This window comes from Eubalaena glacialis, chromosome 11 (assembly GCF_028564815.1).
Source record: "Eubalaena glacialis isolate mEubGla1 chromosome 11, mEubGla1.1.hap2.+ XY, whole genome shotgun sequence".
In the NCBI taxonomy this organism is placed as follows: domain Eukaryota; kingdom Metazoa; phylum Chordata; class Mammalia; order Artiodactyla; family Balaenidae; genus Eubalaena; species Eubalaena glacialis.
This window is the reverse complement of record NC_083726.1, coordinates 54,091,422-54,163,510: the sequence shown is the minus strand read 5'-3', so window position 1 is coordinate 54,163,510 and position 72,089 is coordinate 54,091,422. Positions and strand designations below refer to the sequence as shown.

The window sequence follows — 72,089 nt, the reverse complement described above, 5'->3', positions numbered from 1 at the left end:
GAGACGCAAGAGGGAGGAGATATGGGGATATATGTATATGTATAGCTGATTCACTTTGTTATAAAGCAGAAACTAACACACAGTTGTAAAGCAATTATACCCCAATAAACATGTTTTAAAAAAAAAAAAAAAGAATCCTCCTGCCAATGCAGGGGACACGGGTTTGAGCCCTGGTCCGGTAAGATCCCACGTGCCGTGGAGCAACTAAGCCCGTGCACCACAACTACAGAGCCTGCGCTCTAGAACCTGCAAGCCACAACTACTGAGCCCGTGTGCCACAACTACTGAAGCCTGTGAGCCTAGAGCCCATGCTCTGCAACAAGAGAAGCCACCGCAATGAGAAGCCCGCGCACCGCAAGGAAGAGTAACCCCCGCTCGCCGCAACTAGAGAAAGCCCGCGTGCAGCAACGAAGACCCAACACAGCCAAAAATAAATTAATTAAATAAATTTATTAAAAAATAAATAAAAAATGTTTAAAAGTGCCTAATGGAGCAGGACTTTTAAAGCAAATTTCCTAAGAGTAGCATAATGCAGAATGTATCTGAAATCCAAGTAGATTTCTTCATTTGTAAATAAGTTTAGTGAAATTGGGTATTACTCATCCCCAAACCTTGAACTACATTGTCTTCTTGTTAAATTGAATTTTTATAGGTTAGAAGAAGACCCAATGAAATGATACATTAAAACTGGGTATCCATTTACCAATGAATGACAAATATATGTGGTGAGATTAAGACAATTAACTTGTCCTTCAGAGCATTTTATAAATAGTATCCACTAAATCAAATATCTATTAAAAGCACATGTATATTAGTACTTGTTGAAGTATTAAGCTGCACATGGTTGGATTTGACTATGAGAGTCCCACTCAAGAGATTGAAAGAGGAATCACTGGAATTTTGTCAAGACATCTGAAAATAGAACCCATCCTAATCTTATTCTTTTCCTCTAGCTAATGGATCACTAAAGGTCAGGAAGAAATGGAAAATTATGAAATCCTCACTTTGAATGAAATCATTTCCACTAAAGAGTGTAAATCTCTCTTTTCCCTTTGATTTTGGGGAAAGGACAGAAATGAACTGACTTTGAAGATATGGAAAAACAGATACCTAAATGCCTACCCAGGGGGACTTCCCTGGTGGCACAGTGGTTAAGAATCTGCCTGCCAGTGCAGGGGACACGGGCTCAAGCCCTGGTCTGGGAAGATCCCACATGCCACGGAGCAACTAAGCCCGTGAGCCACAACTACTGAGCCTGCACTCTAGAGCCTGCGAGCCACAACTACTGAGCCTGTGTGCCACAACTGCTGAAGCCCATGCGCCTAGAGCCCATGCTCTGCAACAAAGAGTAGCCCCCGCTCGCTGCAACTAGAGAAAGCGCGCACGCAGCAACTAAGACACAACACAGCCAAAAATAAATAAATAAATTTATTTATCTTTAAAAATAAATAAATAAATAAATGCCTACCCAGGATTATTTCCTTCCCATCCTGATTTCTGATCTAAAGTGCACCAGAAAGAGGATTACTATACTTTACTGGAAGACTGTACGACTCTCAGTGCTCCCTTTTCCCTCTGTCACTTACTGATTGTGAGCGCATAAGCCATCACTTTAACTAATCTGGGCCTCATTTCCTTCAGAAACAAAATGGCAATAATGACATCTGTATAGAGGCATAGAACTGGATCAAATGAGATTTTAAGAACCCTCTCAAGGTATATGATTTTCAGTTCATAGACTTATCTAATAAAGTTGGAGTTACTCAAACCTATATAAACACCCTTAAAACCATTCCACATCCAAATTACATTGTAATGTGTAATATAGTTTGTTTCAAATTATTTGGAGATTAGTCCATAGAAGTTCATGTAAAATGCTCACTATGAAAAAAGACTAATCCAGATCTATTAACCTCAGGCTCTATAAATAATAGTAATATCTGGACAATTTCAGAGTGATAATATGAACGTAAGTTAGAGACAGTACAGATATAGTGTTACTGGTTTTTACTTGCTCAGTGTTACTTCAGAAGAAGAAGTCTATGGGGTTTAGGTTTTTTGTTTGTTTGTTTGTTTTTTTCCATGCATATATAATAACCCAAAGTCAATATCGGATAAATCGACTTCGAACATACACTACAATTTTTAAAGTGTATTTGGACAGCACATAAATGAATTAATTGCCAAATAACTTGTACTTCAAACTAACATTATCAATTTTGTTCTTAACTGGCAGAAAAGAAATGTTAATATCACCATTATTTTTAAAAGATGTCTTAATTAAAATTCAAACAAAGGGGAAACAATGGAATGGCAAAAAGTAATAAAATTAGAAGAAGGCAAGAAAGAAGACAAAAAGAAACTAGAAGAGGGTGGTACATAAGCACAAAAATACATGATTTTAAGCCAAAACAGATCAATAATTACAAAAGGTTGTCATTAAAAGTTACTTCTTTCGGTCCACCCACTTACCAATGAGCCTTTGGTTCTGATTTATTTATTTATTTATTCTTCTATTTTCTGGCCTTTTTATTCTAGAGATATTTGGCAATGATTCCTTTTCCAAATAGTGACCCTTTATTGGATTTCACATCTCATATCAATTTTATCAGCAATATTTTGATGAGCTTCTTATAACTGTTCTCCGTCCTTTTTCTTAATCTCTTGAATTCTATTTTCCTCAAAATTAAAATCTAATCTACTCACTTGAAGAATATAGAATTGCAGCTTTTCTACAAAATTGTTTTTGCTGAGACAAAATCTTTGGAGTGTTCATTGTATGTCAACAATAGAATGCTTAGAACTGGATTTCTGTTTTAAACTTAAAAGCAAAAAGCCGTCTTCATTCTAATCTTATTTCTTCCATCTGTTTTGAGGTTTATTGTCATTTGCATTTTCCTTCATCTTCATGTCCCTTTATAAAGTAAAGTTAATAGGATGGCCTCTGATATACTTACTTCTTTTAACTCTTTTGGTTCCTTTATATTCCTCTCTGTTATATCTTTGAAAATAGCTTTCCATTGTATAGACAGTAGAATAATACCAAAGATATCTTTTTATTTTCAAAAATAGTTGCAATTGTTTTAATAGTTGCACCTGGTTTTCAAAAATCAAATACTACCAAAAGGTAGATCCAAAAAGTGCAATTCTTCTTTCCACCACATACCACTCCCAGTTAATGCCCCCAGGGGCAACCATTTTCAACTCTTGGGCTGTTTCTTTTTCATTTCCTCTGTATCCCTAAGTGTGTGTGTGATGCCACTTCTTGATTTGTTGGTTTTGTCATTATTCTTTGACTCTTTGATATGATCTCCTTCACTTTATTACCCTTCCCTCATCATCCCAATGGGGTCATAGTTGGTGCTTACATTATCATCAATTGTATAATGTTGTCATAGGTAGTGTGCTACAACTACTTTTCCTTATTATGGAACTTCAATAGGACAGATATATAAATATAGATATATGTTCTATCTTTGCTAGCCTTTTTATTCTACATAATATCCATTAAGTGGAGTTATTCTACAACCACCATTCATTTGCCAATAATTCAAAAAACTTTCACCTCCAGACCGCTCTCTTGAGCTCATTAAATAAATATTTTTTGAGCATCTGCTTTGTCTCAGGCTCTTGAGGAAATTACAATTTATTTGTTAACAATCCAACTGATATCTACATCTGGATGTCCTCGTATTTAACTCGTTCAAAAGGAAATTCATGAAAGAATCCTATATCAATTAAGATTAGGTTTGGCTGCAGAAAGAAATTTCTAAACAAGATGCAGGTTTATATTTCTTTCACATTAAAGATATCAGGAAGTAAGTAGTCTAGGACTGTCGCTGGCTCCATAGTCATCAGACACTTGGCCTCCTTCCATCTTTCTTATTCACCATCATCAGTCAATGGTTTTCATCCTCACGGTTGCTTTTTTGCCCAAGATGGCCCTAGACCTTTAGTCATCACATCCACATTCCAGGCCAATCAGAAATGAAGGAGAAAAGGAAGAAGGGCAAAAGCTGTCTGATCTCTTTTAAGGATCTTTCCCATAAGTCCAATCCAATAGCTTCTGTTTAATATTATTGATCAGAATTTAGTAACATAGCCACTTCTATTTGCAAGGAAGGCTGGAAAATATAATGTTTATTGAGCCCTTCAAATATTGGTAAAAGGCATGCATTCGCTTAGTCACCCACATTAACAGGTCAATAGTATCTTCAACCTTTATTTCAGCCTCAATATTTATATCTCACAAGGCACCAAATTAAGTCAATTTTATCATGGAACTAACTTACACAATCTCTCTCCCCATCTTTATTGCCACTACCTTATTTCAAGCCTTCAGAATGTCTAGCAGGACCATTGCAATGGCCTATTGCCTGATCTTCCCCTTATCAATTGTTCCCAATTCCTGGCCACACTCCAAATTTCCCCTAGTTATTATTTGAAATAATAACACAATTTTAATGTGCACTACTTCTTATAAGGCCTCAACATAGATGCTCAATAAACACTATTTTTTTTGGTTTATTGATTGAAAAAAAACTGCGAAAAGAAAAATTTTATGAAACAAAATTAGAAACCAAAAGATGCAGATTTCTTTTCAGCTTCTCTGCTGACTGGATGAGCCTGAAGAAAATTTATATTCTTGAATCCAGTTTGCCAGTATAAAAATAAAAATGCCACACTAACTGACAAGAGAACTTGCTAATAATTGCAGAGCATATGGAGGCTTTGAATTAAACTTCAAAACATTTATTAAGTCACAGGTTTCAGTTGCACATTTAATACCATTCTGCAATGAACTGGTCTCCATTTGTTTTGAGAAGTTGTCAAATAACTGGTTGAATTATACTATAATTTGGCCAACTATAATGTGGTGATTTCTACATTAAAATTTTAAGTATACTTGAATATGTATTAAGTCAGGGATTTCATAAAACACTTCTGTTTTAGCAGGCTGAGCTGTATTTAAATTCTAGTAATTCAAAGAAGAGAGGGGCAGAAATGTATCTGACAATCAGATTTTATACTTGGTTGGTATTTAGGAAAACACAGAAACCTAGAAATAAAGTCACCACTAAATATGAAATCAAATAATTTTATAGTAAGAGGCTATAACACTTTGTACACGCAATAGTGAGAAATGCAAAGCAGCAAAATGAACAAAACTTGTTTACTGAAAGAGAATAATAAAACTGAAAAATATTTACAATAAAAATGAAAACACACATGCTTTTAAAAATTGGTGTAATAATGTTTTATTCCCTCTACCACAAAGAGGTTTATGAGTAGACAAAAGTTTCATGTTATCCTCTACTACTGTGGAAAAGACATCACAGACTCAGAGTCTAAAATAAGCCTTTCCAATTTAGTTTAACAGTTGTACTGCATAAAGAAAATGGAGAAGGCGCTCGCCAACCGGTAGCTAGATAGCTAGCATATCCAATGCCTTAAAAACCTCAAAATTACAGGTTTTCTTTTATATAGAGGTATAGGCTAAGGCTCCTCAGAAAAAATTGCCTTGTGATTGGTATTCACTGGAGAAGTGGGTCTTATCACACTTATGCCTTGGAGAGGGGGTTCATTTACTAAGGGGGAAATACCATGATACTCAGAAGAGGAAAGGATGGTCATAAGTGAGCAGATATCGAAAATCTGTTTCAAGGGGTACTGTTAACATACTGTTGAAAATGGCCATTGTGTTTGTCCAGTAAAACATAAGGCACTGGTTGTTGAGACTTACTTTATTTCTCCAACTGGAAGGCTATGTCTTCTCTAGTAACTCGTCTGGTTTGAGGGAATTAGAGGTGATTTTTCACCCACCCTCTGAGACTACCCAAGTCACACCTGTGTGTACATGGGCTCCACATGCTTTGCCAGATCTACTAGTGTTCATCATCACAGCAAAAGAAGCTTGGGAGAGAAGAACATGGGAGGTCAGATCCACAAAATTTTCCGAGTCTATGTCATAAGCCATAAATTTATTTGAAAGAATCTCTGTGTAATTCTCCAATATTACCTCTGTGCCTTCACTGAGTCTGTACAGATGCCAAGAGGAATGCCCTTTCCCTTGAGCTGCCACAAGGAGGTGAGAACCTGAAGATTCCCATTTAAGTTTAACTGGCAAAATTTATTCTGATAATGGATAAAACTATTAACAACTTTTTACAATAACTTTCAAGGAGTCTTTGAATACTGTTTGATCCTACTTGCAAACTTAATTAAAAACACGTCAGCATTTTAAACTACTTTAATTAATTTCCCTTTGTTAAGTACTCTGCTCAAACAACTAAAACCTCCTAAGTGCTAAATAGTACTAATATATCTAATAAATCAAACTTTTAATAAGTTGAACATACATCTCTTATTTTTAATAAATAAGATTTTAAAAGATTTCAGGGGCTTCCCTGGTGGCTCAATGGTTGAGAATCCGCCTGCCAATGCAGGGGACATGGGTTCGAGCCCTGGTCCAGGAAGATCCCACATGCCACGGGGCAACTAAGCCCGTGCGCCACAACTACTGAGCCCATGTGCCACAACTACTGAAGCCTGCGCGCCTAGAGCCCATGCTCTGCAACAAGAGAAGCCATCGTAATAAGAAGCCCACGCACCTCAATGAAGAGTAGCCCCCACTCACTGCAACTAGAGAAAGCCTGTGCGTAGTAACAAAGACCCAAGGCAGCCAAAAGTAAAATAAATAAATAAATAAATAAATTTTAAAAAAGATTAGGACACAAAAACACAGAGAAGACTTATGTAGGGAAACAGGTAGAAGGCAATCATCTACAAGCCAAGGGGAGAAGAAACCAAACTTGCCGACAACCTTGATCTCAGATATACAGTTTCCAGAACTTGGAGGAAATAAATTTCTGTAGTTTAAGCCACCCAGTTTATAATACTAGTTTTTTTGTATTTTGTTTTGGTTTGGCTTGGTTTGGTTTGGGTTTTTTTTTTTAATTGAATACAGTTGACTGACAATATTAGTTTCAGGTATAAAACATAGTGATTTTATATTTTTATATTATGTGCCATACAAAGTAATTATAATATTATTGACTATATTCCCTGTGCTGTATATTACTTCTCTGACTTATTTATTTTATAACTGATAGTGTGTACCTCTTGATCCCCTTCACCTATTTCGTTCATGCCCCACCACCCTCCCCTCTGGCAGCCGCTGGTTTGTTCTCTGTATCTGTGAGTCTATTTCTGTTTTGTAATATTTGTTCTTTTGGGTTTTTTAGATTCCACATATAAGTAAAAACATACAGTATTTGTCTTTCTCTGTCTAACTTATTTCACTTAGCGTAATACCATACAGGTTCATCCATGTTGTCGCATATGGCAAGGTTTCATTCTTTTATGGCTGAGTAATATTCCATTGTATATATATACCACATCTTCTTTATCTATTCATCTGTTGATGGTCACTTAGGTTGCTTCCATACCTTAGCAATTGTAAATAATGCTGCAATAAACATTGGGGTGCATATGTCTTTTCAAATTAGTGTTTCCATTTTCTTTGAAAAATACACAGGAATGGAATTGCTGGATCATATGATAGTTCTATTTTTAATTTTTTGAGAAACCTCCATTCTGTTTTCCATAGTGGCTGTACTAATTTACATTCCCACCAAAAGTGTGCTAGGGTTCCCTTTTCTCCACATCCTCACCAACATTTATTATTTGTTGTCTTTTTGATGATAGCCCAGGTGTGAGATGATATCTCATTGTGGCTTTTGCTTGTATTTCACTAATAATTAGTGATGTCGAGCATCTTTTCATGTCCCTGTTGGCTATCTGTATGTCATCTTTGGAAAAATGTCTATTCAGGTCCTCTGCCCACTTTTTATATTAAGTTGTATTCATTCTATATGTATTTTGGAAATTACCACCTTATTGGACATATAATTTGCAAATATCTTCTTCCATTCACTAGGTTGCCTTTTGGTTTTGTTGATGGTTTCCTTCACTGTGCAAAACCTTTTTAGTTTAATGTAGTTCCATTTGTTTATTTTTGCCTTTATTTCCCTTGCCTAAAGAGGCAGATCCCCCCAAAAAAATATTGCTACAATTTATGTCAGAGTGTTCTGCCTATGTTTTCTTCTAGGAGTTTTATGGTTTCAGATCTTACATTTAGGTCTTTAATTCATTTTGAATTTGTTTTTGTACATGGTGGGAGAAAATAATCTAGTTCATTCTTTTATATCTTTCAGCTGTGCAGTTTTCCCAACACCACATATTGAAGAGACTTTTTTCCATTGTATATTTTTGCCTCCTTTGTCATAGATTAATTGACATTATAAGCATGGGTTTATTTCTGGGCTCTCTATTCCATATATCTATGCATCTGTTTTTGTGCCAGCACCATACTGTTTTGATTACAATAACTTTGTTATAGTTTGAAATCAGGGAGCATGATACCTCCTACTTTGTTCTTTTTTTTCTCAGGATTGCTTTGACTATTCAGGGTCTTTTGTGGTTCCATACAAATTTTTAAATTATTTGTTCTAGTTTTGTGAAAAATGCTATGGGTATTTTGATAAAGATTGCATTGAATGTATAGATTGCTTTGGGTAGTATAGACAGTTTAGCAGTATTAATTCTTCCAGCCCATGAACGTGGAATATCTTTCCATTTATTTGTGTTATCTTCAATTTCTTTCATCGATATCTTGTTTTCCAAATACAGGTCTTTCACTTCCTTGGATACCTAGATTTATTCCTAGGTGTTTTATTCTTCTTGATGCAATTGTAAATAAAATTGTTTTCTTGATTACTCTTTCTAATAGTTCATTATTGGTATGTAGAAATGCAGCAGATTTCTGTATATTAATTTTGTATCCTGGAACTTTACTGAATTCATTTATTAGTTCTAATAGTTTTTTGGTGGAATCTTTAGGGTTTTCTATACATAGTATTATGTCATTTGCAAACAGTGACACTTTTACTTCTTCCTTTCCACATTGGATGATTTTCATTTCTTTTTCTTGTCTGATTTCTGTGGCTAGGACTTTCAATACTACGTTAAATAAAAGTGACAAGAATAGACATTCTCATCTTGTTCCTGATCTTAGAGGAAAATCTTTCAGCTTTTCACCAGTGAGTGAAAAGCTGTGGGTTTGTCATAAATGGCTTTTATTATGTTGAAGTATGTTCCCTCTATACCCACTTTATTGAGTTTTTATCATGAATGGATGTTGAATTTTATCAAATGCTTTTTCTGCATCTATTGAGATAGTCATGTGATTTTCATCCTTCATTTTGCTCATGTGTTGTATCATGTTGATTGATTTGCAGATATTGAACCATCCTTACATCCCTGTAATTAACCCCACTTAATCATGATGTATGATCCTTTTAATGTATTGTTGAATATGGTTTGCTAATTTTTTGTTGAGCATTTTTGCATCTATATTCATCAGGGATATTGGGCTATAATTTTCTTATTTTGTGGTGTATTTGTCTGGTTTTGGTATCAGGGTAATGATAGCCTCTTAGAATGAGTTTGGAAGTGTTCCCTTCTCTTCAATTTTTATGAAATAGTTTGAGAAGGATAGGTATTAATTCTTCTTTAAATGTTTGGTAGAATTCCCCTGTGTACTTGTCTGGTCCTGGATTTTTATTTGTTGGGAGGTTTATTTTTATTATTACTGATTTAATTTCATTACTGGTAATTTGTCTGTTGAGATTTTCTATTTCTTTCTGATCCAGTCTTGGAATATTGTAGGTTTCTAGGAATTTATCCATTTCTTCTAGATTGCCCACTTTGTTGGGATACAATTATTCATAATATTCTCTTATGATTGTTTATATTTCCCTAATAGCGGTTGTTACTTCTGTTCTTTCATTTCTAATTTTATTTATCTGGGCCCTCTCCCTTTTTTTCTTAATGAGTCTAGCTAAAGGTTCATCAATTTTGTTTATCTTTTCAAAGAACCATTGCTTAGTTTCATTGATCTTTTCTATTGGTTTTTTGGTCTCTACTTCATTTATTTCTGCTCTGATCTTTATTATTTCCTTCCTTCTACTAATTTTGGGCTTTATTTGTTCTTCTTTTTCTAATTCCTTTAGACATAAAGCTATGTTGTTTATTTGAGACTTTTTTTTTCTTGATGTAGAATTGCATTGCTATCAACTTCTCTCTTAGAACTGCTTTGGCCATATCCCAAAGATTTTGTGTTTTTTATTATTATTCTTTTCTATTGAAGTATAGTTGATGTACACTATTATATAAGTTACAGGTGTACAGTATAGTGATTCACAATTTTTAAAGGTTATACTCTAATTTTGGGAGTTCCCATTCAGTGGAAGTGGATCATCATAAAGTTCTTCATCCTCATCATCTTCACATTGAGTAAGCTGAGGAGGAGGAAGAAGAGAAGGGGTTGGTCTTGCTGTCTCAGGGGTGGCAGAGGCAGAAGAGTTGGAGGAGGTGGAAAGGGAGGCAGGTACATTCGGTATAACTTTATGGAAACACATCATAATTTCTGTCTGACTTTTTTGCTTTTTCATTTCTCTAAAGTGTTTCTATATGATACCAGTCTTTCTTCCACCATTTGCTTTAGTTTCAGTGCCCATACCATAGAAGGGTCCATGTCATAAAAGAAGTTAAAAGCAGTCTTGAGTAATTAGAAATCTTCTTCCACATTGTCTAATGTCAGTTTGTTCTGTCACTGCTTCTTCTATGTCTTCTTCCTCATTGTCTGGCACTGGTTTGGAAGCACTCATCAAGTCATCCTCTGTTCATTCCTCTGGTGTGTCTATTAGTTCTTGAATTTCTCCAAGATCCATGCCTTGAAACCCTTCACCCCCCTCCTTTTTTTGCCATATCCACCATCTCTTTCATGATTTCCTTGATTGGCTCTGCCATAACTCCTGTGAAGTCATGCACAACACCTGGACACAGTTTTCTCCAGCAGGAATTTATTGTTTCAGGATTGATGGTTTTCACAGCTTTTTCTATTACAGTGGTAGCATCTTCAATGATGTAATCCTTCCAGACTTTCATGATGTTCTAAGAGCCCCTGATCTAGAGGCTGAATTAGAGAAGTTGTGTTTGGGGGCAAGTAGACCACATTGACACCTTCAGTGTTGAACTCATGGGGTTCTGGGTAGCCAGGGGCATTGTCCAAAAACAAAAGAACTTTAAAAGGCAGACCCTTACTGTCAAGGTACTTCCTGACTTCAGAGACAAAGCATAGATGGAACCACTTCAGAAAAAGTGTTCTCATTGTCCAGCCCATCTTGTTGTACAACTGAAAGACTGGCAGCTGGTATCTATCTTTTTCCTACAAGGCTTAGGTGTTAGCAGCTTTATAGATAGAAGCAGTCCTGTTTATAAACTTGACTGCATTTGCACAGAATAGTAGAGTTAGCCTATCCCTTCATGCCTTAAATCCTGGTGCTTGCTTCTCTTCCTTACTGATAAATGTCCTTTGTGGCATTTTTTTTTCCCCCAGAATAAGGCACTTTCATATGCACTAAAAACCTGTTCAGGCAGACATCCTTTCTCTTTAATGATTTTCTTAATGGCATCTGGGAACTTGGTTGGCAGAAGCTGCTTCTCCTGTTATCTTAATTTTTTTTAGTCAAGACTCTTTCTAAAATTATCAAACCATCCTTTGCTGGCATTAACTTCTCCACCTTTAGATCCTTCACTTTTGCTTTAAGTTGTCATATAATGACTTTGGTTTTTCTCAAATCATATTAGAATCTATAGGTATGTCTTTCTTATAGCAATCCTGTACCCACATAAAAGCTGCATTTTCAATTCGAGGTAAAAAGGTATTTCACAAAAAGTGCAAGGTTTTTGCACCTGCTGGCATAGCTGCAGCAATGGCTTCACAAATTTCCTTTTATCCTTTTACAATGCTCCTTACACTGGATTCATTTATCTGGAAATGGCAGGCAACCACAGCTGCAGACCTCAATCTACAGTACATATCTAGCAATTCAACTTTTTCTTATAATGTCATGACTTTTCTCTGCTTCTTGGGAGCACTTCCAGCATCACTGGTGGCACATTATATGCATCCCATGGTGTTACTCAAGGTTTACGGTATTGGGCTAAACATGATGAAATATATGCTAGAACCACGAGACATCACTTGTTACTGCAATACACAATTTACTAAAGAGACTAACTGCTCACATGGAGATGATTAGCATCACACGATGTCTCAAGTGGACACTCACAATGCTTGCGCTTACCACAATAGCAACAGGAGGTGGCTACAAAATTATTACAGGATTACAATACACACTACAGTGAATTTTATGTAGTTATGGTTTAATACTGCATCTTTACGTTTGTTTACATTTCTCTCAACTGTGAACAGTGCCATGTACAGTCTGTGTGTGTGTGTGTATGTGTGTGTGTAAGTTTTGGTAAAATTTCACATTTTGTAATAGATTTGTGTATATTTTAAAGTAGCAAATGATAAAATAGACTAGTATCTACATATATTTTATACATTCATGACATACCTAACTTTTTCTTAATTTTTTCAATATTTCTAAGCCACGTGGTTCATCTGCAACTTTTTTCAAATTGTCACAAATCTCCAAAAAATTTTTCCAGTACCTTTACTGGAAAAAATCTGCATATAAGTGGACCTACACAATTTAAACTTGTGTTGTTCAAGAGTCGACTGGATTTATTTTAAGCTAATAGTCATTTAACTTCAGACACATTCTAAAAGCTCTACATTTTTATTCCCCCTCCACATTTTGTTTTTCACATCATATTTTACATCTTTTTATGCATCCCTTAGCTACTCATTATAGTTATAGTTGATTTTATGACTTTTGTCTTTTAACCTTCGTACTAGATTTTTAAGTTGTTGATCCACTGCCCTTACTATGTGTTTGCCTTTACCAGGGAGATTTGAGATTTTTCCCTTCATATATTTTCTTATTTCTTGTTATGGCCTTTTCTTTTCCACCGAAGGAAGACCCTTTAACATTTCTTGTAATGCCAGTTTCACGGTGATGAACTCTTTTAGTTTTTGCTTGTCTGGGAAACTCTACCTCTCCTTCAATTCTGAATGATAACCTGGCTGGGTAGAGTATCCCTGGTTGTAAGTTTTTTTTCCTTTCAGCACTTTAAATATATTATGCCACTCTCTTCTGGCCTGTAAAGTTTTTGCTAAAACATTTGCTGATAGGCTTTTGGGTTTATATAGCCTTGTGATAACCTTTTTCCCTTGTATGTGACTTTTTGTTTTTCTCTTGCTGTCTTTAAAATTCTCTCTTTATCTTTAACTTTTGCTATTTTAATTATGATATATATGTCGTGGTGTGTATCTCTTGGGGTTCATCTTGTTTGGGACTCCCTGTGCTTCCTGGACCTGGATATCTGTTTCCTTTGACACATTAGGAAAGTTTTCAGCCATTACTTTTTCATCAAATACTTTTTCTGCCCTTGTCTCTCTTTCTTCTTTTTCTGGGACCCCTATAATGCAAATGCTAACACACTTGATGTTGTCCCAGAGGTCCCTTAAACTATCCTTATTTTTTTTTAATTCTTTTTTTCTTTTTGCTGTTCTGATGGGGTGATTTCCACTATTTTGTCTTCCAGGTCACTTATTCGTTCTTCTGTATCACCTAATCTGCTGTTGATTCCTTCTAGTGTATTTTTATTTTATTTATTGTATTCTTCAACTCTGATTAGTTCTTTTTTATATTTTCTAACTCTTTGTTGAAGTTCTCATGTGCCTCTCTATTCTTCTCCTACCTCCAGTGAGCATTTTTATGACTGTTGCTTTGAACCCTTTATCAGGTAAACTAATTATTTTCATTTTATTAGGGTTTTTTCCTCAGGCTTTGTCTTGTTCTTTCATTTGGAGCATATTCCTCTGTCTTCTTTCTGTGTCTGACTTTTGTCTGACTTTCTGTGTTTGTCTCTATGACTGAAGCTGTAGTAAGTGTGGCTGGGACTTTTTCTGAGGCGTGCTTATGCAGCCACCTTGGCAGGGTGGGCTTGATCCAGAGTTCAGCGTGTGCCAGGGGCTGTAGCTTGGTGGGAAGAGCGGGAGGACTGGAACTAGAGGGGCTACAGCTGGAGCCTAGCACAGGCCAGGGCTTCTTCCGTGGTGTGCCAGGGGCTACCCCTTTGGCAGGGGGTTTGGAGCTGAGGGGCTAGAGCCAGAGTCTGGTGCAGGCCTAAGCTTCTTCTGGGGTGCTCTGTGGACCACTGCCTTGGAGGGGCATAGAGGGGGCGCTGGAACCAGACAGGCTAGAACCAGAGCTCAGCACACAAGCCAGCGCCTCTCTCAGGGCATGCAGGGGGCCACCCTCTCAGCAGGGGAATTGGAGCTGGAGCTGGGTATGGGCTGGGGGGACATGCTGGAGTAGCCTTGGCAGGCCATCTAGAGTGCAGGAGCTTTTCAATCTGCTGCCTCTGAGCTGGGACTCAGAGCAAGTTAAGTGTGTGTGCGAGCCCTTTAAGAGAGGAGTCTTGGTTTCCTACAGCCCTCTGGCTCTCCCAGTCATAAGCCCCACTGGCTTTCAAAACCAGTTAAGGGAGCTCATCTTCCCAGTGCCAGTCACCGGGGCTGGTGTGCCCAATGTGGGGCTCGAACCCCTCACTCTTTAGGGAGGACCTCCAAGTTTGTGATATCTCCTTCCTCTTTTGGGTCATCCACCAGGGGTGCAGGTCCTGACTAGATCGTTTCTTTTCCCCTCCTAACCCACCGTGGTGTAGTTTTTTTCTTTATATCCTTAATTTTTTCTTTATATCCTGCTCTTCTGCAGGTCTTCAGGTCCTTCTCAGAGAGAGTTGTTCTGTAGATTGTCATTGTTTTGGTGTGTCCATGGGAGGAGGTGAATTCAGAGTCTTCCTATTTTTGCCGTCTCTGTTTGTGGTTCAGAATATATTATGCTTCATTAACTTTGTCTCTTTTATGATGCTTAGAAGAGAATCTTGAACATAATTACAGTTCACATAATGGAATTGAACCATGCTTATGCATAAAAAAGAAATATTATTTTCATTATTTCAAATATAGGGTCTTGGTAGAATGGATTAAGAATGCCCAGTATACATTAAATATGTACAGTTTTTTTGTATGTGAATTATACCTCAATAAAGTGGGTTTTTTTTAATGCCCAAATGGGAACTAGGTTAAAAAATTATCAGACTGCTTTCAGCCTTATAAGCCACACTCGTTCCCATTCTGTTAGCAGCCAGAGTCCTACACCCCCAAGGATAAACTTTGTTCTGCATCCATACCTCAGTTCATTTCCATGTGCTCCATATCCAACCCCATACCTCCTCCATCTGGCCTTCTAATGGTGGCACCCTTATATCCCAAGTTGTTATCTTAGGCATTGTCACTATTCTAAAATCCCAGAAGAGAGGACAATTCTAATGAGTTAAGAAAGGTTTTCTCAGGAGAGATGACATTTTGACCATTTTCTCAGGAAATTTTACACATTTCTATAAACACAAAAATTTCCCCACAAGGGTATTCCCTGGTGGTCCTGTGTTAGGACTCTATGCTCTCACTGCCGAGGGCCCGGGTTCAATCCCTGGTTGGGGAACAGAGATCCCACAAGCTGCGTGGCATGGCCAAAAAAGAAAAGCTTTCCCCCAAATTCCAAGAGTTTCAAAAAATCCCATAAATCCCATTTATGGAATAGGTTCACAGACCCTTGGGTTAATAATCTATTTTTTAGGTAAAAAGGAATTATCACATACAAGGAAATTTTATTGTTTATTTTTTGTTCAAAATTCTTTTTATCTCTGTCTTTCTCTGTCTCTGATTTATCAATGCATAGCTGTAAGGATTACTGATCTTTGGGATCCTTTGGGGCAGAGGCTGCTAGTTATCTACCTAATATCCATTCTCGGTTTCTTCTGATTTTATTTAGAATAGTAATGGGTGCAATTAATTTCCCAGCCTTCTTTGTGGCTAGTTTGGTTGTGTGACCAAGTTTAGTCAATGACATGTAAACAGAGGTTGTTGGATAGGCCCTTTTTGCCCCTCCACCCTTCATCTTTCTTGTTTCCAGGAAATGTGGATATGATAGCTAGAGATCCAACAGCCATCTGGACCATATATCTATTTTAAAAAAGAAAACCACATGCTATTATGGTGGGGAAAAAGAAGGTCAAAGAAGGCAGACTCCTTGAAGATTTCATGAAGCTGCCTCACCAGCACTAGAATATCTATTTCTGGACTTTTTTACATAAAAAAAGAAATCTTTATGTGTTTACATCACTATAATCAGTTCTCTGTTACCAAAAGCTAAGTGAAAATTCCTTCTGGTTTTTTCAGGAGTCAACAAAACACCAGCTGTATACCACTCTAACCCTATTTTATGGCAAAGAGAGTGGGGAAACTTCTTCTTCATTTAGAAAACCCTGTGAGCAACAGACTTGGGATGACTACCTCAAGTCCATTACTAGAGGATAGTTCTCATTCAAGCAAAACAGAGTATAGAGAAACGTTCCCCAAGAATGTTAGGCACAAGTCCCTTATCAGTTAAAAAATAATGACTCTGTTTAGTCTTCATAGTTCTCCAAAGGTATGATGAATATCTCTCTTTGTCCACAATGAGAAAACATATATGAGGGATGCCTAACAATGTTAGCCCACTAACCTCCTCTTAAGCCACAGATGTATTTTCCTCCTGGGGCTATCCAGAGCAGAGGCTTTTATAGTTGGAATGTTTCTGGTTCTACTTTTCACTTTCAGTAGCTGGAATCTGGAGTCTACCCGCCATTTCCATTCATATTCCACAGGTACTTCAATTTCAATATGTTCAAAATGGAACCTACCTCCCTTCCTCTCAATGACCAAATGGATGGTACTGGAACCAGAAATCTGGGAATAATCCCACATTCCTTCTTCTACCTCCCATTGGTCGCTATGTAACTGTGGTCCTACTACCTACATTTTTCTTGTGTCCTCTTGCTCTTCCACCCTCTCGTCATTTCTCATCTGGTCTATATCAATTCCTGAATAACTACTGCCTTGCCCCCATCTAACTCTATTCCATGATATAAATAGATTAATCTTTTGAAAATGAAAATCTGATCAGTTTAAAATTCAAATCTCTTAGCAGGAAATCAGAGGCCTATTAGAATCTATTCCATGATTGTCCCTGTAATGCCATCTTTTGCTGCTTCATCCCATGCCCTAGATAGCAGCCAAACAAAACCACCAGCAACTTACCAAATGAGTCATGCTCCATCATATCTCCACAGCTCTTTCCTATCTTCCTCACCTGGAAAAGTACTATTCATGCTAAAACTTAATTGAGGCATTACCACCTCCAGGTAGCCTACTTTGATTCCGCCCCCAAGAAGCAATTATGATATTTAAAAACATAGTTCATCTACCATGATTCAGCTATCCCACTTCTGGGTATTTACCCAAAAAATATGAAGAGCATTAATCTGAAAAGATACCTGCACCCCCATGTTCATCACAGCATTATTTATAGTAACCAGGATATGGAAACAACCTGAGTGCCCATCAATGGATGAATGAATAAATATGTGGTATACACACACACACACACACACACACACACACACACACACAAATGGAATACTAGTCAGTCATAAAAAAAGATGAAATCTTGCCATTTGCAACAACATGATTGGAACTTGAAGGTATTATTCCAAGTGAAATAAGTCAGATGGAGAAAGACAAATACTGTATGATTTCACTCATGTATGGAATATAAAAAAACAAACCAAAACAAAATAAATGAACAAATCAAACCAAACAAACACGTAGATACAGAGAACAGAGTAATGGTTACCAGAGAGGAAGGAGCGGGGGTTGGGAGAATGGGTAAAGGGGATCAACAGTACGGTTATAGATGGAAAATAAATTTTTGGTGGTGAGCACATTATAGGGTATACAAAATTAGAAATATAATGTTGCACACATGAAACATATAATGTTATAAATAATGTTACCACCATAAAAAAATAATTTAAAAAAATTTTTTTAAAGAACACAGTTCATGAGTTCAAACAATGAACTCTCTGTTATCTTTTTCAAGTAATTTAGCCTCTCTGTGCCTCAATTTCTTCATGTGTAAATTGGAGATAAATTCTCATAGGGTTATTGAGAAAAATGAACAAGATACTATATATAAAAGTGGTTTGAACTATTCCTGGAATATTGTAAGCACTCAATATATGGGAGCTACTTTTCTTTCTAAGAGTAAGTTAATTCCTTAGTTTTGTGGTCCCAGCCTTCCATGACCTACTCAAATGTGTGGAAGTTGTGAATTGGCTCACAAAGTCTCTTCCACTTGTATTTGGAAAAACTAGAAAGTTAAAAATATGACTCTGACACCCTCAGGCCTAAGGTTCTTCATTCCAGCTATGCCCACAGGCAAGAAGAGCAGATATCAATCAGAGGTCATCATCTTGGCAGTCTCTGCTAGCAAACATCACCTTGGAAGTGACTACATTTCAGATTCCTGGGTATTGGAAAGCATCGTATTGAGCTGATTCCCTAAAGGTAGAAGCTATGAGCAGCTATGAGTATCCATTCTTCAGTTTCATGGGTGTTCAGAGGTAAAAGCACAGTGGCAATAGAGGCAGTGGTAGTAGTCTTGACTTTGGCACAGCCTTTATGAGGCCTCAAGCATGGTAGCTCCCCCGTAGGTCAGTTCTTTATTGTTCTGAAGACATTTCTGGAGGCCCAGCCTGGAATCTGTTCCTTCTCCATTCTAAAAATTTTGTAAGCACCTAATTCCCTGTATTAAATTCCTTACTGCTTTGACTATCTAGGATGGTTTCTGTCTCCTGCACTGAACCCTAAATAACAAGCTAACAGACCCCAGTATTAGCTTTCATTTCTCCCAACATAAACTCTGCAATCCATTTAGGGTGCTCCCTGCTTCCCAGTTACTCCATGCTTTCTTCCCCTCCCCACTTTTCTTATACCATTTCTACCCCATTCGCCTCCTCCCTGGAATCACTCCTATAATCCCAAATCTTCTATTTGAAACTACATTTTTAGAAAGCTCCTTGGTCCATATTCAGTTATAGCTCTAATATAAGCAATTTTTATTTTGCAACTTTTGGCAAGAGCAACCCAAAAGAGTAAAATAAGGATTAGGAAAGTTCAGAAACATATACTCACAACCTAGCCAAGAAGATTTCATGAATCATTTCCAGATTTCCATAGAAGTCATAATGTATCCTGGAGATCTTTTTCTCAGGACTTTGTAGGGCTTTTCAATATCTAGTCAACGTCTCTTACTTCCAGGAAAAGAAATTTCTATAACCCCAAGTTCAACATATAAATAGCATTAAGCTAAGTTGTATTACCTTTGGGGAATACAAGATTTTGAATCAAAAGAATCCATTTTGGGGACTTCCCTGGTGGCACAGTGGTTCAGAATCCGCCTGCCAATGCAGGGGACATGGGTTCGATCCCTGGTCCGGGAAGATCCCACATGCCTCAGAGCAACTAAGCTCGTGTGCCACAACTACGGAACCTGCGCTCTAGAGCCCACGAGCCACAACTACTGAGCCCATGCGCCACAACTACTGAAACCTGCACGCCTAGAGCCTGTGCTCCGCAACAAGAGAAGCCACTGCAATGAGAAGCCTGTGCACTGCAACGAAGAGTAGCCCCCACTCTCTGCAACTAGAGAAAGCCTGTGGACAGCAACGAAGACCCAACACAGCCAAAAATTAATTAATTAATTAATTAATTATTTTTAAAAAAGAATCCATTTTGGACCAAAATATGTAAGTGCTTCAAGTTTTAAAATATCTAAGTAACGCTTAATTTCAACACCTTTTTATATGAGCTAAGGTATGGACCCCAATCTTCATTTAGGTCATATATTTTAAGGTCTGGAAATACAGATCTTGTTCAGTAATCTTAGGCAACTGGTTTATCTGAGAAAATTATACAATTAAAGCAAAGGTCAGCAACATAAAAATACTGTCATTCTAAAGCTACTGAGATTGTCTTGGATTCAGTAGGAAGTCTAGAAACATGTTCCTCCACTGTGTCTTCTCAGAAGTGGCTTTTTCATTGTCCAAGTCACTCTGAACATTGTGGATGTCAACACGCTTCAGTAGAAACCTTCCTGTGAGGAAAGCAACAGTAATTCAACTTTGTTAAACTCTGTTACATATGCTATTTAAAAAAACAAAACAAAAAAGCAGCATCTGATAGCTTCAGAATCTTATATAAATTTTTGTGAAATAGCTCTTTATTTTTTTTAACTCCTTCTCTATTGAAAGCTAAGGCTTAAGCATGAGTCCAAGGGACTGACTAGCGAGCAATCTGAGTAAATACACAAAGCCGTATGCTCCGAATTGTCTCAGTCTTCTGAGCCCAACACATTTTCAAAGGAAAACCCTAAGTACCCCAACTTTCTCTTCTCTTAAGCCCAGTTCATTCCCAGGAGGCATCTTAGTCATGACACCTCTGGTGGGTGATCCTTCCAACCTCCACATATGGTCATTTTCTATTGCTACTGTAACAATTTACTACAAACTTAGTGGCTTAAAACATTACTCATTTATTATCTCAGTTGTAGTCAGAATTGCAGGAGGACTCAGATGGGTCCTTTGGTCAAAGTTTCATCAAGATGCTGGCTGGCCTGGACTCTTTTCTGGAAACTCTTGAGTGAGAATCCACATCCAGTCTCCTTCAGGTTGCTGGAGCAATTGTTCCCATTTCCGGGAGTCACTCACAGCTTTTAGAAAATACCCACTGTTCTTGGTTCATACCCCCCTCCTTTAAAGCCAGAAACAGCGTTCCAAATCCTTAGTGTTTCAAATCAGTCTGACTTCTCTGCATCTCTCTAACTTACTCTTCAGCCTCCTTCTTCTGGTTTAAAGGCTCATGTGATTACACTGGGTCTACCTAAAAAATCCAGGAATCTTCCTATTTTAATATCAAATGATTATTATATCTGCAAAGTTCCCTTTTACCATGTAAGGTAATATATTCATAGTCCCAGGGATTCGGGACTACGGAATCTGCTTGGGGACCATAATTCTGTTGACCACAATCAGACATATCTGAAACTGAGGCTTTGCAGCTGGAGTACCTGCTTCTTATAGTGGACCCGGGGTAGGGAGTGGGGAGTGGAAATCTCTTTGTTCACGTGTCCACTTCAAATCCCTGAAGGATAAAACTTATTTGTTAAATCTTATAATCATCGCATAGCAATAAATATATTCTCCTATCCAGTATTTTTAATCAAAAAAATGTGGAAACTAGTCTGGTCACATGCAAATTATAATTATGAAGTCAGTACGCAGAATAAGGCATTATATGTGTTTGATAGTGTGTGACTATGTGTGACATGAGATTACATGTGAATTTTTGTGTCTGTGTGTATATGTATTGTGTAGAGTCAATGTACTACATTGGGGGGCAGGGGAGAAGTGGATTGGACAGCTAGACTTCTGAGGTTTTGCACCAATTCTTGTACAAACTGCCTGTGCGACTTTGAACAACTCATTTAAGAAACTCTGGTCTCAGTTTTTTCTATTGTGAAGTCAAGTATTTTGTTAGGTTAATATCCAGCTGATAATTCTGTAACTTAAGTAATTTATATTTATATAAAGTAAAAAGGCACATAAACCATAGATCAATTTAGTAAAAATATTTCCTCATAGGAAGATTGTGATTTTTATTAAAATTTCTACTATTATCAAAAAGACAAGAGATAACAAATGCTGGCATGGATGTGGAAAAAAGAGAACCCTTGTGCACTGTTGGTAAATTGGTGCAGCTACTATGGAAAATAGTATGGAGTTTCCTCAAAAAATTAAAAATAGAACCACCATATGATCCAGCAGTTCCAATCCTGGGTATTGATACAAAGGAAACAAAATCACTGTCTCAAAAGATATCTGCACCCCCCATGTGCATTTCAGGATTATTTACTGTACAATAGCCAAGATACGGAAACAACCTAAATGTCCATCAACAGATAAATGAATGAAGAAAATGTGATATATGTATATATACATCACATTGGAATATTATTTAGCCATAAAAAAGAAGGGAAACCTGCCATTTGCAACAACATGGATGGACCTTGAGAGCATTATGCTAAGTAAAATAAGTCAGACAGAGAAAGGCAAATACAGTAGAATCAAAATCTCAAAGAACAGATTGATGGTTACCAGAGGTGGAGGGTGAAAGGTGGACAAAACGGGTGAAGGTGATCAAAAGGTACAAACTTCCAGTTATAAGATAAATAAATTCTGAATATGTAATTAATGTACAGCATGGTGACTATAGTTAACAATACCATATTGCATATTTGAAAGTTGCTAAGAGAGTATATCTTAAAAGTTCTCATCATAAGAAAAAGAAATGTGTAACTGTGTGGTGATGGATGTTAACTAAACTTATTTTGGTAATCATTTCACAATATACACATATATCGAATCATTATGTTGTACACCTGAAAGTAACACAATATTATATGTCAATTATATCTCAATGTTTTAAAATTTCTGCAAAGTATATTTCATTTCTTCCTAGAAAAATCACCAATTTTGTTACTTAAAAAAGAAGTTTACAAGTTTACAAATCGACTTCTCAAGAAACAAAATAGAATTTGTAAAAAAAAAAAAGTTCAACATCTTAAGATTCATATATATCCTAATGCAAAAAATGGTTATCAAAATTTCTTCCTAAGAAGGCAACATAAGCTGCATAAATCCTGCAGATTTTACCCATCCTTTTTTTCCTGTGGTGAATTCTGACACTAGTCACTCTTCCTCTTACAGTCACAGCAGATTCCCTTTGCTCCAGTTCACAGCATCTATTTCCCAGTGCACAAGTGATTGCACAAGACATATATTTAGTGAAACATACTTAATATGTGTTTTGGGTACAAGAGGTAATGTCAGCTGTTACGTGGACCCAAAACCCAAATAATCTAAATAATGTTTGTTGAATATAGTTAAAAGCGTCCATATTAACAGAATCTCAGATTGTTTTTCCCTGAAAGAGATTCATAGTTTAAAACCTCTTTCAAACCAGTTAATCTTACAAGCTAACATTTTCCATGGCTTGCTTTAATTTCAAACTACCTAAGGACAATTATTTTTGTTTACTTGAACTAGTACAATCAATCTCTTAAAAAGTAGTTTATATTTCCCAATAGTTGCTGCTGATATTCAGAGAGTTTATAACTTCATAGGTGAGGCAGAAAAGTACAGGAATTTATGTTGTCTGTTTTATTTCCATATGATGTATTCATACTATTTCTTTTATGGTTACTTGAGAATATTTCAAAAGGCAGAAACCATCTCTATTTCTTATATCACATAGCATAGTACTCTGCACATTGTGGTTGCCCAATAAATATCATTGCATACTTTATTAATAAAATTCATGGATCTCAATAGAGCATATAACAAGGTAGAGAACAGTCCAGTTCTACCTAATGCTAATTAGTTATTACCCAAAGCCTTAGGTTCAGTTCTTTTCTGTTTCTGTCTGGTTGCCACATTTTTAAAATCAAATTTATTCAGGTGCAATTTGCATACAATTAAATGTACCCATTTTAAGTATCGATGAATTTTGACAAATGCATACACACAAGCATAATCCACCAGCATAATCAAAAATATGTGTGTACATATATGTCTATAGGGATACATATATGTTATGTGCATGTGTGTGTGTAGATTTGGGAGAGAGTATTTTTTTTTTTGAACCTTCATTTTTTTTTTTTCTTCTTAACAATACATTGCGGAGTTCTTTCCACAGCAAAGCATGCAGCTCTCATTCTTTTAATGGCTATATAGTATTCCATTAGAAGCAGCTATCAACACTCTGTACACTCTGTGGAATTCATTTTTTTATTTTTTTTTAAACATTTTTATTGGAGTATAATTGCTTTACAATGGTGTGTTAGTTTCTGCTCTATAACGAAGTGAATCAGTTATACATATACATATATCCCCATATCTCTTCCCTCTTGTGTCCCCCTCCCTCCCACCTTCCCTATCCCACCCTTCTAGCTGGTCACAAAGCACCGAGCTGATCTCCCTGTGCTATGCGACTGCTTCCCACTAGCTATCTATTTTACATTTGGTAGTGTATATATGTCTATATATACACTACCACTCTCTCACTTTGTCCCAGCTTACCCTTCCCCCTCCCCGTGTCCTCAAGTCCATTCTCTAGTAGGTCTGCGTCTTTATTCCCGTCTTGCCCCTAGAGTCTTCATGACCATTTTTTTTTTTTAGATTCCATATATATTTGTTACCATACGGTATTTGTTTTTCTCTTTCTGACTTCACTCTGTATGACAGACTCTATGTCCATCCACCTCACTACAAATAACTCAATTTTGTTTCTTTTTATGGCTGAGTGATATTCCATTGTATATATGTATGTGCCACATCTTCTTTATCCATTCATCTGTTGATGGATACTTAGGTTGCTTCCATGTCCTGGCTATTGTAAATAGAGCTGCAGTGAACATTGTGGTACATGACTCTTTTTGAATTATGGTTTTCTCAGGGTATATGCCCAGTAGTGGGATTGCTGGGTTGTATGGTAGTCCTATTTTTAGTTTTTTAAGGAACCTCCATACTGTGGGAGAGAGTATTTTTGATGTAAAGTTATTTGAGTTTTGAGACCAGTGTAGACTCATGTAACCATCTCTACAATCAAGATACTAAATAATTTCATTACCCTAAAAAATTCCCTCCTGCTGGGGCTTCCCTGGTGGCGCAGTGGTTGAGAGACTGCCTGCCAATGCAGGGGACATGGGTTCGAGCCCTGGTCTGGAAGATCCCACATGCCACGGAGCAACTAGGCCCGTGAGCCACAACTACTGAGCCTGCGCGTCTGGAGCTTGTGCTCCACAACAAGAGAGGCCGCGATAGTGAGAGGCCCGCGCACCGCGATGAAGAGTGGCCCCCGCTTGCCGCAACTAGAGAAAGCCCTTGCACAGAAACGAAGACACAACACAGCCAAAAAAAAAAAAATAAATAGATAATAAAAATAAAGGAATTCCTTTAAAAAAAAGAAAAGAAAAGAAATACACCTGTTTACAAAAGCTTGCTGGTTTAAAAAAAAAAAAAAAAAAATTCCCTCCTGCTACCCCTTTGCAGGTAAATCCTTCCCAGACTCCCAGACGCTCACAGCCACTGATCTCTTCTCTGTCTCCATAGTTTTGGCCTGTCCAGAATGTCATTTCAATTCAATCATATAGTATGTAACGTTCTGAGACTTCTTTCACTTAGTATAATGCCTTTGAGATCCATTCACGTTGTGTGCATCAATAGATCATTCTTTTTATTCTTAAGTAGTATTCTATGACATAGAGGTACCACAATTTATGCATTCTCCCATTGAAAGGCACTTGGATTGTGTTCAGTTCTTGGCAATTATGAATAAAACTGCTATAAACCTTTTTGTACAGTTTTTTGCATGAACATAAGTTTTTATTTCTCTAGGGAAAAACATGGGGAAGGGGTTGCTGGGTCATAGTAAATGTGTGTCTACATTTATAAGGAACTGCCAAATTATTTTCCAGAATGACTGGGACGTTTTGCATTTCCCAGTAGCACTGTATGAGAGAGTCTCAGTCAGCACATTCTTAGTAGCACTTGGTAGTGTTAAGGGGTCTTTCGTTCTTCTTTTTATTTTTTGTTTTAGTTTTTTGTTTGGTTTTTTGTTTCTTTTAGTCATTCTAATCAGTGTGTAGTGCTTTTAACATACACTTCCCTAGTGGCTAATGATGCTGAGCATCTTTTTACTTATCTGCTATCTGTATGTCTTATTTGGTGAAGTATTTATTCAAGTCTTTTGCCCATTTTTTCACTGGGTGTTTGTTTTCTTGCAGTCAAGTTTTGAGAGTTCTTTATATATTCTGGATACATTGTTTTGTCAGATACATGATCTGCAGATGTTTTCTTCCAGTCTGCTCTTTATCATCCTCTTAATGGTGTCTTTTTCAGAGCAAATGTTTTTAACTTTGATGAAGTTCAATTTATCCATTTTTGAGAAATCATGCTTTGGTGTTGTATCCAAAAACTGTTTCTCAAACCCAAGGTCATGCAGGTTTTCTTCTATGTACACTTCTAAAATCTTGATAATTTCATGTTTATATCAATGATCTATTTTGAGTTAACTTTTGTGTAAGGTGTAAAATTAGGATTTTTTGAATATGGATGTCCAATTATTCCAACACCATTTGTTGAAAAAAGTACCCTTTCTTCATTGAATTGCCTTTGCACCTTTGTCAAAAGTCAATTGACTATGTATTTGTGCATCTATTTTTGGACTCTATTCCGTTCCATTGATTGATGAGTCCATTGTTTCACCAGTACCACACTATCTTGATTACTGTGGCTTTATCATAAGTCAAAATCAAGTACTATGGTTATTCTACTTCATTCTTTTTTTTTTTCAGAATTGTTCTATTGCAATTCCTGTGTCTTTACATGTAACTTTAGAATCAGCTTATCTGTATCTACAAAATATCCTTATTGGATTTTTATTTGAATTCATTTAAATCTTATATCAGTTTGAGAAAAATTGGTATCTTAATTATATCAAGTCTTCTAATCCATGAACATGGTATCTCTCTTCACTCATTTGGATCTTTCTTTTTTATTAAGTTATTGAGTGTTTTTTTAGCTTTAGTGTATAGATTCTGTACATGCTTTTAGTTAGAATTATCCTAAATTATTTTTTATGGAACTATTTTAAATTGTATAGGGTTTTTTTTCAGTTTACAATTGAACTATTGAAACTTGCTAGTATATAGAAATACTGGATGCATATTATAGTAGAATGCATATATAGTAGAACTTTTTCAAAGGAAAGTATAGGATGATGATTGGACTCAAAACCAATTGAAGAAATTTCATCAAAGGAATGGGGAGATTTTAGTTCAAATAGAAGACTGAAGGAGACGAGATAGACTGTGATAGCTGACTTCAGACATTTGAAAACTGTGAGTAACTTTAGGAGTCATACATTTGTTTTACAGAGATAAAGTCTGAAATTAATGAGAAAATCAGAATTTCCACTGCCTAATATGTTTAAGAATTAATATGCTGCAAACTGGAACTCTCTAAGAAAAGAGATCTGTGAATATTTTATCATAGTTTTTTCTATCAGAAATCAGCCAAACTAAATAGCCTACATGTTTCTAAGCTTTTAGAAACATGTTCTCTGAGCTTCCTGGATCTGTGTTTTGGTGTCTGGTTACTTTGCAGGAATTCTCAGTCATTATTGTTTCAAATATTTCTTCTCCTTTCTCTCTTTCTTCTCCTTCTTGTATTCCTATTACACATATGTTACACCTTTTGTTGTTGTCCCACGGTCCTTGGATATTCTGTTCTGGTTTTTTTTTTTTTTTTACTTGGTCTTTGTTCTCTTTGCTTTTGGGGTTTTAAGGATTCTATTGATATATCTCTAGTTCAGAGATTCTTTCCTCTGCCTTTCGTTTTATTTTAAAGAAATCTTAATGTTGGGAAGCTTACATCTCTCTCTTTAAGAGTCAGGAACTGTGATGAGTTTGAGATTTTACCTTACTTGGAAGCTAATAACTTAGCCTGGCACAGTTTCATGAGTGCTGGCAGAAGGCATAAGACTCCTGAGTCAGAGACAAAGGCACAGCAAGTAGCCTGCGGATCACATTTGTGCCAGTTCCCCTTGTCCCCACTGTCTCACAGGGACACTGCACAGGGTCCAAGTGGAAGTTGCACAGGCAGTGTGTCTTCATCAAGCACAGAAACCTTGAGCTTAGGGAACTTGAATCTTCTGTAATGGGCGGTAAGCCTGCCTGAATTCTTTGCCCCAAATTAAATCATTACCTTTATGATACTGCACAGTAAACAACCCTGCTTTCTTGCTCCAGGGAAAGACACTATCTCCATTTTCCAATGCTGTTTGCTATACAAACATCCTTGAAAAGATAGTCCAGACCAGAGATGGTCAATGCCTTTGCTCACAAGACATGCAGAAACATAAGAGACTCATAGAGAATTGTCTTATAAAGGAGAAGGAAGGAAAGAAGGAAGGAAGGAAGGAAAGAAGGAAGGAAGGAAGGAAGGGAGCAAGAAAGAAAGGGAGGGAGGGAGGAAGGAAAAAAGAAATGGAAGAAAGAAAAGGCAGGAGAAATGGAGGGAGAGATAGAGTTCAGCATTTGAAAGATTTTTTTTTTTAATATTTATCTATTTATTTATTTATTATTTTTGGTTGCAGCATGTGGACTCTTAGTTGCGACATGCATGTGGGATCTCATTCCCTGACCAGGGATCAAACCCGGGCCCCCTGCATTGGGAGCGCGGAGTCTTACCCACTGGACCACAAGGAAAGTCCCTGAAAGATTTTTATATACATCCCAAAGGGAACAAATTACCTCTAGAGGTAAATGTTGCCTAAATTAAGCTTGTTCGTATGCACAGAATAGAATTGGTGTTAGACCAGAGAGCAATACTGTACAACTCTGTGTATTTGAATGACAAGAACATTTACAGATAATGGGTTATTTGAGGAGGCTGCTGGAAATATTTTCATCCTCACCTCCATGAGGCAGTTCAGACTAGATTATGTTAGCTCAGATATACTCAGTGATAGGGGTCCCCATCCATATCTGACCTTTGCAAATGATGACAATACAGTTGTTCTAAAAGTTTTTGAGATCCAAGCTTGATTCTAAACTGCCTTTATTCTAGAACATAAGCAAGACTGAGCATATTTTGAGGCATGATGGAAATAGACTAAAGAGATCTATTTGGGAAGAAAAATGAGTAGAGGATAAAGGAGCTATATATAAGTGGCATTGGTGACAATATTTTGTATAGTCAGTGGATACTATGCCAGCAGTATTGGCAGTGTCAAGAGAACCTTGGCACAGATATCAGTACCACCTATGTCAATATGGCAGGGCAGTATCAGTGTACACATCTCCCAGAACCAGTAGTGATGGCACCTGCACTGGGTCTTACCTAAGTACTGCACATAGAAGACATCACCAGCAAACCAAAGTGAAAGAGGAGGCAAATAACAGACGACTTATCACGTGTAAGACACTTCTGGCAGAAATATCAAAGAGATAAGTGTCCATGCAGAGTGAATAGTGGCAGAGCCAGAGAAATATTTCTTCTTTTTTATTGTCACTATTATTCTATTTTGCCCCCAAGATTGGAGTAACCTGAGAAACATGGTTTACTTATAAAATAGTGACTTCATTTCTGAACACAGATGTCTTTAATGACAAATCTAGAATTAACCTTGTGACATTATTTCTCCCCTCAATCAAACATTCCCAGTTCATAGATACAGAAACATATAATTTTATGTGTAATACAGTTTTTAACTGAATAGGTCATCTTGACAGTATTGTTTTATTACAGAATTTTCAGGGGATTTTCTTTGGACAACTCCATTTGTAATAACTAGAATTTTTCTTTTTACTTAAGCAGCTACAATGTCAGGACAAGGAACACAAAATCAATTACAAAGATTATTTAAATTCCTCTCATCAAAACCCCAACATTTATTTTAATCACAAGATAGCTTTCAAGCCTACAATATTTCTTGTCTAAACTGGAACATTGGCCCGAATCATTCAGATCTTGTTTTTCTAAGCTGACTGTGTTACATATCTTGCACGTAGCTCCATACTTTCCTGTGGAATGAATTACGCCACCAACTGTTGATCCAAAATTTCTCATAGTAACTTTAAAGGCAACAAGCAAGAGTAGTCCTGTCAGAGACTTTTGAGTTGGCTATGCTGGTATCACCACAGGGTCAGGGACATGGCTTGTCATCTTGCCTCAAGGAAGGAACACTATTTTGCTCACAGCTGGTGCCATTGCTAAAACTAATGATGAGCATATCATTGTTCAGTACTTGTTTGTGGAATGGAGAAATGAGTGTTTAAGACCATCTACCAGATTCTTGCTGCCTTCAGGACAAGGACAAAACCCTTCATTATTGAATATTTGGCTCTCAAGGGCCTCTCTAAGTGTATCTCTTGAGGAGAGCACTAATTTCTGTCCTGTGAAGCAGAACTGCTTTGCCCCAGGACAGTTCTTGGACATTCCAGAACACATTTACAATCTCTTGCTTGACTACCAAAGTAGACAATTACCACATTGTGGATAGATTTTACTAAATTAATTTTCTGAGGGCAAACTCATTCCAAAGCTCTTGTCAGACACTTCTCCAAACATCCTTGTATCAGTCAGGGGAAGCTAAGTAATGCTGAGGTAACAAATAATCCTATACTCTAAGTGGTCTATAAAACCTGAGGTTAGTTTTTCTCACTCACAGGACATGTCCACAGCAGATCAACAGTGGGACTTTGTGCATAATAATCACCCTCAGTCCAGCAGCACACAGGCTGAGGGAACAGAAACTATCCAGAACATGCCAGTCACAGTGACAGAGGGAAAAGAGGATGGCAGAGCACATGCTGGCTCTTAAGTTTCTGCCTGAGAGTGCCACAGGCTTCTGCTCAAAATTGTATTAGCCAAAGCAAGTCATATGGTCACACCTGAAATCAATTAACAGGCCAAGAGTGTATAATCCCCCTCTGAGGAGGGACTGCAAATATTGCTAAACAGTAATATATTCTACCACCACCATGTACTGAAAAATAGAATGTAGAATGTCTAATCAGTCACTTAATGGCATGTGGGTCTAAACCCAGGTTATCCTCACAATGACTTGTGGGGGTGGGGGGAGAGATCAAATATACCATTGTATTTTTTACTTTAATAACTGGAGAAATATAGACTAAAAGTTCTTTTTGCTAAAAAATGAAACTTACCAAAACAATTATAAAATTAATTAAAACAGTTACAGAGTTCTTTTCAAATCACTAGAGAAGCTAAAAGCAAATTAAAGAAAGGTCATACAGCAAAAGATCAAAAACAAAAGAAAGAGCAATTGCATCAAAAAGAATAAAATACTTAGGAATAAACCTACCTAAGGAGACAGAAGACCTGTACTCCAAAAACTATAAGACGCTGATGAAAGAAATTGAAGACAACACAAACAGATGAAAGATATACCTTGTTCTTGGATTAAAAGAATCAATATTGTCAAAATGACTACACTGCCCAAGGCAATCTACAGATTCAATACAACCCCTATCAAATTACCAATGGCATTTTTCACAGAGCTAGAACAAAAAATCTTAAAATTTGTATGGAGACACAAAAGACCCCGAATAGCCAAAGCAATCTTGAGAAGGAAAAACAGCTGGAGGAATCATGCTCTCTGGCTTCAGACTATACTACAAAGCTACAGTCATCAAAACAGTATGGTACTGGCACAAAAACAGAAATATAGATCAATGGTACAGGATAGAAAGCCCAGAAATAAACCCACGCACCTATGGTCAATTAATCTATGACAAAGGAGGCAAGAATATACAATGGAGGAATAAATGGTCTCTTCAGTAAATGGTGCTGGGAAATCTGGACAGCTACATGTAAAAAAATGAAATTAGAACATTCTTTAACACCATACACAAAAATAAACTCAAAATGGATTAAAGACTTAAATGTAAGACCAGATACTATAAAACGCTTAGAGGAAAACATAGGCAGAACACTCTTTGACATAAATTGCAGCAATACCTTTTTGAAGCCATCTCTTAGAGTAATGGAAATAAAAACAAAAATAAACAATTAAGCTCAAAAGCTTTTACACAGCAAAGGAAACCATAGACGAAACGAAAAGACAACCCTCAGAATGGGAGAAAATATTTACAAACAAAGCAACTGACAGGGGATTAATCTTCAATATATACAAACAGCTCATGTGGCTCAATATCAAAAAAACAAACAACCCAATCAAAAAATGGGCGGAAAACCTAAACCTAAATAGACATTTCTCCAAAGAAGGCATACAGATGGCCAAAAAGCACATGAAAAGATGCTCAAAATCACTAATTATTAGAGAAATGCAAATCAAAACTACAATGAGATATCACCTCACACCAGTCAGAATGGCCATCATCAAAAAAATCTACAAGCAATAAATGCTGGAGAGGGTGTGGAGAAAAGGGAACCCTCTTGCACTGTTGGTGGGAATGTAAATTGATACAGCCACTATGGAGAACAGTATGGAGGTTCCTTAAAAAACTAAAAATAGAACTACCATATGACCCAGCAATCCCACTACTGGGCATATACCCAGAGAAAAACATGGTTTGAAAGGAGATATGTACCCCAGTGTTCATTGCAGCACTGTTTACAATAGCCAAGACATGGAAGCAACCTAAATGTCCATCGACAGATGAATAGATAAAGAAGCTGTGGTACATATATACAATGCAATATTACTCAGCCATAAAAAAAGAATGAAATAATGCCATTTGCAACAACATAGGTGGACCTGGAGATTATCATACTAAGTGAAGTAAGTCAGACAAAGAAAGACAAATATCATATGATATCGCTTATATGAAGAATCTTTTTTAAAAAATGATACAAATGAACTTATTTACAAAACAGAAACAGACTCACAGACTTAGAGAATGAATTTATGGTAACCAGGGGGAAAGGGTAGGGGGGAGAGATAGATTGGGAGTTTGGGATTGACATGTACACACTTCTATATTTAAAATAGACAACCAACAAGGATCTACTGTATAGCACAGGGAACTCTGCTCAATATTCTGTAATAACCTAAATGGGAAAAGAATTTGAAAAAGAATAGATACATGTATATGTATAACTGAATCACTTTCCTGTACACCTGAAACTAACACAACATTGTTAATCAACTATGCTCCAATATAAAATAAAAATTAAAAAAAAAGAGAGCAAACATGCACAAGAGATAAAAAGTTTAACAAAGTTTAGCAGAAGACTGCATATAGCAATTATCCCTGCATACACAAAGGTTTAGAGTCCCATAATGAGGCAAATACTAATTAAAAGGTAAAAACCAACTATATGCTGCTTGAGAGACAAACCTAAAGTAAAATAAAACAGAAAAGTAAAAAAAAAAAAAGGAACAGACAATTTAAATTGTAACCACAAGCAAAAAAAAAAAAGCTGATAGGGAAATATCAATTTAAGGTAGAGTTCAAATCAAAAAAGAATTAAATAATAAAGAAGACATTTAAGAGTGATAAAAATAACAATTCACAATGGAGAGAGAGTAGTTATTAACTAACAGATATGTCCCCACAAAACAGGAGATACAACTTCAGGCCTGTGTGAAGCAAGGGAGTAGAACTGAACCCCTCACATAAAGTCTAGAGTTTCAGTCTGTCCCATCCATAAAGAAATGGGAAATTCTGCCCATAGTACTAGAAGCTATGAATTAACTTATTGGCTGCTCAGAAACTTGGAAGTAAAACAAAGTCACTCAGGAAAATAAAAATCCCAAGCCTGCTACATTCACATGTGTGGGATCTGAATGTTCAAAATCTGCTTAGACAAGAACAAAAGGCTAAGATAATATTAAAATTAGTCAAGGTAAATCAATTGCAGTATCTTCCCACATTGTAGTGCTGTACAGCAATGAGAATGATCAACACCACCACATACAAATATGCGTGAACCTTACAAGTACAGTGTTGAATGAAAGAATCTGTTCAGAAAACTACATAAAGTTTAAATACAAACAGACCCAAGTGACAGTGATAAAATGGGGATTATCTTGTGCAGGATGGAAGTGATATTGACTGACAGGCAGGCTTCTGAGCTGCCTGTAATGTTGGTTCTCAATCTGGGTGTGAGTTTCAGAAAGGTGTTCTATTTGTGAAAATGTATTAAGCTGTACACTTATGATATTGCCCTTTTCTATATGGATATTACATTTATACTTCATTATCTCCATTATACATTAGACTTCAATAAAAAGAAAGGAAAATATGTCCTGAGCTGTTGAAACTCAATTAAAAACAGATCCCATTCTCTAGAGACATTTTCACAACCCACCCCAGGGTTGTGCAACTTTCATTTGTCCGTTAGGCAGGACAAATGAAACTCCCTCAGGAAACAAACAACAACCTTTACCTGATAAAGTCACAAGGAAAAAAATTACAAACATTCAAATCTGACCAATACCAATAGTGGTATTGGTAACAGTATTTTGTAAAGTAAGTTTTCATTTCCCAAAAAGAATGCCAGAAAAACCCGTTGATCAATGAAAACTAAGTTTATTGGAGTTAGTGTGGTAAGGAAGGACACAAACTGGACAGAGTCTGAGTGATGACTCAGAAGAATAAAATCAAGACAGGATATGTGTCAGGTTTTAGGGCCTGAGCTAGATGATTTTAAGATGAGTCTTGGAGGGCAGGGAACTGGTTGGGATTGGGTAAAGTTTATGACATAATAGTTTTGGGTAGATAAACACAGTGAAACTGAGGTCTTGAAGCAAGTTCTTGATAAGTAAGATATTTTCAATGGTTTACAACCAGGAGCAAGTATTTCCCAGAGGAATTATCTAAGCTAGATTTGCCTGGTCCCAGTGCTGGTTAGTCAAAAACAGGAAAGAATGATTTAGTCCAGAATTGATCAGCACATGGACAGGAAAGTATGGTGTTTTCAGTGATATGCATTTATATCTTCAAATACAAAAATGATCTTTTCAAATTTGAAATGATATATACAAATACAAAATTATATTTTTAAATACAAAAATAATATTTTCAAATACAAAAAATATATATATTTTTTCAAATACAAAACTTTTATAAACATAGTAAATAAAAATATAAATTAACAATAAATGTTAAAACTGTTGTTATTCAAATTATTGACATAATATTAATGAAAATAAAATTTTTTTAAAATCTAAACATTAAATAAAAATAAAACAAAAACTAAATTAAATTAAATTTTTAAAAGATTCAATGAGTGCACCTTTTTATAGGTAATGAGCTATAATTTGTTTCAAAGAAAGCCTTTCTGGCTTACCTTTGTCTTCCTTAGTTTTATTATAAAAAGATTAAGTTTCCAAGTCAGGGACTTCCCTGGTCATCCAGTGGCTAAGACTCCACGCTCCCAGTGCAGGGGGCCCAGGTTCGATCCCTGATCAGAGAACTAGATCCCACATGCCGCAACTAAGAGTTTACATGCTGCAACTAGAAGATCCTGCATGCCCCAACTAAAGACCTGGTGCAGCCAAATAAATAAACTTTTTTTTTTTAAAAAGATTCCAATTCAGTTACTAGGATCACTTTCAATTCTGTCATGTTACTATTCTTGTTCAGAAAGTTTTGATTAAAATACAGATTTTTCTTGCAATAGAAACTTTTATCAGTTATTGCTTCTTCCTCCTCTTCTGGATTATGGAGATAAGTGAAGAGGTTGCCTCATTCAAAACCTCAGTTCAGCGTAAAATAAATTTCTCTCTTAAGCCACTGTTATTTTGAGTCTCTGCTACATGTAGCCAAACCTAACTATTACAGAAAATCCAATAAAAGATTTACAAACATTATGGATAAAATTATAAAGCTTTATTGAAAGACTCTAAGTTAGACCTAAATGGTATCTTACTATCCATTTTCTTCTGTGCTTTGTTTTTGTCACTCAGTGTTATGTTTTTTACATTTTTCCATTGACACGAGTGTATCAGGACCTGTGCCCTGGAGGATATCACACATGGCCACAGGAGATAAACATAAGCGTGTTCCTTGCTTGTATAGAATTATATTGGGCACAATTTGAATGCCCATAAATAGATTAAAAGATTCGATATTTTAAAAGTCAATTATCCTCAGATTATTCCATAAATACAATAAAATTCTGATTCCAATTCTAATTCAAGAGGGGTTTTTAGTGAAATTAACAAATTACTTCTAATGTACAGGGAAAAGCAAAGGGCCAAGAATAGCCAAGGCAGTTTTTCTTTTAAAAAAAGAAAAGAACAAGTTAGGGAGACTTGCCTTTCTAAATATAAAGACTTATTATAAAGCTTTAGTAACTGAAACAGTTAGTGAATAGTAACTAAGAGAGTTACAGTTATAGTAACTGACACAGGAAAGGCAGAGAAATAAGACTAGATCCACACATACAAGAAATCCTGATGTTGGCAGAGGGAGTACTGCAGATTAGTCATTACACAATGATCTAACAATAATTGTTAATGGCATGATTTGTAACATACAGGTGGGAAGTCTCAATATTGTAACATGTTTCTATTTATTCTATAAATTCAATACACTTCTAATTGACTCCAAGTAAATTTTTCTTTTTTAAAAATTTTTATTGGAGTATAGTTGATTTACAACGTTGTGTTAGTTTCTACTGTACAGCAAAGTGAATCAGTTATATGTATACATATATCCCTTCTTTTTTAGATTTCTTTCCCATTTAGGTCACCACAGAGCATTGAGTACAGTTCCATGTGCTATACAGTAGGTTCTCATTAGTTATCTATTTTATACATAGTAGTGTATATATGTCAATCCCAATCTCCCAATTCATCCCACCCCCCTTTCCCCCTTGATATCCATAAGTTTGTCCTCTACATCTGTGTCTCTATTTCTACTTTGCAAATAAGTCCATCTGTACCATTTTTTCTAGATTCCACATATAAGTGATATTATACAATATTTGTTTTTCTCTTTCTGACTTACTTCAATCTGTATGACAGTCTCTAGGTCCATCCACATCTCTGCAAATGGCACTATTTCATTTCTTTTTGTGGCTGAGTAATATTCCATGGTATATATATACCACATCTTCTTTATCCATTCCTCTGTTGATGGACATTTAGGTTGCATCCATGTCCTGGCTATTGTAAATAGTGCTGCAATGAACATTGGGGTGCATGTATCTATTTGAATTATGATTTTCTCAGGGTATATGCCCAGGACTGTGATTGCTGGATCATACAGTAGATCTATTTTTAGTTTTTTAAGGAACCTCTATACTGTTCTCCATAGTGGCTGTATCAATTTTCATTCCCACCAACAGTGTAGGAGGGTTCCCTTTTCTCCACACCCTCTCCAGCATTTATTGCTTGTAGATTTTTTGATGATGGCCATTCTGACTGGTGTGAGATGATATCTCTTTGTAGTTTTGATTTGCATTTCTCTAATAATTAATGATGTTGAGCATCTTTTCATGTGCTTTTTGGCCATCTGTATGTCTTCTTTGGAGAAATATCTATTTAGGTCTTCTGCCCATTTTTTGATTGGGTTGTTTGTTTTTTTGATACTGAGCTGCATGAGCTGTTTGTATGTTTTGGAGATTAATCCCTTGTCAGTTGCTTTGTTTACAAATATTTTCTCCCATTCTGAGGGTTGACTTTATGGTTTTGTTTATGGTTTCCTTTGCTGTGTAAAAGTTTTAAGTTTAATTAGGTCCCATTTGTTTATTTTTGTTTTCATTTTCATTACTCTAGGAGGTGGGTCAAAAAAGATATTGCTGCAATTTATGTCAAAAAGTATTCTGCTTATGTTTTCCTCTAAGAGTTTTATAGTATTTGGCCTTACATTTAGGTCTTTAATCCATTTTGAGTTTATTTCTGTGTATGGTGTTAGGGAGTGATCTAATTTCATTCTTTTACATGTAGCTGTCCAGTTTTCCCAGCACCACTTATTGAAGAGACTGTCTTTTCTCCATTGTATATCCTTGCCTCCTTTGTCATAGATTAGTTGACCACAGGGCGTAGGTTTATCTCTGGGCTTTCCATCCTGTTCCGTTGATCTATATTTCTGTTTCTGTGCCAGTACCATACTGTCTTGATTACTGTAGCTTTGTAGTATAGTCTGAAGTCAGGGAGACTGATTCCTCCAGCTCCATTTTTCTTTCTCAAGATTTCTTTGGCTATTCGAGGTCTTTTGTGTTTCCATACAAATTGTGAAATTTTTTGTTCAAATTCTGTGAAAAATGCCTTTGGTAACTTGATAGGGATTGCATTGAATCTGTAGATTGCTTTGGGTAGTATAGTTATTTTCACAATATTGATTCTTCCAATCCAAGAACGTGGTATATTTCTCCATCTGTTTGTGTGGTCTTTGATTTCTTACATCAGTGTCTTACAGTTTTCTGAGTAAAGGTCTTGCCTCCTTAGGTAGTCTTATTCCTAGGTAATTTATTCTTTTTGTTGCGATGGTAAATGGGATTGTTTCCTTAATTTCTATTTCTGATCTTTTGTTGTTAGTGCCAAGTAAATTTTTCTTAAAGAATACACACATGCACACACACACCCACACACACACCAAACTATAAAAATGATTGATAAATTTAGCTATATTAAAATTTAGAATGTCTTTACAATAGAAGGTAATATAAATAAAATTAGTAGACCAGCCAAAAATTGGAAAAATAGATTTGCAATATATTTGTTGCAATAAACAACAAATGATTACTATAGAAAGTAAATTTAAAAGTCGTATAATCAAAAGTAAAAGATAAACAATGAATAGAAAACTGTACAAAAAATATGGACAATTTACAGAAGAGGTAAACAAAAAAACAGTAAATATAATTTAAAAATACCCTCACTATTAACCAGGGAAATGATAATTAAAACAACAGAATGTCATTTCGACCATCACATAGGTAAAATTTTAAAAGCCAAATCAAATCTTTACCACTTGGTAATTAAAATTCCACACACCCTCTCTCTTATAATCACTACTAGATTAAATAAGAAGCCCAAATACTGTCTAATTCACAGCGTGGATAGACCATAATTTATTTACTAATTTCCCTATTAATAAGCATTTACCTAGTTTCTAGTTTTTTGGGCCCTACAGACAATGCTGCAAATAAATATCTTTATACATTAAAAAAAAAAAGAGAGAGAGAAGCCGGGACTTCCCTGGTGGTCCAGTGGTAAAAAATCCGCCTTCCAATGCAGGGGACGCGGATTCGATCCCTGGTCGGGGAACTAAGATCCCACGTGCCACAGGACAACTATGCCCGCAAGCCGCAACTACTGAGCCTGCGCACCACAACTACTGAGCCCACGTGCCGCAACTACTGAAGGCCGCCTGCTGTAACTACTGAAGCCCGTGCACCTAGAGCCTGTGCTCCACAACAAAAGAAGCCACTGTAATGAGAAGCCCACGCACCGCAATGAAGAGTAGCCCCCGCTCGCTGCAACTAGAGAAAGCCCGCACGCAACAACAAAGACCCAGCGCAGCCAAAAAAAAAAAAGGAACGTTTTCATTACATTTAAGTAGAGAATCATATGCGGAAATCCTGTCAAGAAGGTTTTTCGCTTAACTTTATGTGGAACCCAAACATCATAGCAATAAACATGACCAAGCTGGTGGAAATGATTTTCAACGCTTGATTTGGATATTTTGAGTATGTGAGCTATCTCCTGCGTGGTATAACGTTGATTGTTCTCAATTAATGTCTTGATTTGATCGCTATCAACTTCAGCTAGTCTACCCAACCGTGGAGCATCGTCCAGCGAGAAATCTCCAGCACGAAACTTCTCAAACCAATTTTGACATGTTTGATCGGTCACAGCACCTTCTCCATACACTGCACAAATCTTTTTTTGTGTTTCAGTTGCATTTTTACCTTTCTTGAAGTACTAAATCATAATATGCTGACAATGTTGCTTTTTTCTTCCATCTTCAATATTAAAATGGCTACACAAAAACTCACCAATTCTGATGTCTTTTTTTTTAATGTACGCTGATATGACAGCTGTCACATACAATCTAGCAAAATTGTTTCAAATGAAGTTCAGTCCAGTGGTTAAGACTTCCCCTTCCAATGAAGGGTGTGCAGGTCCGATCCCTGATTGGGGAGCTAAGATCCCACATGCCTTGCGGGCAAAAAACCAAAACATAAAACAGAAGCAATATTGTAACAAATTCAATAAAGAATTTAAAAATCGTCCACAGGAAAAAAAAATCTTTAAAAAAACCAATTCATTAAAGGTAAGCTTTTACCAACAGAGAGGTTGGAAACTTTATCCAGAAATGTTAAGACTGCATCAGGGTAGAGTTGAATCTGTCAGAACATAACTTAAAGCTCTAATTAACAGTCTACTCCACACTCATGTCCTACAAGCTTTCCAGCTAAGAAGACTGCCAGACAAGTTGAACAGCAAAACCAGATACAACTGACCAAAAAAGAAAATAGCCCAACTTAGCAAGGCTTGACATAGAAAATTGATAGACAACATTCAATTTTACAGTCTCTATTTAACAAAAGACTGCATGCCTATGTGCAGTCAAGTCACATCATAGTAATTAAACTCAATTTTTTTCATATTTTTAGTGTAGCAAGGTATATATAATATGATGTTTGCCATTCTAACCATTTCTAAGTGTACCGTTGAGTGGGAATTACATTCACAATGTTGTGCCACTACCACCACTTAAATTTTTTAATGGACATTTATATTCATTCGTCTGTCAATACAGCAGGCTGGGATGGAGATCACATGTTGAACAAAAACTGCCATGGTCCATGCCTTCATGTGGCCTTAATGGACTAAGGTGCTGTTTTGGTTTTTTTTCTTTGCGGTCACATGATGGTGAAGTCTTTCTGTACATCGGAAGATGGGCAGGGTTGAAAGTGGCCGTGGATACACCGCAGAGGTCAGGGATTGGCGCGGGCGAAGGTGCGGTCTTCCAACGCCCGATTCCAGAGTCCGAGGCAAGAAGGATTTTAGCGCTCCCCGAAAGGGCGGGGCCGATGGCAGGGCGGGACAGAGGAGCCGCAGAGAGGCTTAGGCGGGGCTGAGGGCGGGGCCGAGGGCGAGTCCTGGGCGGGGTGAGGGCGAGGGGCGGGGTCGGGACGCGTCTGGGCGGAAGCGGCGGGCAGGTCCGTTTCGGGTGACTACTCCCTCCGGCAGGGCCTGGGTCTGCACCCGGCGACTCTAGGACCGCGGCGCTGAGTGGTGGCTTCCCCTCCGGCCCATCTCCACAGTGGTGGTGGCCTGAGGGGAAGGCTGAGTGGGATGCGGCTGACGCGGAAGCGTCTCTGCTCGATTCTTATCGCCCTGTACTGCCTCTTCTCCATCTACGCCGCCTACCACGTCTTCTTCGGGCGCCGCCGCCGGACGCAGGACGCGTCTTTGCGGGGCCTCAGGAAGGGGGCTGCCCCGGCGCGGGAGAGGCGCGGCCGAGGTAGGACACCGGCCCGCGGCCTCCCTCCTCGGCTGCGCGCCGGGACTCGGGGCTGCGGGCTGGTGGGGGCTGGGCTAGCGGAGCCGCGCGGCCACCGGTCCCGCTCTCGGGTCCGGGATTGCCCCCGGGCCCCGGGGTGCGCTTTTCCTCCTTCAGCTCTCGATAGCCAGCCCAGGCCTCGGGATTGGAGGATGTATGAATGCCCCCGTCCTCGCCCGTCCCACACGCCGTCCCCACTCCCTATCCCTGGGGCTGACAGGTGTGCACAGCTTTAAAATACATCTTAAATATCCAAGATATTGTCACGAAATGCCAGAGATTCGCTGGAATGCCGCTGGCTTAAGGACATCTATTCCCATATTGAAACAAAGAGCCTTCTCTAATCCTTCCGTGACTTCAGAAGGCCAGAGCGCTTCATCTCCAAGTTTTGATCCCCTCTCTTGTATTTTGACCTATGTCAGGATCGGACTCAGGCTTATTTCTCCCTTCTTTCAGAATTTTGCACAATAGTATCTGAAACTGTGGGACACTTTTCATGTTGAAGTCAAGTTTTTATGTATAGGTTGCGTTACATATATACGATCTGTAAAGAACTGGCAAAAGTTAAACTTGTAACTTGATGCATATTACTGTACCCAGTCATTTTAGAAGGCTTTGTTTGGGAGAGAGAATTTCCTGCCTCGTGTTAACATTTTATTATTTTAAATCAAGCTCTTTCAGGGTAACGGTTCAATCAAAATTAAGTTATGATTTCCTTTTTTTATTTTTACAGTGTTTAACCAGTTCAAATTCTGTTGCTTTATCTCTTTGAAAAATTGAAGTTAGGATGCAATTAAAACTCCCTAACATCTAATTTAAATGGCTTGAATTTATCTACAACTGCAGCTCTACCTTATTGATAACACTTGTTACTCTTTTTATAACATAGAACAATCTACTTTGAGAAGTGAAGAATGGAATCCTTGGGAAGAAGATGAAAAAAATGAGCAAAAACACAGACTGCAGATATTAAATAAGTCCACAAAAGAGAAAAAAGACTTCCATGTACAAATCTGGGGCAAAGCTGCCATTGGTAAGTTAATGTTTAAAGCTAAGACATGTAAAAAGCACTTTGTTAATATATTTACAGTTTATTTCATCATTTGTTAAGACATCCTGATGCATTTTTTCACTTTTTCTCAATATTCCATTTCTCTTTTCTGTTAGACAACATCTGTGTAAATGCACACACACACACACATGCACACATATACTCTATTGTTGGTCTTTAGCAGAGCACAGCTTTATTTGTGAATACAAAGAGTGGGTTGTGTATGCATAATTATACTGAAATGCCTATGTTAACTGAATTTTCATGGAATTATGTGTTTATTGGACACTTGATGCACAAGTATAAGATGTGGCCCCTGCCCTTAATGGCCAAACAAGTTTGGGAAACATTGAACTGAACAAAGTTGAACAAGGTTCTTTATTGCAGGGCTTTGTCAGAGCCTTTAATATGCCAGTGTTCATTGTGAATGTCTAAGAAGGGGATATAGTATGTAGTTGATTAAACTTGTTTGCCCACAAAAGCATTTTTGCTCTTGAGTATCATGAGAGTGTAGTGTTCCAAGTTATATGATATGCTCAATTAGAGAATGGGGGACCCTCAATGACAGAAGAGTCAGAAAGAATTTAGTGAGTTAGAAGGGGCTTTCTTTGGCCATAAAACATTAGTTAGATTTATGTATAGTAAGGGATATGGATAGAAGGTACCAGGTGAAAGGAAAGTAAACAGAATAGTAGTGCCTGACCCATGATGTTTCATAAATTCATAGACACTTGCATACATACATATATACATCCTTGAAAATTACTACTGACCTCTGAAGTTCTAGTACCCAGACCCAGGCATCCAGTCATCAAGTTCTAGCAATTTTTTTCTCTATAAAATCTCTAATATTAATTTCTTCCTTTAAATTTCCACTTCCCCATTCTAGTTTTTAATTATATCGACTTCTTAACAGGTTTCATGTTTCCAGACTTTTCTCATTTCAATCCAATAGGCACAAAGTGTCCAGATGAGCTTTATCAAGCACTGCATTCATTCATCAGCCTATTCTCTAGGCACAGTCATAGGATACCAGTTATAGAAATTCCCATTCCAAAAGGGAGAAAATGGAAGGAAAATGGAGTCACAGGTTTAAGCAATTTTGATATCCAGCCAGGCAAACTCCATTAGGTTTCAATGCCTGGGAGTACTCTGTGGCTCAGAGCTTTACTTCTGGACTTTCAGCTCCGTGCTTGGGAAGTCATCCTTCCATTTTCAGGAAGGTTAGCATGTGTTTGCAGCTCAGTAGTTTTATCATCCTGTTCCTGCTATTAGGATTTTGGGAGTCCAATAAGCTTGTTTCATTTCAAGCTGTCTCTGTCCCTTTTAGTCCAAGCTGGCAGTGTTTCTGCTAATATAACATTTTCAAGAACCTTGTGGGTCTCCCATTTATGTCACAAAGATTTGCTTTTTTAGACAAGAGTTCCTCCACAGGTCTTACCTGGATAATCCCATCTCTATTTCTAGCTTCTGCTGAGATGGCTAAGGAGATCCATAAATTAACACCTAATATTTTCAAAAAACCCTCTTTGTGATTGAGTATTCTGACCAGGCATTAGCAAAAGGATGTCACCTACATCCTTAGCCTTCTCTCCAGAGCATGCTTTCTTGACAGTGAATCTCCTAATTTTTCACCTCTTTTGCAATCTGAATAGGCTAAGAATTTCCGAAATCATCAAGTCATTGTTCCTTTTTGCTTACCAGTTTTTTCCTCAGTCTCTCTTTTCAACTCATATTTTACTGTAATCAGCAAGATGAAACCAGGCCACAACTTCAACCCTTTACTTAGAAATCTCTTCAGCTAACTATCCAAGTTTATCGTTTACAAGTTCTGCTTTGCATATACCTGCAGGACACAATTCAGCTAAACTTTCTGCTGCTGTATAACAAAGATCCCCTTTTCTCCAGTCTCTAATGACATGTTCCTCATTTCCTCCTGAGCCCCTACCAAGAGCAATTTTAATGTGCATATTTTTACCAACAGTCAGTTTATGGTGATTTCGGTATTCTCTAAGATGATACAGTTTTTTTCCTACTGTTTTCCTCGCTTTCTTCTGAGTTCTCAGAACTGAGTCACTAACATCCATATTTCTACCTGTTCAAGGCAATCTAATCTAGGTGTTTTTTAATCATGCTTCTCAAAATTCTTCCAGCCTTTCCCCATTACCCAATTCCAAAAGCACTTCCAGATTTTTAAGTATTTGTTACAGCAGCACCCCATTTCCAGGTACCATAATCTATTGCTACGTAATCTATAGGTTCCTTTAGCTGCCATAACCAATTACCAAAAATTTAGTGGCTTAAAACAACACATTTTTTTAATTGATCTGTAAGTGACATATAACATTATATAAATATGTTTCAGGTGTACTACATAATGATTTGATATATTGTATATATTGTGAAAGGATCAACATAGTAAGTCTAGTGAACATCCATCACCTCACATCGTTACGATTTTTTTTCTTGTGATGAGAACTTTTATCATCTACTTTCTTAGCAACTCTCAAATACGCAATACAGTATTATTAACTGCGGTCACCATAAGTTTATTAGCTTACATTTCTGAAGGCAGAAATCTAAAATGTGTCCACAGGGCTATATTCCCTTTGGAGGCTCTAGAGGAGCATCTGTTTCCTTGCCTTTTACAGTTTCTAGTGACTGCCTGCATTCCTTGACTCACGGCCCCACCTCACTCTGACTTCTGCTTGCTCCCCACATCTCTTTCCCTCATTTTCAGTCTCCTGCCTCCCTTTCCTGAGGACCCTTGTGATTACATAGGACCCACCCAGGTAATCCAGCATAATCTCTCCACCTCAGCATCCTTATCTTAATCACATTTAGAAGGTCTCTTTTGCTTTATAAAGTTAACATTCATAGGCGCTAGAGATTTCATCTTTGGACATCTTGGGTTGGAGGAACGCATTACTCAGCCTACCATATTTGGAAAGCTTTATCTGATTAGCCAAGTCTTTAAACATGGGTTTTGTGTGTGTCTTTTAGTACCACGGTGTAATGAGAATGGAACAAAACACATCTCTCAATGTAACTTTTTAGTTACATTTATGTAATTGGGCTCCCTGATTACCTCCTCATCTCCAGATTACCTCATTGTATGACAATAGAGAGCTCTGAGACCTCTACTCTCAGAGCTTTCATTCAGGTGAAATGATAAAACGTAGGGGCCAGCCTAAGGAGAAAAGACACAGTGGCATTTGTTTGCAGACGGCATCATGCAGTGAAGGATGTGTGTTCAGGTGGGGAGGAGGTAATATCTCCTTGACATATTGAATGTATATGTACATACATGAGCTTCTCTGGTTCTGATTGGCACAAGATGGTGACTCCACCCCAAGTTTGTTGTAATATAGAAACAGTCCTAATCATACAGTAACTTACACTGTAATCATATAGTAACTTACACTGTAATATAACACATTTCAGGATAAGATAGGTAGTAAAGGTCCAGTGATAATTAGGGATTTCTCAAATTTAGAGTAAGAGAGTTTTTTGTCTTTAATATAACCCACATTTTACACTGACAACCTCTGAGTTTAGTCTCTCATACATTAGCTGCCATATTGATGATTTTGAGCCCAAAGAGGAATAGAATCTGGTTTCCTAATCAAATGATATGAAAGAGCAGAACATAAATTCATCTCACACACTAGAGTACACCAGAAGGTAAATGCTTTCATTTTTTGTTTTTTTAATTACCAGGTTTGTATCTCTGGGAGCATATTTTTGAAGGTTTACTTGAGCCCACTGATGTGACTGCTCAGCGGAGAGAAGGAAATTTAGTTGTTGGAAGAACACATTACAGGTATTAATTGTGCAACATTAACCTTTGCTATGTTGCTGTACAATTTTTTATGTAAATACTAGAAGAAAAATCAGAGGAAAATATATCAATATTTATAGAAAATATTTTCACTTCACCTTGTGAAGGATGGAGAGGTAAATCTCATGTATATATATTTGTAGTTAAAGCTTACCTTAAACATTTTCTTATAAAATTGGATGTTACAAAATACGGGTTTTTTTGGAATCATGTGTCTATTTCATTTTAATCAAAACATTTCTGATTATATGGAAAAGTTCATGCTCTAAATTTTGTAACATTTGGTTGTTGATAAACATGTAACATTCTATATGTTGGGGGAATAATATGCAAACTTAAAGTATTTTTATTTTTCTCCTTCATGTAATAGATTCACATATTTTTATATATTCACGTGGTAGCAAAGCTACTGGTATTAGTTTTGAAATTTTTATCAAAACATTTCATATATGAGTTCTATCATGATTTGATAGTATAGATTACCATTTCACTGCAATATTCAGAAATCTTTTTTTAATTCAATAAAACCAATGTATTAGTGACATTTTTACACTCTTATTTTTTTTTTTTTTTTTTAAATATTTTATTTATTTATTTTTGGCTGCATTGGGTCTTCGTTGCTGCACACAGGCTTTCTCTAGTTGCCGCGAGTGGGCGCCACCCCCTGTCGCAGTGCGCGGGCCTCTCTTGTTGCGGATCACGGGCTCCAGGCGCACAGGCCTCAGTAGTTGTAGCATGCAGGCTCAGTAGTTGTGGCTCGCGGGCTCCAGAGTGCAGGCTCAGCAGCTGTGGCACACGGGCTCAGCCGCTCCGCAGCACGTGGTATCCTCCCAGACCAGGGCTCGAAACCGTGTCCCCTGCATTGGCAGGCGGATGCCCAAACCACTTACACTCTTATTTTTATAAAACTTTTTATCTGTGATTGCATATTTTCTGAAGATTTTTAAATAGAATTAAGATCATTTTATTTAGAAATATTGTGACAATGAAAGAATGCTATTTTCTATTAGATTTTGCTTTCTTATTGAAATAAAAACCAAAAATAATTATTTTAAAATGCTTATTTCATTTAACAATTATATTATTAAGGGAAAAAAATGTGAACCAAAGATTATGGTTTCCTTTAGGTTTCCATTTATTTCTCACAGAAATCAAGAGGAAGAGCAATAGTTAATATCAGTTTCATTTGAATTTTCACTGCTTTTTTAATTCTTTATTTACTGTATACACACTTGGAAAGCAATTTCATTGCATGTATCTTTTCAAAGTAATCATTCTTGAAAAGTAAACAGGCTTTTAAATCATCATTGGTAATGATTATTTTTCCTTTTATCTCCAGGCTTCTACTGATCTAATCCCATTGAAGAGTTTATACATAATCCTAAACTTAAAATAGTTGGATTTGGGTGTTTGAAAGTAAATGTGTATTATGCATATAAATCTAACATTTTGCTGTTTTAAAAGTAAACATGTGTTATGAGTATTAGTCTATTAGGTCTACCTACAATATATATTAGAATTTTCAAAAGAATTATTTGAAATTCATAGAGAAGTTAATATACAGTGTTACTACAACAAAGGTTTTGAGCAAACGGCATTAACTCCCAAAAGAAAAACTAACTTCCTGTTTCCTTCTGAAATTTTTACCTGAGATTTTATATTATGATTAAATAAGAATGCTATTTCCTTTCAGAATTTAAGAGAACTGTGTATTCAAGGAAGTTCACTATTGAAGCAGATTTTTTTAAACAGCTTATTAAAGTTTTAGGTTCATGGAAAGTAGCATACATAATTTATCCAAAATTAATAAACTTCTATGAAATTGCAAGTTTTGATTTGAATCAGGCTACATGGGTACTAACTTAAATGTTTCGACACATTCTTTTTTTTTTAAGTTATTTATTTTATTTATTTATTTTTGGCTGCATTGGATCTTTGTTGCTGCGCGCGGGCTTTTTATAGTTGCGGCGAGTGGGGACTCCTCTTCATTGTGGTGCGTGTGCTTCTCATTGTGGTGGTTTCTCTTGTTGCGGAGCACGGGCTCTAGGCGCACGGGCTTCAGTAGTTGTGGCTCGTGGGCTCTAGAGTGCAGGCTCAGTAGTTGTGGCGCACGGGCTTAGTTGCTCCGCGGCACGTGGGATCTTCCCAGACCAGGGCTCGAACCCGTGTCCCCTGCATTGGCAAGTGGATTCTTAACCACTGCGCCACCAGGGACGTCCCAACAGATTCATTTTTATTTGACCAAAAGTAAATTGGCAGTAATGGCTCATCTTGAAGATATAGAAAGAGTTTCTAAATACTATCAAAATCCTTTAAATAAGCATAAATACATTCTATTTAAATAAACCTTTAAGTTTACAAAGAGCTTATATCATTTAACATTAATTTCACAACACTTCCGAGACAGAAAATAGAAAGGGTATCCTCAGTGTTCCAGGGTCGATCAGCCTCCTGAATGCTGATTCTTATCTATTCATAGGCCCAAATAATGTAAACCAGAATATCAAGTAAATAACTCAGAATGGAAATAGAACTATCAGTCAGTCCACATGTTTGTATTGGCTTGACCAGCACATTCTTTCCATATAGGCAGACTACAAGTGATACCTAAATATTTGAAAGTTGTTTGATTAATATGGAATCAAAATGTGGGATATAACTCTAGCACTTCCAAATCTGTGTGTTTCAGAAGGGAAGAAATGAATGACTCCGTGTTCACCACTGAGTCAGTACCATACATAGTCTGTGCTCAGGATGTGAATAGATGAATACATGCAGGGAAAACTGAACTTGTGAGGCAGCCTGGTGAAGTCCAGTCACCTCTGGGCAGTGTAGCAATGTGACTGAGTTGTTAAGGGCACAGACTCTGAAGCCAGAATATCTCAGTTCCAATTCCAGCTTTACCTCTTATTAGTGTCTGACCCTGGCAAGTTTCTTAACCTCTCAGTGCTTGGATTTCCTTGAGTTTAAAATAATTATAATATAATGTAATATATATATAATATATATAATTGTAATATATATGTAATATATATAATTATAATATAATAATTTAAAATAATTATTAAGGTAAATATTAGTTTCTATTTCACAGGATTGTTTTGAAGATTAAACGCACTAATAGATATACAGTGCTTAGACCAGTATCTGGCACATGGTAATCACTATAGAAGTCTTGTTATTAGTTTTATTATTTTTACTGTTACTTAAATAGGTACTGCAACATCTCCCTACCTTTCAGTTCTCCTTTTTTCTGTGTTTCCATTATTGTCTATTATCTCTCCATCACATACCTCCTAATAAACACCTTTCTGATACATGTTTTATGTTAATGTGTTCAGTTAGGTTACAAGCTAGCATGGCACCCATTCTGTCTCTTGAAGGAACTTTGCCTGTCTCTGCTCATATCCGTCATATGTTCATTTATAGTTTAATTTCAAAGGGCAACTTTATGTTTAATTTCTTAGGAGGAGTCTTCTGCTTATCATGACCTTTGATTATCCCCAAAAGACTGCCTTCAGAATTCTGTAATGTGCATGTGCAGGCATTATCATAAGATATATAAATGTCTACCCATTTGATAAAACAAAAGTTAGATGCTAAATTACTTAATTCGTTGTTACCTAAATTCAATTATACTTTCTTTTTTTAAAAAAATAAGTATATTTATTTTATTTATTTTTGGCTGTGTTGGGTCTTTTGTCGCTGCACGCAGGCTTTCTCTAGTTGCAGCGAGTGGGGACTACTCTTCGTTGTGATGCGCGGGCTTCTCATTGCGGTGGCTTCTCTCATTGCGGAGCATGGGCTCTAGGCACGCGGGCTTCAGTAGTTGTGGCACGCAGGCTCAGTAGTTGTGGCTCGTGGGCTCTAGAGCGCAGGCTCAGTAGTTGTGGTGCATGGGCTTAGTTGCTCCACAGCATGTGGGATCTTCCCCAACCAGGGCATGAACCTGTGTCCCCTGCATTGGCGGGCGGATTAACCACTGCGCCACCAGGGAAGTCCTAAATTCAATTATATTTTCAATGAGCATCTGCTCCTTATGAAAAAGTTGAACTTATCTCTGAAGATCACGATAAAATGTGTCTGATTCCTATTTTTAGAATTTCCAGATATTACTATTATAAGAATTTAGTGAGCTCACTACTCATTACAGTGAGTGAAAGCTTTTATAGATAATATTAATGGCTACACTATATTTCAGTCATATACTGGACCATAGATCAATACAGATCTCAAATAAAATTTTCATTGGTAAACAAAGACAATATAGTTAATTTTTCATAATGCCCATTCTCCCACTCCAGCCAAGCTAGTATGAGGGTGGGAGTGTTCCATCATAAACACTGAATTCGGGAGGCATGGAGTCATGGCAATGATGCTGGCCACAAAAGTAGGGTGAATTGCAACAGCTATTCAAAAGTAAGGGCCATTCATGGGTTCGGTATACCTATTTTCTAAAACTGTTTATTAACCAAAAATGATGTAGAATTCAATGGCTGAGAGCTGTGTGGATGGTTTAGCTTGGGCGCTTATTCTTTATCAAGGCATTTGCCAGACTCTTAGCTGGCAATTATTAATCTTATCTGTAACTCACTTAATATAATAGCATATAGCGTTTGTTCAGTAGCACTCATTGAATTTAGAAAAAATGAAACAATAATTATATTGGATTCTAAAAAAATATATTTTGCTCATGTTCAGCTTAGAACTCAATATTCAAATGATTTCTCTGGACTTTGTAAGTTTTGAAAGTACTTATTGAGAAGGAAGTTTTTAACCAAACCTAGCAGAAAAAGAATAAATATTGAAAATTAGAAGTTCTGACTATTAAATATATGCTAAGAAATCTAGAAGAGCAAGTCACCGTTTTAAAATTCTGTGTATGAGCTCCTTAAATATGTTCATTTTTCAGCTAATGGATATTTGTGACTGATGCATGATTAATAACTTTAGGAAACTAAAATACATCTTTTATCATGCATAAATTTACTATAATATCTCATACATATGCCCTACTTTATGTAATAAATGTATAGCTGGAAATTTATTATTAAATTGAATTTTTGTAACTTGATTTATATTTTAAATGCAGTAGGAGAACTTAAATAAATTGGTAGAGCAGATAACTCCCTTAAAGAGAATTATGGCTTACTCATTCAACATTTACTTGAGTGCCTGCTAGTTAGTTCATACTAGGCTCTGAGGATTTCAGAGTGAATAAAATACTTTTCCCTAGCCTCAGGGAGTTCACACACTAGTGGCTGAGATAAACACATAAATAATTTTTATACCTTATACAAAGCATAATGGTAAGGACGTGCATACTCCTTAGTTGTTAGGTAAATATAGAGGGAAGGCCACTAACTCAATATGAGTAGAGTTGGGGATATGGGGCTTATCAAGAAAGGCTTCCTAGAGGAGGTGATAGCTGAACTAAGTCTTAAAAGATTAGTAGGATTTAGGAAGGCAGTGAGAGGAGTGATTATATTCCCAGCAGAGGCAATATCAGGGCCTAAGAACTGATAAACAGCTTGGGTTGTGCATAGAATCGCAAACCATTCGGAATCCCTAAAGCATGAAGATGGGGTAGGGTAGCTCATATTGGGAGTGGAGGGCAAGGGCCAGATCATCATGGGCCTTGTATTTGCCACATTAAAGCTCTTGGACTTTATTCTTGTTCAGTGAAAAGCAGTTGAAGATGATTAAACTAGATAGTGGTAATTGTCATGTATGTTTTTTGTGTAGATGTCTCTAGTAGCCATGTGGAAAAATGATTTGAAGGAGACAGCTGAATGCAGGCAGACCAGGACATTGCGTTAGGAAACTATAAGTATCCAGCAGAGATATAAATAAGGGATGAAATTGGGAAGTGGTATTCCAGCAGAGGCAGGAATTTTAGAAATTTGGGGACAAAACTATCAGAATTTAAGGATTATTAGATGAGAGCAAGAATCGAATGTGACAGCTCCCTGGTTTCTAGCTTGCATGACTGGATAGCTAGTGTGCGTTCAAGATAGAAAATACAGAAAGAATAAAAGCAGACTTTTCTACTCTTCTCTAGGCCACTACCCAACACCTGCCTAACCCTCTCTTTCTCAGCAGACAACCCTGCGTCTATTTCCTCAAGAATATCCACAATTATCTCCCTTAACTAGCTGCTCCTCTAACATTTACCTACATGATCTCTATGTGATCCCTCACCTATCTTTCTCTCTTTCCTCAGCTCTCAGACAATGAGGTGATGTCCCTCACCTGTGTTCAGTATTAACTCCCTGCACCTGTGCCTCCCTTCTGCCTATCCCAAGACCTTGCTCCATCCTTTGTCTCCCACCTTTCACTCACTATTGCGTTCTCACGTTCTCATCCACACTTTCAGAAGAGTTGTCTACACTTACTGTCCCCACTTACTTCTTTTTTTTAATTTATTTTATTCAAGTATAGTTGATTTACAATGTTGTGTTAATTTCTGCTGTACAGCAAAGTGATTCAGTTATACATATATGTATTCTTTTTCATATTCTTTTTCATTATCATTTATCACAGGATGTTGAATATAGTTGCCTGTGCTACACAGTAGAACCTTGTTGTTTATCCATTCTATATATAATACTTTGCATCTGCTAATCCCAAACTCCCAATCCATCCCTCCCCTACTCCCCATGCCCCTTGGCAACCACAAGTCTGTTCTCTATGTCTGTGAGTCTGTTTTGTAGGTAAGTTCATTCATGTCATATTTTAGATTCCACATATAAGTGATATCATATGGTTTTTGCCTTTTTCTTTCTGACTTACTTCATTTAGTATGAAAACCTCTAGGTCCATCCATGTTGCTGCAAATGGCATTATTTCATTATTTTTTATGGCTGAATAATATTGCATTGTGTATGTGTACCACATCTTCTTTATCCATTCATCTGTCAGTGGACATTTAGGTTGTTTCCATGTCTTGGCTATTGTGAATAGTGCTGCTATGAACATAGGGGTGCATGTATCTTTTTGAATTATAGTTTTATCTGGATATATGCCCAGGAGTGGGATTGCTGGATCATATGGCAACTCTATTTTTAGTTTTTTGAGGAACCTCCAAACTGTTTTCCATAGTGGCTGCACCAATTTACATTCCCACCAACAGTGCAAGAGGGTTCCCTTTTCTGCACACCCTTCTGAGGTTTTAATGATGGCCCTTCTGAGTGGTGTGAGGTGGTACCTCATTGTAGTTTTGATTTGCATTTCTCCCCACTTACTTCTTACTGTCCCCTTACTTCTCATTCACTTCTCAACCCACTGCAGTCTGACTAACACACCTCCCAGCACACACACAACTATCTGAATCTTATGGGATTTTTTTTTTTTTACCCCTAAAGTTTCATTACCTAAATCTGTGCTTTCCAGACTGTATACTAAGGCACCCTGGGGCACCACAAAATATTTTAAATATTTGTAGGAATCACAATTCTACTTCACATCTGTCAAACACCATGCAAACTAGTTTGAGGTAGTTCACAGTTTCAACATTAGATCACCCTACATCCATTTCAGAGATGTCATACATTTGTGGAGCTGGATTTCCTATGGTTGCTGTGATCAAATCCAAGTACTGTGCAAAAATCAAAGTGGAACAGGCAGTGACCGTGGTAGTGTCCTCTCTGATTCCAAGGTTTGAGAAGTTGTGTAGTGCTCAACGGGTGCACACATCCCATTATTAAGTATGTGTGGTTAGTTAAGAATGAAATAGGAATATTATTTTTTTCCTTCAGTGTATGTGTATTATTTTTTAAGTGGCTTCTAAGCTCTTAGGACATAAATACTAAGTTATTTGGATCTAACAACTTAAAAAACTGAACCATTACTCATTTCTTCTGGCTTGAAAAAATTACTAAAACACTGAAAGTCTTGGGAACCAAGAAAATTTGGGAACCTCCGATCTATACCTTAGCTCCGGAGCATTGACCCCAGGGGCTTTCACTATTACTTGAACATGGCCTTGAGGTCTAGAAAACCAATTAGTCAGAGCATAAGAGCTGACATGCCTGCTTGCCGGAATGTGAGAGCATTCTACAAAAAGAGAGCTGTGGAGATTCCAAGATGGGTCAGATGTGCCCTGAATGAATCATGCTTTTGTTAATTTGTGTCTATCAATAAAATTAGAACTATTCCCACCTATAATTTTAAAGGAGAGAAAAAGTGTTCATGTACTACCAATAATAAGTATTTTAAACCTATCATAATTATCATTATCCTCTTTAAAGTGCTTTCTAACCCCTCAGGTTCTGCCCATTCTCTTAAATTACTAAATGATCGCTGAATTATTTGGCAGTTCTGATCCCTGTAGCTTATTATCACTGTAGAATAATGTCATAGAATTCATACGTTACATATACAGACAAAATACATATTTATAGTTTGTGTTTTAACTAATATCTACTAATTCGAGTACTTGTTAACCATAGTGTCATGGGAATGACTCAAGCTCTGAAGTTAGATCTTGATTCAAGACTTGATGCTGCCGTCACAGGTTGTGCAACTTAAGCCTGATTTCCCAAATGCAAAATGGGGGACTAATCTCCTCTGCAGAGTTGTTGTGGAGGTTAAAGGATAACCTGTGTAGAGTGCCTATGTATCATGTATATAAAAGGCATTTAATAATGTTAGTTTTTATCCCCAACAATAAGCAAAAAAAGCAGGATTTCAGCATATTTGTACTAAATATTAAAAGATTCTAGCAAGTTATAAAGAAATGTTTGAGCAGGTTGCAAAGAATTTAGGACCATTGTAACTAAGTTTACGATAGGTTAAATGGTATTTTTTCTATTTAATACATATTCGTGTAAAATATTTCAACGGTATTGGTTGTTCGAAGCAGCACATAATATGAAATGTGAGTTATGAAATGTATCTATTCCTTTTATGATATTTTTTAAATACCTTAAAGAATAGAGAGTAATACAATAGATTCCCATTTACCCACCACCTAGAAATAACAAATTCTGGCTCTCTGTCATATTTGCTTCAGATATTTAACTTTCCTCATAAAAGAATTAGATATTTCCAGTAAAGGCAATAAATGCTCTCTTTGTGTTGTTCCTCAGGCCCTTTCCTCTTCCTTCCTCCTAAGAGACAACCACTAACTATCGTGAATTTGTTATATATATCTTCCCATTCAAATTTTTATATTTATACTTTTACTAGATATATAAGGGAAATATTTTTTCCTGTGGGTACTTTCAAATTTGCATATAATTAATCTGTCTACAACCAAAGTTTCCCATTAATCTACATCTATGTCCCATCATCCAAAGTTGTTCAAAAAAACATGTTATAGAAATTATTTCTAGAAAGAATATGGATTAAGTTTCATTATATACTTTATATAAAATGATTTAAAACTTCTGATACCAAATACTTTTGTTCTCTTTTTGTTTGTCTCTTGTTTTTGTTTTGTTTTTAACAGCTTCATCACTGGTCCAGCTGTGGTCCCAGGGTACTTCTCTGTTGATGAGAATAATGTGGTACTCATTCTAAATGGCAGAGAAAAAGCAAAGGTCTTTTATGCCACCCAGTGGTTACTTTATGCACAAAATTTAGTGCAAACTCAAAAACTCCAGCATCTTGCTGTTGTTTTGCTTGGAAATGAACATTGTAATAATGAGTGGATAAACCAGTTTCTCAAAAGAAATGGAGGCTCTGTGGAACTACTTTTCATAATATATGACAGCCCCTGGATTAATAACATGGATGTTTTTCAGTGGCCTTTAGGAGTAGCAACGTAAGTACCAAATATTACATGTTTTTAGACTCTAAGATCTGAATTTCTGTATCAGCAAGATTGTGTTTTAAATTTGTAATAAATGTAGTTCTTCTGAGCTCATTGAGGCCATGTACAACCTTTTCTATGGGCAAAAATATGGTTTGGTCTCATGCTTTGGTAATAATAATGATGTTTTTAGAGTATTTTAGACTTCTATGAGGAGAGCAGATGAGTTACATTTTTGTATTTTAGAACCCCAAGTCATAGGATAAATTTTCAAGTTTATCAGTAGTACCTTAAAGAAATGTTTAGCAGTGGATGGCAGACAGACGGACCTTCTTAAAACAATTATAGAATCTATATATCTATATAACTATATAGATACAGAGTTTTCTTAAATCTTTATTTTTTTGTTGTTGTTGGGGGGGCCATGCCACATGGCATGCGGGATCCTAGTTCCCTGACCAGGAATCGAACCCATGCCCCCTGCAGTGGAAGCGTGGCGTCTTAACCACTGGACCGCCAGCAAAGTCCCCTTAAATCCTTTAGATCCAATATTAAATGAAGAGCACACTGACCCTGGGGTTTGGGAGGATTATAATATACTCAGGTCTGCGACTAAGACTGATAGAATTTGCACAAATCTGTTGTGTAAAAAGAAAGGGTAATTAAATAGTATGTAATATATGTAAAGTCTTTCTATAGAACTGGAAACTTATTTTGTATCACTCTGTTAATAGAGGGCCTTTGAATAACAGTAAGTTGACTTTAAGTTGCCACTAGTACATAAACTTCCTGATGGCAAGGATTTTTGTCTCTTTTGTTCACTACTTTATCTGTAGAGCCTAAAACAGTGCCTACAGAGTAGGCACTCAACAAATATTTGTTGAATGGATGAATTATGAAATAGCTCAGTAATATGATACTGTATTTGAATCAGATGTTCATTATGCATTATTTTATCACTGGTTACAAAATGTGACCTTAGACTGCTGCCCAGTTGGCTACACAAATATCACCAGGAAAGCACATTAATAAGACATATTCCCTGGCCTTCCACAACAAAATTCTGACTCAGCAGGCTTAGGATAGGGCAGACAAAAAGGTTTGTTAGGTATAGCCAAGTTTAAGGTGCTCTGAAAAATCTATCCCTTGTGTAGAGCCTATATTTGTAAAATGTTTTGAAACAAAAGAATTACTTCTTCACAGTAACTCTGGTAATGTTGGACAAAGCCAGTATCTTTCCTGTAGATCAGTGGTTCTCAACCAGGTGCAATTTCACCACCACCCCCGCCCCCAGGAGATATTTGGCAATGTCTGGAGATACACTTGGTTGTTACAAGTGGAGAGAGGAGGTTGTACTGGCATCTGGTGGATAGAGGCCAGGGCTGCTGCTAAATATCTTACAATGTAGAGGACAGCCTCCACAATGGAGAATTATCTGGCCCAAATGGCAGTAATGCTGAGATCGAGAAAACCTGTTATAGACTAACTGTTACGTTAAGCTTTGCTCTTATGTGAAGGTTGTAGTTCAGGCACATAATTTGATGCCTGGAATTACCAAATGCCCATTAGAATGGGCCAGTTGCAACAGGCCTCTCCTGTGTGGGGTGTAAGGTTTTTTTTTTTATCTACTTGATAAGTCTTTGGAGTTGGAGTTCTTTGTTATAGCAATATGTATTCTGTAATCTTTCCATCACCTGCCTAAAACATTAATTAAATCATGATTATTATGAATGTAGAAGATTCTTTATACCTTTAAGGTCTTAAATTCAACCTGTCTTATAACTTCAGGTAAGTAATGGAAGTTGAAGAATATAAAAAACAAAGCACTTTAGGCACATAGTCTCTATAGCAATTTTGTAAAAGATGTCAAAGTGAGAATTTTTTTTTAAGTCAGTAGATTTAGGAACTTTTCCAAAGTAAGAATGGAAAATTATAATTTGGGGTTTAGAAAATCATATTTTAAATCTCTTTTCTCTACATCATCATGCTACCTAAGATGTTGGATTATGGAAATTTTGCTAGCCCTATTGTCATATATTATTAACTCACATGTACTTATTTTTATAGATACAGGAATTTTCCTGTGGTGGAGGCGAATTGGTCAATGCTGCATAATGAAAGACCATACTTGTGTAATTTCGTAGGAACCATTTATCAAAATTCATCCAGACAAGCACTAATGAACATTTTGAAACAAGATGGGAATGATAAGCTTTGTTGGGTTTCAGCAAGAGAACAGTAAGCTCTATGTCTACTTGATTCATCCATTTTGTCTCCAATCTGAGAGTTGCTTTGTGTGACAGCACAGGTTTTCACAGACATTTTTAACTCCATTAATACCAGTCTTTCTCCAGAAGGTACATTAGTAATTAAAGTTGTGAAGAAACTATGTTATATACATTAAAAATAGAGAGACTCTCCTATCATCCATCTTGAAGGGGAATGCTGGTAACTATCATATGCAAATGTCAATTGTTCAGGTTTCCTCAATAATATTTGTTAGTCAGATTTGAACACAGGAGATTGTAAATGACAGTAACGGTCTTAGGTTCATCTCTGAGATGTTCGGCAAACCAGTTCAGTGTTCCAAGACTGGCATGCCATACTCCTCACACCTTCAGGAACCTGACACCACCCTAAGGACAGAGGTCATGTACTATTCTTCTTTGAATCCCCAGATGTAACATAGGACCTTGAATAAAGTAGGCCAGGATAAGTGGGGAGTGGATGGATGGATGGATGGATGAATGGATGGATTTAACTGGATTAACTTTCTTCCATCTTTTACATGGTAATCATGAAACAGGTGTTCATGGACTGAAGGAAGAAATTTGGGGATCATTCATTTTATATTTAGATAAATAAATGGAGTTTCATGTATAAAGCAGAGTCATCAGAGAGGTAATGCCTAAAAAAAAATGTCCTTTTAGATCTAGAAATACATTAATTGGAACAGATACTCTCTTTTAGAAAGCCTGACTCTACTACAACCAAGAATACTCTACCCAGCAAGACTCTCATTCAAATTTGATGGAGTGATCAAAAGCTTTACAGACAAACAGAAGCGAAAAGAGTACAGCACCAGCCTTACAACAAATGTTAAAGGAACTTCTCTAAGTGAAAAAAGAAAATGCCGCAACTAGAAAGAAGATTACAAAATGAAAGAAGTAAAGGCAAACATACAGTGAAAGTAGGAAATCACCACACACAAAGCTGGTAGGGAGGTTAAAATACAAAAGTAGTAAAATCATCCACATCCACGATAAGCAGTTAAGGCAGCAGTCGCCAACCTTTTTGGCACAAGGGACCAGTTTCGTGGAAGACAGTTTTTCCACGGACTTGGGGTGGTGGGGCTGTTGATGGTTTGGGGATGATTCAAGCGCATTCATTACATTTACTGTGTGTACTTTATTTCTATTATTATTACATTGTAATATATAATGAAATAATTATACAACTCACCATAATACAGAATCAGTGGGAGCCCTGAGCTTGTTTTCCTGCAGCTAGATGGTCCCATCTGGGGGTGATGGGAGACAGTGACACCCGAAGTGTGTTGTTTATGTCCAGTCTACTCCATAAGATGCAGCTTGTCACTTGCCACTCACTGATAGGGTTGTTTTTTTTTTAATTAATTTACTTATTTGGTTGTGCCGGGTCTTAGTTGCAGCACATGGGCTCCTTAGTTGAGGCAGTCAGGCTCCTTAGTTGCGGTCCAGGGCTCCTTAGGTGCGGCACACAGGCTCCTTAGTTGTGGCATGTGAACTCTTAGTTGCAGCATGCATGTGGCATCTGGTTCCCTGACCAGGGTTCCCTGACCAGGGATTGAACCCAGGCCCCCTGCATTGGGAGCATGGAGTCTTATCCACTGTGCCACCAGGGAAGTCCCACTGATAGGGTTTTGATATGAGTCTGCAAGCAATTGATTTATTATGGTCTCTGTACAGTCAAACCTCTCTGCTAATGATAATCTGTATTTGCAGCCACTCCCCAGCACTAGCATCGCTGCCTCAGCTCCACCTCAGATCATCAGGCATTAGGTTCTCATAAGGAGCGCGCAACTTAGATCCCTCACATGCACAGTTCACAGTAGGGTTCGCCCTCCTATGAGAATCTAATGCTGCCACTGATCTGACAGGAGGTGGAGCTCAGGTGGTAATGCGAGCAGTGGGGAGCGGCTATAAATACAGATGAAGCTTTGCTCACTCGCCCGCCACTCACCTCCTGCTGTGCGGCCCAGTTCCTAACAGGCCACGGACCACTGCCGGTCTGTGGCCCGGGGGTTGGGACCCCTGAGTTAAGGGATACACAAAACAATTAGATGTAAAATATGATATCAAAAACAGTAATTGGAAGGATTTCCCTGGTGGGCCAATGGTTAAGAATGCACCTTTCAGGGCTTCCCTGGTGGCGCAGTGGTTGAGAATCTGCCTGCTAGTGCAGGGGACACGGGTTCGAGCCCTGGTCTGGGAGGATCCCACATGCCGTGGAGCAACTGGGCCCGTGAGCCACAATTACTGAGCCTGCGCGTCTGGAGCCTGTGCTCCACAACAAGAGAGGCCACGATGGTGAGAGGCCTGCGCACTGCGATGAAGAGTGGCCCCCGCTTGCCACAACTGGAGAGAGCCCTCGCACAGAAACGAAGACCCAACGCAGCCAAAAATAAATAAATAAAAATAAAATTAAAAAAAAAAAAAAAAGAATGCACCTTTCAATGCAGGGGACACGGGTTTGATCCCTGGTTGGGGAACTAAGATCCTACATGCTGCGGGGCAACTAAGCCCACACACCACAGCTATTGAGCTCACGTGCCTCAATGACAGAGCCCGTGTACCGCAAACTACAGAGTCCATGTGTTCTGGAGCCTACGCGCCACAACTAGAGAGTGAAAATCCACACACCACAACTAGAGAGAAGCACGCGCACCACAATGAAGAGACTGTGCGCTGTAACAAAAGATTCCCACATGCCTCAACAGAGATCCCATGTGCCACAACTAAGACCCGACACAGCCAAAAAATAAAGAAAATAAATAAATAAAATAAATACATATTTTAAAAGTGAAGAATAAAAACCATATAATCATCTCAATAGAAAAAACTTTGGATAAAGTTCAACATCCATTTATGATAAAAACTCTCCAGAAAGTGGGCATAGAGGGAGCATACCTCAACATAAAAAAGCCATATATGACAAATCCACAGCTAACATCATACTCAATGGTGAAAAGCTGAAAGCATTTCCTCTGAGATCAGGAACAAGACAAGGATGCCCACTCTCACTGCTTTTATTCAACATAGTTTTGGAAGTCCTAGCCACAGCAATCAGAGAAGAAAAAGAAACAAAAGGAATCCAAATTGGAAAGGAAGAAGTAAAACTCACGTTTGCAGATGACATGATACTATACATAGAAAATCCTAAAGACGCCACCAGAAAACTACTAGAGCTCATCAATGAATTCAGTAGAGTCGCAGGATTCAAAATTAATATACAGAAGTTGGTTGCATTTCTGTACACTAACAATGAACTATGAGAAAGAGAAATTAAGGAAACAATCTCATATACCATCTCATCAAAAAGAATAAAATACCTAGGAATAAACCTACCTAGGGAGGTAAAAGATCTATACTCAGAAAACTATAAGACGCTGATGAAAGAAGTTGAAGATAACACAAACAGATGGAAAGATATACCTTGTTCTTGGATTGAAAAAATTAATATTGTTAAAATGACCATACTATCCAATGCAATCTACAGATTCAGTGCAATCCCTATCAAAATATCAATGGCATTCTTCACAGAATTAGAACAAATCATTTTAAAATTTGTATGGAAACACAAAAGACCCCAAATAGCCAAAACAATCTTGAGAAAGAGGAACAGAGCTGGAGGAATCACGCTCCCTGACTTCAGACTATACTACAAAGCTACAGTCATCAAGTCAGTGTGGTACCAGCACAGAAACAGACACATAGATCAAAGGAACAGACTAGAGAGCACAGAAATAAACCCACACACTTATGGTCAATTTAGCTATGACAAAGGAGGAAAGAATATACAATGGAGAAAAGACATTCTCTTCAATAAGTGGTGCTGGGAAAATTGGACAGCTACACGTAAAAGAATGAAATTAGAACATTCGCTAACACCATAAAAAAAATAAGCTCAAAATGGATTAAAGACCTAAATATAAGACCAGATACTATAAAATTCCTAGAGGAAAGCATAGGCAGAATACTCTTTGACATAAATCACAGCAATATTTTTTTGGATCTGTCTCCTAAAGCAAAGGAAGCAAAAGCAAAAATAAACATATGGGACCTAATTAAACCTAAAAGCCTTTGCACAGCAAAGGAAACCATCAACAGAACGAAAAAACAACCTACTGAATGGGAGAAGATATTTGCAAATGATACGACTGATAAGGGGTTGATATCCAACATATATAAATAGCTCATCCAACTCAACATCAAAAAAGCAAACAACCTGATTAAATAATGGGCAGAAGGACTGAAAAGACATTTTTCCAAAGAGGAAATGCAGATGGCCAACACACACATGAAAAGATGCTCAACACTGGTAATCATCAGGGAAATGCAAAGCAAAACCACAATGAGATATCACCTCATACCTGTCAGAATGGCTTATACCTTATACCTGTCAGAATGGCTATCAAAAAGAACACAAATAACAAATATTGGCAAGGATGTGGAGACAAGGGCACTGTTGGTAGAAATGTAAACTGGTGCAGCCGCTGTGGAAAACAGTATGGAGATTTCTTAAAAAACTGAAGGTAGAACCACTGCGTGACGCAGCAGTTCCACTCCGGGGTATATACAAAAACAAAAAAACTGGAAAAAAAACAAAAACACTAATTTGAAAAGATACCAATACATGCACCCCAATGTTCATAGCAGCATTATTTACAACTGCCAAAATATGGAAGCAAACCAAGCATCCATCAACAGATGAATGGATAAAGAAGATGTGGTATATATATATAATGGAATACTAATCAGCCATAAAAAAGAACGAAATTTTGCCATTTGCAGCAACATGGATGGACTTGGAGGGTGTTATGCTAAGTGAAATAAGTCAGACAGAGAAAGACAAATACTGTTTAATATCACTTAATGTGGAATCTTAAAAATGCAACAAACTAGTGAATAAGACAAAAAAGAAGCAGACTCACAGATACAGAGAACAAGCTAGTGGTTACCAGTGAGGAGAGGGAAGCAGGAGAGGCAATTTAGAGGTAGAGGGGGAAGAAGGGTTATTATGTGATATATGAAATTATGTGTGTGAAACTTTTGAAAATTGTAAAGCATTATACAATTCAAGAAATCTTTCATTCAAAGAAAAGGGGTTGGAAATTGTAAAAAGTAACCAATCAATCAGGCATAGAAATACAAAAAAAAAAAAAGGAAAAAAAGAAATCCTGACTCTATTGCTAGTGTAATCATATCCATTCAGTATTGCTAGCGTAATCATATATTTTTTTTAACATCTTTATTGGAATATAATTGCTTTACACTGTTGTGTTAGTTTCTGCTGTATAACAAAGTGAATCAGCTATACGTATATGTATATCCCCATATCCCCTCCCTCTTGCATCTCCCTCCCACCCTCCCTATCCCACCCCTCTAGGTGGTCACAAAGCACTGAGCTGATCTCCCTGTGCTATGCGGCTGCTTCCCACTAGCTATCTATTTTTTTTTTTTTTTTTTTTTTTTTATTTATTTTGGCTGTGCTGGGTCTTCGCTTCTGCGCGCGGGCTTTCTCTAGTTGTGGTGAGTGGGGGCTACTCTTCGTTGCGGTGCGCAGGCTTCTCATGGCGGTGGCTTCTCTTGTGGAGCACGGGCTCTAGGTACGCGGGCTTCAGTAGCTGTGGCTCGTGGTCTCTAGAGCGCAGGCTCAGTAGTTGTGGCGCATGGGCTTAGTTGCTCTGCGGCATGTGGGATCTTCCCGGACCAGGGCTCGAACCCATGTCCCCTGCATTGGTAGGCAGATTCTTAACCACTACGCCATCAGGGAAGCCCTAGCTATCTATTTTACATTTGGTAGTGTATATATGTCCATGCCACTCTCTCACTTCATCCCAGCTTACCCTTCCCCCTCCCCGTGTCCTCAAGTCCATTCTCTACGTCTGCATCTTTATTCCTGTCCTGCCCCTAGGTTCTTCAGAACTTTTTTTTTTTAGAGTCCATATATATGTGTTAGCATACGGTATTTGATTTTCTCTTTCTGACATACTTCACTCTGTATGACAGACTCTAGGTCCATCCACCTCACTACAAATAACTCAGTTTTGTTTCTTTTTATGGCTGAGTAATATTCCATTGTATATATGTGCCACATCTTCTTTATCCATTCATCTGTCGATGGACACTTAGGTTGCTTCCATGTCCTGGCTATTGTAAATAGAGCTGCAGTGAACATTGTGGTACATGACTCTTGTTGAATTATGGTTTTCTCAGGGTATATGCCCAGTAGTGGGATTGCTGGGCCATATGGTAGTTCTATTTTTAGTTTCTTTAAGGAACCTCCATACTGTTCTCCATAGTGGCTGTATCAATTTACATTCCCGCCAACAGTGCAGGAGGGTTCCCTTTTCTCCACACCCTCTCCAGCATTTATTGTTGGTAGATTTTTTGATGATGGCCATTCTGACTGGTGTGAGGTGATACCTCATTGTAGTTTTGATTTGCATTTCTCTAATGGCTAGTGTAATCATATTATATCCATTCAGTCAACAAATATTTATCAAGCAACTGCTATATGCCAGAAACTATTTTAGCCATAAAGGGATACAGCAGTGAGCAAAACAGTCAAAAGAGTCCATGCCCTCTTAGAACTTAAATGCTTATTGGAGGAGACAAACCAATAAAATATATTGTGTCATATATATATAGTGTCAGACGATGATAAATACCATGTAAAAAAATTGAGCAGAGGAGGGGAATGTAGAGAGGACTTGGGGTCAGGAGTGGAGCATTTGGTATTTTAGAATAGCCAAGGAAAGTGCTAGTTAGAAGTTTACATTTAAGCACAGGACTGAAAAAGGCAGAGGGGTGAGCCTCATGTCTATTTGGGAGAAGAGTTGCCCAGGCAGAGGGAAGAGCAAATATAAAGGCCTAAGGTGGAAGCATGCTTACCATGTGTGAGGAACAAGGGACAGTGTGCCTAGAATGGAATGAGTGAGGGCAAAATAACAAAGCTTACTGTGGGAACAGAATTATTCTTGAAATCCCTCTCCTACCATTGAGCCAGGAGGTGGAGTAGGTGTCCTCCTTGCTTCTCATTGCTGCTTCCAGACCACTCTCCCTTTTCCCTCCCTAAAACCTCCAATTTTGAATCTCATACCAGCAGACAAAACTATCCATTATTCTTTCTCTTTGAAATCGTAAGGGGGAAGGGATAAACTGGGAGATTGGGATTGACATATACACACTACTATATATAAAGTAGATAACTAATAAGAACCTATTTATAGCACAGGGAACTCTACTCAATATTCTCTAATGGCCTACATGGGAAAAGAATCTTAAAAAAAGAGTGGAGATATATATATGTATAACTGATTCACTTTGCTGTACACCTGAAACTAACACAACATTGTAAATCAACTATACTCCAATATAAAATTAATTTTTAAAAAACTCCTAAAAGAAAAGAGAAATCATATACTGACCCTTGGGTTTATCCCCTTAATTCTTTGAAGAGTCTAGTTCCTGGCATACTCTCACTCTCTCCGACATTTTTCCAGCCTCATTATTAGTGATTCCCAAATCCACATAGATGGTCTTTCCATCACATTGGTCTTGCAGTTCCTTTACTTCCTCTCCCACAGTGATCTGGGTCTCCACTTGACCTCAGCCATTCACTGTCATGGTCATTTCCTAGACCTTATGATTACACATACTGCATGATCTCAAAGTCTAGCATCTCTCTCTGTAAACATCATTTTCTATCATTCCAGCTCATTCCCTGTAATAATCTGACTTCAGCAATTTACCTGGGACTTACAGTTCATTGTTCCTAATACCTTTTCATTGTCCTTCACCCATCTCATCTTTACTTTATTCTTTACCCACTTAAATTTCATAATCAATCATGACCGCATATACATTCAGCTCCCTAGTTCCTTAATCTAGCAAACCCTAACTCTGGTTAAATCCAGCTCTCTTACCTGCTCTGTACCTTCACCCGTGCAGCCAAACACACTTGGAGAAAGGTGCCAATTGATCTTACTTTAAATATATGACCTTGGGCTTCCCTGGTGGCGCAGTGGTTAAGAATCCACCTGCCAACGCAGGGGACATGGGTTCGAGCCCTGGTCCGGGAAGATCCCACATGCCGCAGAGCAACTAAGCCCGTGCACCACAACTACTGAGCCTGCGCTCTAGAGCCCACGTGCCACAACTACTGAAGCCCGCGTGCCTAGAGCCCATGCTCCACAACAAGAGAAGCCACCCAGTGGCTGCGCACTGCAACAAAGAGTAGCCCTTGCTTGCCGCAACTAAAGAAAGCCCGCACACAGCAACAAAGACCCAACGCAGCCAAAAATTAAAATAAATAAAATAAATAAATTTATTTAAAATACATATATATATATATATATATATATATATATATATATATGACCTTGACCCTTGAGTGTCCAGCAGTCATCCATCTCCCTTGTCCATGTATTCTTCCTCTCTCCTGGAAGACTGTTTCATACCTTCTTGTCTCTTCCCAGCTGCTCTTACCTTATGACCCTATTGCTTATTTCACTGAGAAAATAGGAACAGTCAGGAGGGAACATCTAGTTTTCTAACTAGCCTCTCAGCTTCTACCCTTGCCCCATACAATCTATTCTCAACACAACAGCCAGATAGATGCTGATAAAACATAGATGATGTCAGTTACCCCTCTGATCAAAACTCTGTGTGATGGGTGCTCTGACTTCATCTTCTACACCTCTCCCCTTCAGTTACCCTGCTTTAGCCACCCTGGCTTCCTTGCTGTCCCTTGAACATGCCTGGCACATGCCATCTCATGGCCTTTATGCTTGCTCTGTGCTCTCTTCTTCCCCCAGATATCTGTGTGGTTTGCTCCCTCACCTCTGGCTCCCCTCTCAGATGCCCATGCAGTGAGACACTCCCTGATCACCTATTTACAGTTGCAATACCATCCTACCAAAAACTCCCGCCTCACTTCTCTGCTTTATTTTTCCACACAGCACTTAACACCTTCTAAATAATTTACTGACTTGACCTAGTTACTGTCTGTCTCCACCACTAGAAATGTGATAATAAGCTCCATAAGGGCAGGAATTTGGATGGAGGGTGAGGTAGAGAAAGAAGACAAGCACTCACAAAATTTTGGCTGATATAATTTCATTCAGAAATTGTATGGCCACTAGATTTTTTTAAATGTGTAGCTGTAAACTTCTCAAATTCTTAAATATTTTCAGGAAATCTATTTGGGCAAGATTTTATTCATCTCTTCTGCCTGCCATCTCTATAATGTGTTTACCATTTCTTGTAACCAACATTAAAAGATAAAATATTTTCTTCCACAAAAGTTATGCTTAGTACAGTGAAAACTTCAGGTTTTTTTCTGATTTTCTAGGTGGCAGCCTCAAGAAACAAATGAAAGCCTTAAGAATTATCAAGATGCTCTGCTTCAGAGTGATCTCACATTGTGCCCAGCAGGAGTAAACACGGAGTGTTACAGAATATATGAGGCTTGCTCCTATGGCTCCGTTCCCGTGGTAGAAGACGTAATGACAGCTGGCAGCTGTGGAAATTCATCTGTTTACCATAATGCTCCTCTGCAGTTACTCAAGTCCATGAATGCTCCCTTTATCTTTATTAAGAACTGGAAGGAACTTCCTGCTATTTTAGAAAAAGAGAAAACTATAATTTTACAAGAAAAGATTCAGAGAAGAAAAAGGTTACTTCAGTGGTATCAGTACTTCAAAGCAGAGCTAAAAATGAGATTTATTAATATTGTGGAAAGTTCATTTCTAAAGAACAATAAAGGTTAACTGTAGTTCATCTTTTTGAGCTAAGATCTGATTTTTTAAATCATTTCTAATACTGGGTATGTATGTGTGTGTTTGTGTATTTATTAATGTTCTTTAAGTTACCCCTAGACCCTAGATTATGTCTGTAGTATTGACCAAGTACAGCATTATTGGGCCACTCCTGAAAATAAAGTTAAAATGTTACTCAAACTCATTTGTACAAAGTTGAGTGATTCAGCATAATCAACTCTTCTCATTCATTTAAACCCACTCTAGAGAAGCAGCATTGTGTAGTGGAAAGACTGGGCTTTGGAGTCAGACAAAACCTGGGTTAAAACCTTACTGCTGCACCTACTGTCTGGGGACCTTGAGCAAGCCACCTCATTGTTCTGAGTCTTGGTTCCTTTCCATGTAGAACGGAGATAATGGTACCTCATAGGGTTGGTTGTAAATATGAAATGAAATAATATATAAAGTACTCAATAATTGTAATAATTTCTAATTCATTTTTCATTCCTTACTAGTTAATAATAGGGTTAAATTTGAATATTTTAACACATGATCATTTCCACAATTTGGGAGTAATCATGTCATGATAGGAATGTATGCAGACAAGTCTTACAGAGTTAGACTTTTAGATTACTCAAGTTTTGTTGGATCACATATGTTGAGGTAGTTGCCTAGATACAGAATTTGGTCATAATCCATACAAAACATGGACTGGGGGCAGTCAAGAGCCAGAAAATTAGTATCTAAACTCAACAGAAGTTGTCATTGAAGCATGGAGTAAGACTAGTCAACTCAAAGGAGAGTGCTTTGTGCAAAGGCTGTCTGATGCCCTCGGAGAGCAGCGGCTTTGATTAAGGCTGAGAGAGTGGTCTTCTATCTTCAGGACCTTGGGCTCCTGAAAGGATGCAGGCGACTTTGGGCTCAATCAGTTGCTTTGCCTGGCTTCTTATTTTCTCAGGAATCCTATGGCTTAACTCCTGTGAAATCAGGGAATTAACATCATCGTTCCTTCCAGAAGCTTTTTGTCTCATTATATGAATGGCCATAGATACTGAACAAGTGTAAACTACCCACACTTTCTTATCCCTGGAGCTCCCACAGGGGTGTCCACGTCACCAGAAGGTCTGGCAGCCTCGATATAAAGAACCTCATCTTTGCACCATATTGGAGAATCATCATGGTGCCTGCCACAACCCTGTCCAGTTCTGAGGAAACTGCCCCTCCTATAGCCCCTGCTAAAGGTGCTGCACACAGGGAGCCATTTTGTACCATGTGTCTCTCCTCTTTGTCCCATGCTTCAGGTGACAGCTATGGGCACTTTATTCAAGGGCAGCCTTTTAATAGGCTTCCTGATGACCCTGGACGTTGGTACCAAAAAATAAGAATAATAACTGAGAAAAAAAAAAAATAATAACTGAGGCAAACAGCTAGTTCAAGACCTTTTTCAACTAGGAAATACTGAGAAACTGGAAGTCAGCTACAGGAGCAGAAATGGAAAGGATGCAATGGAATACAAGCTATATAAACTAGTGTCGGGGCTATGAGAGAAGCAAAGATGCTGAGAACAAGCTCAAGGAGAGAGAAATCTGACCCCAGAGCTGTTACGATGTTTCCTGATGGGTTTTCAGCTCCCGCTCCCATGAACTTTGAGATTGCTTTTTTATTTCCCCATTGTATATCCTCAGAATTATCTCCTTTCTTCAACTTTCATCCCTCCTTGCCCTGGTTACTTGAGCTGACTTCCAAACCAAAAGAGCCTACCCAAAACAATGACAAGATGCTTCATCTTTCAGAGCCCCCATTTTGCCTTTCCCTTGAACAGGAGTGCATGTCAGGTCCAAGGTTGTAACAGAATTCTCCTTTGACTAAGTTAAAGGAGTCTCTGTACTAAATTTTACGAACAAGACTAGACCATCTTTCTCTTAATGTGGTACTTGCTATTATTGCCCATAATCCTTTCAAAGAGTGCTTTCTGCATTGGTGTATTTGTTGCCAGCAAAGCGTTTGGAATGTCAAGACCATGGAGCAAGACACAAGTGAATCATATCAAAAGAAATTTTCCAATATCCACCAACATCCCTTCTTACCACATGGAGTTTGTTGGTAACTTACCTAGAGGCCAACTCTAAGCTATCTGTTGCCTCTAGAGTTAGATGGAAGTCTCCCTACATAGTTCTGGAGGTTTGCATGACAAAGTTGAGTCTGTAAAGTCTCAAGCTCCAGAACCTATCAAGATCTGAATTCAAAGCTTCACTAACCCAGAAATACAGTCTAAGGCCAGTGTTGGAATGGGACTCCACTATTTCTAGTTGCTTGTCTTTTGGTACCAGAGAATTTTCCATCTCAGAAAGTAGCCAGGCAGTAGAATGCATTCATACATTAGATATTTTGTAACATATACTATGTATACTATGGGTATACATAGTGTACCTGGGTATGCCTACAGTGAAGCCTTTTTTGTTTTGTTTTTTAATTTTTTTATTGAAATATAGTTGATTTACAATGTGTTAATTTCTGCTATACAGCAAAGTGATTCAGATATATTTTTTTTTCTTTTTTTATATTTATTCTTTTCCATTATGGTTTATCATAGAATATTGAGTATAGTTCCCTGTCCTATATAGTCGGACCTTGTTGTTTATCCATTCTGCACATAATAGTTTGCATCTGCTAACCCCAAATTCCCACTCCATCCCTCTCCCACCCCCACCCCTTGGCAACGACAAGTCTGTTCTCTATGTCTGTGAGTCTGTTTCTGTTTCGTAGATATGTTAATTTGTGTCGTGTTTTAGATTCCACATATAAGTGATATCATATGGTATTTCGCTTTCTCTTGGACTTCACTTAGTATGATAATCTCTAGTTCCATTCATGTTGCTGCAAATGGCATTATTTCGTTCTTTTTTATGGCTGAGGAGTATTCCATTGTATATATGTACCACATCTTTATCCATTCATCTGTCGATGGACATTTAGGTTGCTTCTCCATCTCGGCTATTGTGAATAGTGCTGCTACAAACATAGGGGTGCATGTATCTTTTTGAATTATATTTTTGTCCAGAGCCTTGTTTTTGAAAACCATATAGCATAAAAGGAATTCCCCCTGCCAGGCTGGAGGGGGCGTCCCTATACCACCCTTCCCCTCCAAATTGGCTTCTAATCCTTTCCAGGAAGGTAGAGTTTGGGCCTAGATTCCTAATGTGTCCCTTGTTTGTTTCTTCTCTTTTTGTTTTGCTCTTCTTTTGCAATCTGTTGTTTAAAAGGTTTGATTTGTTTAAAGCTTTTAAAAACTCACTAAAAACAAAGCAGGAAATGTGATAATGGATCATTAACTCAGAAACATGTTTCTAACTGATGTTGACATTTTATTTATTATGTCTTACCAGTTTTCTGTCCATTACCATTTGCTGAAACTCCACCTGGGTTTTCATTGCATCAAAACTCTTTCCTTTAGTGAGCTTTGGCTAGGTTGCACTGTTGATCTTGTCTTTATTCAAACTTTTGATATTTTGTTCATCATGGATTCTTTTTGCATTAATTGTGACCTTTTTGAAAACATTGCATAAAAATATCACTCATCTTGATTACTGAGTTGTTTGAAACCCTGTGAATTTTGCACTCAAAAAGAGTGTCTCACTCCCATCACCCTAGATAACAATCAACCTCAAATCTTAGTGTCTTACAAGAACAAAAATATTTATTTCTTCTTCACATTTCTTTGGGGTTACAGGTCAGCTTCAACTTTGATGGACTCAGATGGGCTGTGCTCAGCTTGGTTCTACATGTCTTCCCTTTCCAGAACCCATGAAAGATAAAGGAGTGGCCTTTCTCTGGGGTATTCTCATGGTAGAGGGTGAGAAGAGGAAGGGTATTTTAATCAGCTTGGGCTGCCATAACAAAATACCATAAAATGGGTGGCTTAAACAATAGAAATTTATGTCTCACAGTTCTGGAGGCTAGATGTCCAAGATCAGGTTGCCAGCATGGTCAAGTTCTGGTGAGAGCTCTCTTCCTGGCTTACAGATGGCCACCATCTCACTGTGTCCCTACATGGCAGAGAGAGAGTAAGCTCCAATCTCCTCCTCTTCTTATAAGGACACTAATCCTATCATGAGAGCCCTGCCCTCATGACTTCATCTAAACTTAATTATTCCCAAAGGTCTCACCTCCAAATACCATCACATTGAGGGTTAGGGCTTCAGCATATAAGTTTGGGGCGGGAGTGGAGGACACAAACATTCAGTCCATAGCAAAGGGGCAATTACTTCCACACACTGGGATGAATTGTGCCCTAGATTTTATTTTTTGTTTTTTTAGTTTGAAGGTTGATTTTTTTTGTTTTTTTAATTTCTTTATTTTATTTG

General features: G+C 37.5%; 1 protein-coding gene across 1 annotated transcript; it reads left to right on the top strand.

The window, feature by feature from the left end:
- The first annotated feature begins 40,690 nt into the window (after positions 1-40,690).
- Positions 40,691-67,770, top strand: RXYLT1 (ribitol xylosyltransferase 1). Its single transcript, XM_061205365.1, has 6 exons — positions 40,691-41,018; positions 41,947-42,090; positions 45,829-45,931; positions 55,401-55,715; positions 57,771-57,941; positions 67,320-67,770. Exons 1-6 carry the CDS (start codon positions 40,850-40,852, stop codon positions 67,735-67,737), a joined length of 1,320 nt encoding a protein of 439 aa, XP_061061348.1. The 5' UTR covers positions 40,691-40,849; the 3' UTR covers positions 67,738-67,770.
- The last annotated feature ends 4,319 nt before the right edge of the window (positions 67,771-72,089 follow it).

What these genes read in the sequence shown, in the direction of transcription:
- RXYLT1 (XM_061205365.1), top strand. Translation starts at nt 40,850, where the DNA reads ATGCGGCTGACGCGGAAGCGTCTCTGCTCGATTCTTATCGCCCTGTAC. An exon ending in GCGGGAGAGGCGCGGCCGAG is followed by an intron (nt 41,019 to 41,946) that starts GTAGGACACCGG and finishes TTTATAACATAG; the next exon opens with AACAATCTACTTTGAGAAGT. An exon ending in TGGGTTTCAGCAAGAGAACA is followed by an intron (nt 57,942 to 67,319) that starts GTAAGCTCTATG and finishes CTGATTTTCTAG; the next exon opens with GTGGCAGCCTCAAGAAACAA.